The sequence below is a fragment of the Panulirus ornatus genome, chromosome 19, assembly GCF_036320965.1.
Source record: "Panulirus ornatus isolate Po-2019 chromosome 19, ASM3632096v1, whole genome shotgun sequence".
Lineage (NCBI taxonomy): Eukaryota > Metazoa > Arthropoda > Malacostraca > Decapoda > Palinuridae > Panulirus > Panulirus ornatus.
In genome coordinates, this window is record NC_092242.1 from 14,029,294 (window position 1) to 14,101,382 (window position 72,089).

The following is a 72,089-nucleotide window of genomic DNA, read 5'->3' on the forward strand; positions in this document are numbered from 1 at the left end:
TTTTTTTCATACTTTGTCGCTGTCTCCCGCGTTTGCGAGGTAGCGCAAGGAAACAGACGAAAGAAATGGCCCAACCCCCCCCCCCCCCCCCATACACATGTACATACGTCCACACACGCAAATATACATACCTACACAGCCTTCCATGGTTTACCCCAGACGCTTCACATGCCTTGATTCAATCCACTGACAGCACGTCAACCCCTGTATACCACATCGCTCCAATTCACTCTATTCCTTGCCCTCCTTTCACCCTCCTGCATGTTCAGGCCCCGATCACAAAATCTTTTTCACTCCATCTTTCCACCTCCAATTTGGTCTCCCTCTTCTCCTCGTTCCCTCCACCTCCGACACATATATCCTCTTGGTCAATCTTTCCTCACTCATTCTCTCCATGTGCCCAAACCATTTCAAAACACCCTCTTCTGCTCTCTCAACCACGCTCTTTTTATTTCCACACATCTCTCTTACCCTTACGTTACTTACTCGATCAAACCACCTCACACCACACATTGTCCTCAAACATCTCATTTCCAGCACATCCATCCTCCTGCGCACATCTCTATCCATAGCCCACGCCTCGCAACCATACAACATTGTTGGAACCACTATTCCTTCAAACATACCCATTTTTGCTTTCCGAGATAATGTTCTCGACTTCCACACATTTTTGAAGGCTCCCAAAATTTTCGCCCCCTCCCCCACCCTATGATCCACTTCCGCTTCCATGGTTCCATCCGCTGCCAGATCCACTCCCAGATATCTAAAACACTTCACTTCCTCCAGTTTTTCTCCATTCAAACTCACCTCCCAATTGACTTGACCCTCACCCCTACTGTACCTAATAACCTTGCTCTTATTCACATTTACTCTTAACTTTCTTCTTCCACACACTTTACCAAACTCAGTCACCAGCTTCTGCAGTTTCTCACATGAATCAGCCACCAGCGCTGTATCATCAGCGAACAACAACTGACTCACTTCCCAAGCTCTCTCATCCCCAACAGACTTCATACTTGCCCCTCTTTCCAGGACTCTTGCATTTACCTCCCTAACGACCCCATCCATAAACAAATTAAACAACCATGGAGACATCACACACCCCTGCCGCAAACCTACATTCACTGAGAACCAATCACTTTCCTCTCTTCCTACACGTACACATATATATATATATATATATATATATATATATATATATATATATATATATATATATATATATATATGCTGACAAGAACCAAGCCTTTGTATTATAAATCATTACTTTTCTGTATTGGTTTAGGGGTTGGCGTTATAAAAGCAAACATCTTTTGCTGTGGCTATCTTTCGTGTACTTGGTTTGGTTTTCATTCAATGTCGTAAATCCTCCTCATAGTCCGAAGTTAGAAACCATCCTACATACTCTAAGGTTTTACGGTTTCTTCCACTGAGGCCTTACCGGCAGAGCAAGATTACTTACTTTAAACAGCCATTAAGTGCATAGACCAGGATCCTCACAAAAATTATGACCGACACACTTTTACTTCTTGCTAGTTTATTTAGTGTGCTTCCTGGCACTACACAGGTCGATTTCATGAATGGCCTGGTTATACTAATTACAACACTAAATATATCAAACAAAACTACGTAGCAACGTCAAATAAATTATTAGTGTATTGATGTCGCTCTTCCTTCAAAAATAAACAAACGGTGGACAATGAACTTAAAAATATGGCTCAATTTCCCATCACAAAAATAATGAATCAAGAATCAACTACGAGTTCAGTTTATGTTTCTTATTTCACGTATAGGCTTTTCATGTGGTATGTTTTAATGGTAGAGGTATTCATGTACGAATTTCTTTTTTAAGGATCATAAGGTTACCCGGTAAATTATTATGGATAAGGTCGGTTCTGGGTGTTATCAAGTTACCTTAGCCCGATGGTACAACCTTTGACTACGTGGCCAAGCCTTTGATCTTACCTTGAAGACCCGAGTTATACTGACTAGGCCATCACATCCTGGGGTCGATCCGTCGCGTTACATGGGTACATCCAGTGCTGGGACGTGTTCCCAAGGACGACAAGAAGGTGGTTGTCCAATCGAAAATTTTGTGAAAGCCAAAAGAAATTCAAGAAGCGGGAAAATGTTTCAGAACCCAGCAGTTCTTGAGAACCTGTATTTGAAAGGCAGCGCAAACGGCGGAGACATGAAGAGCACAGAGGAAAAGTGAAAGCCTAGCTGAAACAAAGGAAGACTGCTGGAGTTCTGATATTAAACTCATCATCACTGGTGTGACAAAACAAAATACCGATGGATAAACCGGTTCATGAAATGCAAGTCAAGACCAACAACAAAAAAGCGATGAAGATCCAGGTGCTGTCGTGATGTCCAACAAGAAATAGATAACAAAACAAGGGATGAGAGGTTACATAAACAAGTACAGTTAGTTATTCGATTAGGGACGGTGCACACAATATAAGGTCGCCTACCAATGGCATACACGAGACAAAAAGCATCAAATTCCTGCCCATTTCTTATGCTATGCTTCCACTTCATCAATCCTATTGTTCGTGTCTTACATATAAATCCATATGAATTAGTAAGAGAATTATAAACGGGGTGATTATTTTTATCCCTGTATAAGTTCTTGAGAGAAAGTTGATACTAAAGGTTTTAGGTAGGTACCTGGCGATGACCAGACTGACGATGTAATTAGCAGTGGCGTGCTGGGAGCCACAGGCAGACACTGGTCCGATAATTTACCTCAGGAAGATTTAAGAAAGTTAGGGAAAAAGAGTTTGGACCCAGAAGCAGAATCTGCCAAAAATAGTGATGCACAGAGGGAAGAGAATGTAGAAAACATAGTCCTGAATAAAAGTTATAAAGACAGTGTATAGGAGCGAGAAAAAGGATTTCCAGAGAAACTTAAATAAAATTCGAAATAAGATCAAGTAAATATTCTAGGTGAAGGTAAACAACATAAAAGAGGGGAACGTGTAAGAAACGAGTCTTAACTTTGCTAGAATGGCTTAACAAAGGATGGCATCTGTTAGAACTGGAGTAATTTATACACAGAACTGATTGAACAAGATGGTGAGGGAAGCTGTTGGGAACAGTAAGAGCAGAGAGAAGGAAGGGCAGGAACACACGAAGTAGAGATGAAGAAGTAATAAAGAAATGATAAGTTCAATTAATGCTCTTAAAGAGTGGAAAAGCTGGGGTTATAGGTGAAGAATGGAAGTAAAACTAATGCGGAGTGGAACTTGGATAGTGTGTGCGGAAGCATGGAAAAGTCGTCAGGTTCCTGACCGCTATATGAAAGAAAGGAAGTAAAATGGAAAGAAAGAAATAGAGGATTAATCATATGAATACAGTTAGCAAGAGAAGATGGTAGGATTTTGATAGCGTTACAAAGTGAGCCCCTCTGTTAGTGAGGAATGAGGCGGGCTTATCAGATATTTTTGATTTTAAACAGACGGGTTGTACAGTAAAAGCAAAAAAGTGTGAACAATATCTACGTACTTTGAAAAAACTTGAGTTGCAGTGCCTAGGGAAAGCCCGCTAAGAAGTTCTGACCATATGGAATATATGGAAAACCTGAATATTTTTTTTCAACAGCCTTCAGAATGGACACAGCGTGTGCTAAAGAGTATTTGATAGTAAGAGTGTTCTAAAATGTTTTATTGCATCAAGATTGTATGATGTCACCAAAGCTGCTCAGTAACTACGTGAGATGAGCGAGGTAGGCAGACAGGTGATGTATTGCTAAATCATGGTAGATACAAGAGTTCTTGTATGCATATGGCACGGGTGTTGCTGAGTGAATCATATGGAGGAGTTCGACAAAGGTGGGTCTAATATCATGATGCATCTGAGGGTATGGCAGGTGAATGCAAATAAAAACTTTTAGTTATTAAAGAGAAAGGATGCTATAGTGTGCCGTCAGTCTGCATGGTGAATAACTGGAAACTGTAAATGATAAGAGGTGTTTTGAAACAAACTTTAATGATGATGCTAGCGAGAAGCTGCAGCCGAGAGTAAGGTCACGTAACATCCAAAAACCAGAAGCGCTGTGAGAGCTTTGGCGTGGGGGGGGGGGGGGGGGGGGGGGGGGGAATGAAATGAAATGAACGTACGAGAAGTTTATATGAAGGAATACTTGTGCCAGCTCTGGTTTATGGTAGTAAAAATATGCATCAAGGCCAGTAATAAAGAGAAAAAAATACAATGTTATCTCTACAAAGAACGGATGAGCACATGTAACAAACATTGCACTATTGTTTTGAAAGTGTACGTGATACAGAACTACTAAGCTCATTGATTGCCTAAACAACTCACGTTCTTTCGTCATATGAACGATTAGGTGTACTAGTTTAGAAGAAATACAGTGGTTAAAGATTTGTAGAGTACAGGTCATTGCTGTGTTCGTTGGGGAAGGAAGATCTGCGAGTGTAGGTTGCAAGGGTGAACTTATTTCCACTTGCATGCTAGAAGTTTGTTGCCAAGTGGTTTGGTCAGGCAGATCTAGCTAGCAGTGGATGCTGAACATGTCGGGGTGGGATTGTATCGAAAGTACTTGTATTTCATTATGAAGGTGTTGAATGCTTGTGGTTGCTAGAAAGGCAGTGACAGAAGGTTATTTGTGCACTGTTATGAATGGTTTGCAGTTCTGTTATGTTTCATTTTGACACTGTAGATGACCAGGGAGGTAGAGTGTAGTTTAAACTAGAGAGGATAAACTGTAGAGGAATTGTTGAGGGATTCTTTCAATGTCTTCAGATTCAAAGGCGTTTTATATGTTGCCGTGCACAAAAAAAATCACTAGAGACAGAAATACCTCTAGAAAAAGAGAGAGAAAAATTAGAATATCATGTGGTGTATCCTTACTTGAGAGAAGTGGGGGTGGGGGTCATGCCCGCGGACCGACAATTAAAAAGTTAAACCGGCAAACTAATTGGCCAATTACAGCGACCAAGACTTCAAGGAACTTCAGCAAAACTTGACCAATTTGTGCTGCCGTCGTTACTTGTGAATTTTGGCCCAGTCTCCATTATACAGCTCCGGCCTCACGGGCAGTTGACGCGAGAGGGTTAAGTATGTTTGGTATGATACCCAAAAGTTAAGTCTTATACGGGTTATAATCCTGCTTTATATGCTCCACCCACATTAATTACACCGTTGTGTCTGATACTGTCCTTATACCCAAAAAGCCAGAGGAATATTTTAATTATAAAGTTATCTGAAGAAAGACTTAATCTGAGACAGAAAAATAAAGAAAAAAAAATACTGGAAGGAAAGTTGCACCGTCGGGAGAAGTTGCCAGAGGTCAGCATGGGAAAGATGCCAGAAGTCAGCGGGATGAGACAAAACTTTATCAGTCAATCTCTAAGGTTATCATTTATGCTCTTCACATACTATTCATAATCTTCCCTCCAGGTAACTCCCGAGTACAATTTCGCTTCTCTGAGGAGACGAAGACCGAAGTTCTGAAAAGTGATAACATTTCCGCACTCAACAGAGTACAAGACTTCTAAAGCAGCAGTTTCCATACATTTATACTTAACAAGTCCAACAACATGACTTTACAAACAGTGGTATGAATACATATTAAATATATAAAACAATGTCTTGCAAACTGGTAAATCTTTGAAGTAAGGACTCGGCAACATAAATATTTTGCAAGGACAACAGCTCAATGAAACGCGAATAATTTTCAAACGTAGACAATTATTCCAATCCCATATTGCAAAAAATCAGGTTGTGTTTCACTCGCAGAAAGGCTTATGTAAAATCCCCTCTTATCAAATCTACCAATGATTAATCAGAATAACGGTTATGTACAAAGGAATATTTCAGTAAAATGAATATTCTACAATGTTAAACCTGTGAATGCTTATCAAAGCTAGGCTTGTTGCAGACCTGGTTCGTCAGTTAGGTCACCTTACCTTGTAAGCATCTCCTTTTTTAATAAATCTACCATCATCCGATTTTGTAAACTCAGGGTCCAAAGACCCAACTCCATGCAACACCGCTGAGACTACTATACCTTCGAGCATACCCATCTTTCCACACACTATTGCACCTAAAACCTTTGCCCCTTCTCGTATCACTGAGAACTCGCAACATCTTCCCATGGTTCCGTCAGTTGCCATGTCCACCTCCAAGTGTTTACGTAAAACACTTCACTTCCTCCATGTTCTCTCTCCAGTGCTACACCTTTTTACCTTTCACTTTCCTCCGTTCACAAACCCAACACACCAGCTTTTGGAATTTCTCCCTCTCGCGTCTGCTACCAGACCCCTGTCATCTGTTAAAATCAACTGGCTCTCCTCCCAAGCATAACAAACCTCTATATACCGTAGATCCACCTCTCTCTCTCTCTCTCTCTCTCTCTCTCTCTCTCTCTCTCTCTCTCTCTCTCTCTCTCTCTCTCTCTAAGACCTTTAGCATTTACGTCTGTCACCTGTCCTATTCATAAACAATTTAAACAGCCATGATGACATCAGACGCCCTTGACACAGACCAACCTATTCGAAAACCTCAATTCATCCAGTAACTCTCATCCCACACCTCTAGAAGGATACGAGACATGAAAAAAAAAAAAAAAAATGTAGACACAACAAAAAGTAATCCGATATTTCCACCATCTACCAAGAGCAAATTTTTTTTTTTTTTAAAGGGCAGCGAGACAGACCGAAGTCCTCTGAAGAGGGGGTTAACAGGCGAGAAAGACACGTCAAATGAAAGGCAAGTTCCAAAATACATTCACAGCTGGCACATGACTTCGAACAGCATCTGTACTGGATAAGAGATCATGAAAAGCACCGGCATCATTAGATGAAACAAGACTAAACTCACGAAGGACTTACAGCAAAGTGTGGGGAGGTCGGGGTGCATAACGCTGATACTATGGGTGTTCGAGAATTCCCTGGAAGAGCGACCGATGCCTTAGGGGTGGAAGAGAGCGACTCGGGTTGGTAATGTGTGTAATCTGAGGGGTTAGTAGGTTATATATATAATATATATATATATATATATATATATATATATATATATATATATATATATATATATATATCACGGCAGGGCGGATGAAGGTACCAATTATCGGTAAGAAATATATATGGGTTTTTCCTATCCACATTGAGCGAGATGAGGTAAATACAGTGAGTTACTGACCAGCATCTCCTACAAATAAATGAGAAAAGAATTATGTAGCGAGGAACCGGATTTCAATGTTCTTGTTTGGGAAAGTGAGAGGCGTCACGGGTTTATAAAAAAAAGAAAGGCCATGCATCACAAGTTCTCTGGAGTACCATGATACCTAGACATGGTGCAACGATAGTCACATGCATTGTTGAAGTGACTCAACCCAACCAAATGAAGATGATGAGAAGGCATACACAAATGTGACTAGTTCAGTCATCATACCAAGGAGAGGAAATGGCTAAAATCCGTCTCCTGTGAGAAGGATTTTTTGAGGGGAAGCTGACAATATTTCCTGTTTGTAGTCAAGGTCACCACAGTGGGAGGGATACTCGTGCGTGTCGGAATCGTCTTTAAATACATGGACAGGTTGATCCCTACTGCATTAAATTTCATCAGGCAAACTGGAGTACGTATCACTTATCCGGTCGTCTAACTCTGAAGGGATATAGCTGATCAGCTGAAGCCAAGCGACAGTCAACAACAATTGGACCTAAAGGATTTAAACTACAATAATGGGTTCGATACCACAAACTTACCAACCTCCACACCGTTCATGAACTTCAGTCTCCACACCGTTCATGAACTTCAGTCTCCACACCGTTCATGAGCTTCAGTCTCCTCGCCGTTCATTGAGCAATTCTTCGATATATATTAACAATGACCATCTAAAGAACAAGACATGGAACCAAGAATGAGAAGACTCAGAACAGATGCGAAATTTAACCCCTCCAGCAACAATACTGGAGACAATAGAACAGGCTAAATGAATTAATACAGGCAGCGAACATAAGAATGTCAAGGAAATTGTAGAAAATACACCAAAAGCTCCGGTCCTAAGAGCTCAAATTTCTTTCCACGTACACAGAAACAGGTAAACACAAATGGGTGTGTGTGTGTGTGTATTGATTCGCTAATACTAAACCTAACCCGTGCTCTTGTCAATGACAGCCTCTCCTCGGGGTGTGTTATCGGCAAAGGTTGTTCCTTGCTTACCTTCTACTACATGGTCGCTTTTTTTTCTTGGGGGGGGGGGGATGTGTATGTTGTGTATGACGTGTACGTACACACGTTATCACATACATATGAAATAGTTTATCTCGACAAAACTCGCGCCTTTTGTAAACTGCTGACTACCGATTCTGGGTCTTTTTAGACTCCTATATTCAGTAAGATGCAAAGAGGACAAATTCTATTTACTCTGATTTGACCAATATTTCGACTACAACGAAATCGGAGACTATAATACTGACTAACTATGTGAAATGTACCGAGATTCCGTTGAGAAAATTGTTGTTGTTCCCCCTTTAATAAACCAGAACTTACTGCATTACAGAAAATTGAGTAATACAGCGGTCACTTTTGTAATGTTGGTAACATTGACAACGCCTCGAGATTGTCGGGCGTATCAAACTTGCGATGTTCCATCTACATTCCAGAGTGAGGAAATGTATGAAGTCTTTAACAAAGTAATAATCAAATTCGTTTATTCTGCGGAAAGGAATTTTTTTATGGGTGTTCTCAAAATATTACAACCCGAATCCTTGTTCGTAACACCAGAGAGGTCACACTTTTTTATGGATTTGTTGGGAATTTTAGTAATACCTCTGGAATATATGATTTTCGCATGAATTCCATTTCAGTGTATAAATCAGAATTGGTGTTAATACATCACCTCTGACACTGATACAATTATCTTGATTGAGACAAAAAGTATCTCCATTTAAGACAAAGTCTGTCTATGAATTTCTCAAGATTCGGCTTAGCAGTTTTGATTCTATCCTGAAAGCGGTTACAAACATGATACTGAATCCATTTGTTGAAGTTACTGATAATCCCTTTTATCACGGCCGGGGGTACAGAGAGAGAGAGAGAGAGAGAGAGAGAGAGAGAGAGAGAGAGAGAGAGAGAGAGAGAGAGAGAGAGAGAGAGAGAGAGAGAAAGAGAGAGAGAGAGAATGTGTTAGATCAATCACTCGAGCTTAAGAAGATTACACAAGATCAACCAGATAACAGGTGAAGTGTGTGGGTCGTGGACCGCCCATCACTTATCCACACAGACGGGAGTCCGGCGCAGATGTACAGTACGCGAGAACAGAATCTGCCTCAAGACGCGATCTTGACCGTAGTTCAATATTGACTACCAGACGGACCGACTCTCTCTCTCTCTCTCTCTCTCTCTCTCTCTCTCTCTCTCTCTCACGAGGCCATCTCATTTACGCTACAATCATTTTTCATACCTGCTCACACTTTCCCGCGTTGCCGAGGTAGCGTTAGGGACCGAAGAAGAAATGGCCTCATTCGCTCACATCCATCCATTCTCCATCACCCAGCTTATCGACCAGTCCCTAGAGGAGAATGAACAGCTGCGTGACTGTGGACCGACCGCTGCGGCCAAGATTCGAACTTATGTGGGCACGACCCCGGGCGGCCGCTTGAACGAGTCTACAAGACGGGCCGGTACATTCTACGTCTGTGAAACAGTCTTGGTCTACGGAAGCCATGTCACATAAAATGATGTGTTCAGGAAACCTATGCCAATGTTTGTGTTTCTGGTGTACAGACGTGCATCTGCGTCCTTGTGCAGGAATGAAATCAACACATGAAGCACGTCGGTGCTGTTCACACCCAAACAGAACATGTTTACAAATGATATTACCAGTTGTGATTCAGGCGTCTCCAGGCGAGAAGGGGTACTGAGATCGTACCGTGGGGAAACAATGGTGACAATTTCCTAAAAGAATAACACCCTAAGTTTGCTTCTTCCTTTAAAGACTTCATGATATTCAAACCCTGAGTTGAGAACAGTTTCATTTCCCACTAGAGGGCAGCAGCACCCAGCCACCTGTGTTACTTAAGCACTCGATAACAAGGCTGTTATCTGGGTTCGACGAGCAGCGGGAGACAGCCCCACTATCACCGGCCTTAGAGATGCCTCCACAGCGCCTCCTCGTCAGTTAAGATCCTCGAGAGGTAAGCATCAGTGACACGCGCTCTACTACTACGGCACCTACCACCACCCGCTGCACCATCCCAAACACAGGTACTAATTCCTCGGTGGCTTACTGCTACAGAAGGGAGGAGGCTGCTGGGGTGTCCTATTGAGAAGGATCCTGGTGAGTCAGGCGTCCTAATGTGAGTAAATCGTCCCAGTAAGTCAGGCGTCCCAGTGAGAAGCTGAATGAAATGAGAGCTACGAATATTTATCAGCTTGGCGGAGTTAGTGTCAAAGTCGCTCTTTAAACCAGAGTAACTCAGTCAACTTAGCAATGGCAGCCACAGCAAAGCTCTAGATCTTTGATTTATTGACTGAAGAAGGTGAGGTTGACCTTAGGGTCAAGCTAGGAGGGCCAAGTGACCCTGGGATTAAGCTAGGAGGGTCAGGTGACCTTGGTGCTATCTATGCTGGGAAGTCCAAGTGACTTTAGGGCCACGCTAGGAGGGCTAGGCGATCTTAAGGCCAAGCTAAAAAGGTCAGGTGACCTCAGGGGCCAAGATATGAGGCCCAGATGAGATGGACTCGGAGACACACTATATATATATATATAGGCCAGGTTCTACGTGAAACATAAAAATGACCAAAGAAAATTAGAAAAAAAAAGGAAGAAGAATTATGATTTTTTCAGGGAGGTGGAAAACCTGCCTTTTAAAGAGGGGGCAGTTGCTAGCTGACGGGTAGAAACACATTAGAAATTAAAGAGTTTCAAAGCTTAGTGGTGTACGGAAAGAAAGTCATGGCAGCACCCCATCCTGGAGTTGTCAAACTTGGGTGACACGGCACTGAAAGCGACGTCGCACGTAACCAACCGATACGGTAAGTAATGAAAACGATCTGAGAAACTGGTAAGTGTATCATGAGACAATTTCAGCAGTGAAATGTAAATCCGACATCTGTATTATGTCACACGTGCTGAGGTGGCTGATGAGTATTGTTGACATCATCAGGTTCACGCTAAAGGACACGACGCCGCCATGTTCATCGTGGTAGCGGCTATTTTCATCCTGATCTTCACCATGTTCAAGACAGTCATGGAGGAGATGGAGCGACGGGACGCCATGCTGCGCAACGCCACCCTCAGGCAAGTGTCAGAGAAACCCCTCTTCATACGTCCTGAACGACCCTGTGTTGTGGCCGACACGTTAGAGTAAACTCGTGAGCACGACCGACGGTGCGACTCTCTATCGAGAGGGCACGACTCTTGAATCACGATGTTCCGCCGTTTGAACACGATGGTGCGAAAACCTTAAAGAGATGATGGCCTGACCGACTGACCAACCCATAAGGCCAAGCTATCTCTCTCGAAGGTAACATTATCGTGTTCACGAGACCAAAGTACTTTAATACTGGCAAAGGAGCATGACTCTCTGGTAGCCTACCACAATACAGTCGTGTGATAGATCGAGACTACCATCTACTGCTGGATTAAGACGGGGTGAGGAGGATAACATGATCATGATAGGTTTGGTCGACGACGACCCCCTGGCTCTTCCTGTACGAGGGAAAGCTAAACTCCCGTGGTATATGAGGAGGACGTCCTTGTTGTGGTTGCTATGGATCAGCACAGTCCTTTGTTGGTTGGCAGATCATGTCAGCCAGGTATGCCAGGTGGTTAAACACGGACGAAAGCGGTAAACTAGGACGACCCTCTGGTGGATACAAGGACCAAAGCGGTGGAGGTGATGGTCGTAATCAACTGATATAATGTTATCTCTCTAAGAATAACTCATTGTGGTAACATGAAACATTAATGCTATTTTGGCTATCTTTTTTATTTTACACTTCACGCCCCAGAGAATTTACGAGATTTCCTTTACATACAGTCCACAGATCTATTTTCTTTGGACGCAATCTCTGAAACGAGTGACGCGCGAGAGAAATGAGGATGAAAATCGTTCGAATCATCTCAAATACCATCGGAAATAAAGATATCGTTCACGAAAGAAATGTCTGTGGGGCGGAAACTGCAAAAAAAAAAAAAAAAAAACCCTATTTTGCCCTACAGGAACTTTATATGACATCAATCCTGATCACTTTTTTTCTCTATCCAGTACATTAATATTCTTTAATTTACTCTATGTTTGTTCCCGTACGCTGTTGATCATTTCAAGTCGCCCACAACCCCAGCGAAAATGCATCCTTCATTCCCTGTTTAACGAACAGTCTCCCTCTCTCTCTCTCTTAACCCTGTAGAAGGGCGTACGTTTTCTCAAACTATCCCCTACGGCGGGATTAAGCCCCACATTGTCCTGTAGTCTCGATGCATTCACTCCATGCAATAAGTGATGCCTCCTATGTAACTACGTTTACTCCACCCCACAGTAGCAACGCCACCTTGTTCCTGTCCAGCGACTTCGACGACGCGTGGCTGACGGTCAGGGTGCTGGAGAACGTGACGGCCGCCGAGAATATGACGGCTGGCGACACTCAGAAGACCCTCCTGAAGGCCAAGATCGAACCCGAGTGGTCCCTCATCCGCGGTACTTTCAAGCACGTTAAGGACGAGAACTTCGAGAACTTCCTTGTGATGGCAGGTAAAGGTGCCTCTGGTATAAACTGGGTCGGCCCAGAAAGACTGTCTCTTCGTGTTTGCGGTCAGAGTGATCTCCCACAGACTCCGGTTATCAAGGGCCTTTCCATCTAGATATAAATCTACTAGCGTTTTCTTCTCTCGCTATATAGTGCCTTCAGTACAGAAAACAAATAAACAAACAAAATTTTTTTTTTATCGAAACTGGTGATGCATCACTATACTTGTAGTAATATAAACTCACTGTATTCTCTCTCTCTCTCTCACCTTTATTCCCCTTGACTTTATACAGTGACACTATACATGCATTCCGTCAATCCTCAGGCACCTCACCATGATCCATACATACAGCGAAAATCCTAACTAACCAATCAACAACAAAGTCACCCACTTCCTTTAAGAAACTGAACAAAAATGCCATCCTGTCCAGCCACCTTTCCACATTTCGTCTTACTTAAGACTTTCACCACCTCTTCTCTCTTCATCAAACCACTCTCCATGACTCTCTCACATCTCATACCAACCCGACCTAAACACCCTACATATACCACCTTATCATCAAAGACATTCAACAGTCCTTCAAAAGACACTCCATCTCTTCCTCACTCTCAGTTATCACTTCCCCTTTTGTTCTCTTTACCGATGTTCCCATTTGTTCTCTTGTTTTTCGCACATTATTCACCTCCTTCCGAAACATATCTTATTTTCCCTAAAGTTTACTGATATTCACCCACTCCAACTATCATGTGTCCTCTCTTTCAACCTCTGCATCTTCCTCATGACCTCCCGCCGCTTTCTCTTATACATCTCCAATCATTCGCACTCCTTCATTGTAAGTACCGCCCAAATGCCTGTCTTTTCTCATTCACTAGAAACTTTACTTCTTGATCCCACCACTCACTACCCTTTCTAATTTGACCACCTTCCCCCTTTGGCATGCCACATGCATCTCACGCACGTGCCATCACTGCTTCTCTGATTACTTCCCATTCCTCACTCGTAATTGAATCTCTCATTAATTCAGTGACATCCTGTAATGACTGATGCCTTAACCATTTGTTTCTGGCTATACCAAGAACCATGATCCTTCACCTCAATGGATGACGTTAGTCAGAGTCCAAAAAAAACTATTAACTGATCCATGACGACCCGACAGGAGTACCGTACCTGGTGCGCAGCTTCATCGTGAGGACGACCCCCACCATCCACATCCAGTATGCGTACGAGGGCGACGACGACTACAACGACCTCGAGGACCACACGCTAGGTACCGTGCGTTCTCCACCTCAGCTGTACATACTTTGTGACTTGGCCAGAATGAGATTTTTGACAGCCATTTGAGCGTCTTTATTTCCACGTCAAACGGGTTAGGTCAAATCTAGTGTTAAACTGGTACTTCTTCATTTTCGTCTTTTTAAGGAACTTTTGTTTTAAATCTTATATGTGCAAGTCATCCATGCTCACTCCCGCCTGACGCTTATCTGATAAGTCTTCTGCCACAAGATCACCCTTCACGTTCTATCTGTCGAACTGGCCCGCCTTATCTTTAATTTCCTACTGTTACCCTGTTAACGTCTTCCACCGAGTGCATGGTACACCTGTGGACGCTTGGCGATAGGTTAGGAACAATGTCAACTCCCAAATGCCCGTCACACACACAATCCCGAAACTTCATACCTATTAATATGATAAACAAATTGAGTCGGCTTTCTTTTCCACTAACACCCATTCCTATACATTTTCTCGGATTATTTTTACAGCAAACCTTTATCAGACCAACTCTGGAATCTGCTTAGGTTCGCTCATAAGTACATGACATCTTGCTTGCTCTTCATTTCCCCTCACGACCTCCCCATCATCATGACCTGTGTGCGTGCGTGTGTCTCTCTTTCTCTCTCAGTGGATGTCATCACAGTTCACACCATTCTCCTGCCTCTTCACAGCTGAGGACTACGAGGTGGGCGAGGGTCGGGTGTTCCAGATGATCATCACCACAACCACTTGGATCAAGACCTCCGTGGAGAGGTTCAGGCCGGGCTTTACCTTCATGAAGTTTGACTACGACGGAACCCAGTCAACGGTGAGTGCATCAGGGACTTCGCCTGAATCCCCCCCTCCAAGCTGGGGTACCACCGCAGGGAGGGAGGGATTGGCACCTGCAACTCTCCATACCATGTCAGAGTTCGCGACAGTGTCACTTGCTAAGTGTAGGGCAACGACAGATCTCTAAATATTGTAATTCTAGGCTGGAGAACACAGTGATCTCTGTAATCAACGATCCACAGTCAAAGCATCCCAGAGCCATATAACAAGTGAGGAATGCAAGCGTAAAAGCTCCGTCGAATAATCATGCTCATTTCCAACCAAATTTTCTTCTTCATTTACTTCTTGCAGTCTTGTGCCGCCTTCAACGACATCAAAAAATATTAGAGTTCTTTACATGAAAATAATATCACAATACACTCCTAGTCTTAAACAATACCTAGTTTGTGTCGGGTACCGAACAGTCTAATATGTTACGAAAAACAGGAATATCCATCAACAGTTACGTAGGTACCTTGTGGAAGACTCCTGCCAATACTCGCCCTCAGCGCTCGCCTGCGGTGTGAGGCTGACACCAGCGGGCACCTCGTCAGGCTGAGAGCCAACGAAGGTGGTGTTTTGCTCATCGGTCAGGCTCGAGACCCGGACAATCACGTCACGTCGATCACCGACCTGTAAACATGTAAAACACGAATAAGGAATGCTCTAAAAACTGACGTAGTAATGCTAAAACTGAGTTGTATTCTGGTACAAAGAAGAAAACAGGAATTCAGGTGAAACTGTTTTGTGTACATAACGAGTATAAGGTTATGAGTGACTTTTCTTTTTTTTTTTATACATAAGAATCATATTTGTATATGAAATACAGAGGACATGAGTTATACGGGACATTTTGGTCAGTAATCAGTGATGAAGAGACTGCATAGCAACATCAGGAGAACGTGTTTATTAACGATTTTCTTAACATCCTAGATAACCATGGTCGGGGCATGTTTTGCCCGCGAAACGTCTGTTGGTCACAATATGAAAAACAAAAAAGAAACAATAAAGTTGAAGGTAACTCTTATCATAAAACACGGGAAGAGGAAATGTTGATAAGATCACATATCTAGGGTGTGTATCTTCAGTGGAGGGAGGCAGATATACGACTGAGATAACAAATTAATAACAAAATATATCAAAAAATGTTTGTCTTGGAAAAAGAAAACGACTAACATAGAATAAAGATATATAGTGAATAAGTGAGAGGCTTGTGTCCTATGAGAAAAAGATACACCTTGAGGTAGAAAAAAGAAATAAAGCCTGCTCTTGCTTCTTATATAATATACAGGACAGAAAGATGCAGTTTAAACATCAATAAACAAAAGTGGAATTCATGCAGTAGAAGTGAGACCTCTTGCAACAATAACATGGAAAACACGTTCAGCTAAAGCTAGAAAAGAACAAGCAAGACAAAAGAGAAAAAGTCTCCCATGCCGACGAATACAAAAGCTTCACATTTGAGATGGTGAGGAACAACTGAGGAGAGTTCATGAGAGTATACAGATAGACTGGAACGAGGAGGAGTGGTAGTTCTGCAGATGGGCGAACAGCCTACTCGAGAGCTGAAGTAAGACGTTTAAGTTAGGTACCAATACATCTAACGTTACCACGTCTCTCCCCGTCTGTATAATAAGCTTTGAGCACACGTCTGGCACCCGAGATGGAATCACTATCCAATCACATAGGCTCTCACGATACAGGCAGCCTCTACCCAGGAATTCACTCTGATATACTGTAAGTCTTACAATCTACTGACGAGGTAATCGGCTTAAATCACAATGTTTATACCCTGGTTTCTTTATCCTATCTTAGCGAGGTAGTAAGGTAGTATTGAGAACAGATGACACGAGTCTTCGAGGAAAAAACAAAAATCTCACTTCGTAAAACCTTCCGATACGCACACACACACACGACATGAACGCGCTCTAAAGCCTAGCCATCTTGCAGAACACGTACCGGTTCCTCTCGCCCACTGTCCTCGTCCACGAGAAGGAGAAGGAGCGCTACTCCACCAACATCGTCCGCAGCTTTGACCAAGATGGCTTCGTACTGGTAAGTGTTGAACACATCTATTTTGGTTTTCGTTGTAACTAAGTACAGACAAAAAATTAAAAAAAAACAACAATTTTTTCTTATGAGAGTCAGTACAAGGGGCTGACTGAATGATTTATTTTTGATTTATTTTATGTTCTAACCTAACGTGCAGGGAAGCAATCGCAATCACATCCAAGATCAGTGATCAAACTGATGAAAAGTGAATTACTCTCAAAACCCAGTGAGTACGACGGAGCATTCACAGAACTCTACGGTGCGATCTTTCAGGAGTACGGTACAACCCTTAAGCACGGCGGTACGATCGTTATGCACGACGATACGATCCTTGTGCACGACGGTACGATCCTTGTGCACGACGGTACGATCCTTGTGAGCGACGGTACGATCCTTGTGCGCGATGGTACGATCCTTGTGCGCGATGGTACGATCCTTGTGCACGACGGTACGACCCTTGTGCACGACGATACGATCCTTGTGCGCGACGGTACGATCCTTGTGCACGACGGTACGATCCTTGTGAACGACGGTACGATCCTTGTGCGCGATGGTACGATCCTTGTGCACGACGGTACGATCCTTGTGCACGACGGTACGATCTTTGTGCGCGACGGTACGATCCTTGTGAGCGATGGTACGATCCTTTTGCACGACGGTACGATCCTTGTGAACGACGGTACGATCCTTGTGCATGACGGTACGATCCTTGTGCACGACGATACGATCCTTGTGCGCGACGGTACGATCCTTGTGAACGACGATACGACTCTTGTGAACGACGGTACGATCCTTGTGCACGACGGTACAACCCTTAAGCACGACGGTACGATCCTTGCGCACGGCGGTACGACCTTTGTGCACGACGGTACGATCCTTGTGCACGACGGTACGACCTTTGTGCACGACGGTACGATCCTTGTGCACGATGGTACGACCCTTGTGCACGACGGTACGACCCTTGTGCACGACGGAACGACCCTTGCGCACGACGGTACGACCTTTGTGCACGACAGTACGATCCTTGTGCACGACAGTATGATCCTTGTGCGCGATGGTACGACCCCTGTGCACGACGATACGACACTTGTGCACGACGGTACGACCCTTGTCCGCGACGGCACGATCCTTGTGCACGACGGCGCGACCCCTGTGCCCGACGGTATAACTTTTGGGTAAAATGGCCAGACCTTAGACCAGCCCTTTAAGAACCAGGTCTAATGCCAGGCCATCATACTTTTAAACGGTCGTACCGTCATGCTTAACGCTGTAAATATACATGGCGTCTTACAAGCAAGACTCTTTCATCAAAAGCTGCCTTTTTGAAAAAAAAAAAATCGTTCGTAACGTTTGGTATGTTACATTTGAATATCATTTCTCATACGATGGTGACAATATGAAATAAAAAAATATATAAAGATGAAGGTGACTCTTATCATAAAACACGGGAAGAGGAAGAGGAGAGGAGGGGGAGGTATGCTATTTCGTGTGTGGCGGGGGTGGCGATGGAAATGGATGAAGGCAGCAAGTATGATATGTACATGTGTATATATGTATATGTCTGTGTATGAATATGTATGTATACGTTGAAATGTATAAGTAGGTATATGTGCTTGTGTGGGCGTCTATGTATATACATGTGTATGTGGGTGCGTTGGGCCATTCTCTCGTCTGTTTCCTGGCGCTTACCTCGCAAACGCGGGAGACAGCGAATAAGTATGATAGAATAAAATTGTGGCTGAGTCAAGTGTTGGCCACACTGCGGGGACAGTCGTGTCAAGTGTTGGCCACACTGCGGGGACAGTGGTGTCAAGAATGACACCACTGTGTCAGATCTCTCTGTCAACGGCATCACAGATCTCTCGTCTGTAATCTCAAGATGCCAAAAACATGTGAACGACAGATATGCGGTGATTGAAGATAATCAGATGTTCGATGAGTGTTTCTTGATTAAACGCGGACGATGTGAGGTCTCTCTGATATGTAACTTGGATTTAAGATCCCTGTGATGTCTAACTTGGATTTACGGATGTGACTCGTACAGAAGGCCTAGTCATAACATGTTCAGGCGCAATCCATTACTGCCTCCAGGATATTTTACCAATACGAATATCAAGGTCATCCACTACGAGAGGAAGCACCAGCACATTATACAAGGAAGTGTACGAAATCTTGACTCTCGTCTTAAAGCCAAGCAACGCTGAAGAAATTACGGTGGACATATACACACACGGGAAGCATATTAATAAACTCACGAGGGGAAGGGATCATTTTGAACCGTTCAGTACATACCCTTAAGAGGTAAAAGGCTACCTGCTGAAGCTTTCTAATTCGACTGCGTCAGTCTCAGCAACTCCTTAAAGGAAGGCTTGAGGAAGAGATTAGATCAAGAAAGGAAAAAAAAAATCAACACATGCAGTGAATCGACACCATTAGTAACTTGCTTGAATGAAAATGTTAAAGAGTTACTTCCTTCTTTTCCATGTCACAACAGTTGTATAAACACACACACACACACACACACACACGCATACACACACACACACACACACACACAAAAGTATTGAAATTACATGTTAGGATGTGTAAAAGTATTTCAACGTGGTCTAAGACGCCTCCATATTCTTCCCTGCAGACGATCATCGACAAGAAGACGGGCGTGTGGGCCAAGCGGTACTACAAGAGGGAGGGTGAGGTGAGGGCGTGACACTCCTACCAACATGGGGAAAGAGCCTGAGGTCTTCGCTTGGATGAATCCTGCGCGCGCACTTTACATCCGTCAAAAATGAAAACAGAAATGAGACTGGGTATCTAACCATACCCAAGGGTCGCACTGTCATGCTCAGGGGATAACGAATATTCGCTGAGAGCCAGGCTAGAGACTAGTATAGTGAAGCGACCCACAGGACGCCATAATCTCGATAAAGTGCTCAAACATTATAGCCTCGCATGACCAAAGCCTTGACATTCTGGGGTCATCAGTATTCTGTGTTATGGTTTGTGGTGAAGCTCCATGTTTTGAAGAAAGAAAAAAAAAACCAAATATACATTGTTTGTTATTAGTGTTCACACAAGGTCTTACGTTTCACGCAAAACAACTTTATCCAATCAAATATTCAAGCCTTTAAAAGTATAAGTACAATGAAAGCTATGTCGATTAGTTATCATAAGAACTAGAACAGATTGTTAATTTTAGATGTATTCTATAAGAAATAAAATTCTACACATCCAAAAGATGTATTACCCATAACCAGTTTTGAGCTACAACATCCTGATAAAGATCCGTGATGAAGACTGACTGGCTGGCTCTTCAACTTTCATGAAAAGGTTGCAAAAAAAATCTACCGTGGAACTGATTCCCACAAAAACAAAATTCCACTTGCATAAGGAGAAGGATAAAATTCAGTAATATCTGAAATGTATGGAGCCAACCTAGAGAGATTATGTTTTTCTTTCTTTTTTTTCTTTTTGAGGGAGGAAGTAGGACGTTAAGCTGGTGAGGGGGGGAAAAACAACTGCAGTTTTACCCCTGTACTGAGATTCCTTTCCATACTTTCAGGACGAGCATCTTTGAAAAAAAAAAAAATAAGACAAGTCTGAGTATTCAGCAAAGCTGTGGGACCAACTTATAGGACGAATCCCACGAAGATCAGACAACAAATAAACAAATATATATATATATATATATATATATATATATATATATATATATATATATATATATATATATATATATATATATATATATATATATACGAATAAAGTGCATATGAACGCACACCTTCATTACGACCATCAACGACAACTTATAGCTACTAATCTAATAACCCTCAACAACTTCCGATGTTAAGAATATTTCTAAACCTACACACACACACACACACACACACACACACACTAAATGTTCGGCCTGTGACGTCCTCACGGGATGGTTGGTTATATAGGCTTCAAGCCTATCAAATGCCAAGGCCAGTAAGGTCATCAAATGAGAAGCCATTGATTACGCCCGGGTCTACTTACAAGTCGCTTCAAACCATCATTCAGAGAACATGAAGAAAACAATTCAGACTCGGCTGACCTAAGCTGGGCTATAAATATTCAGGGGAGGTTTATTCCTCCTGTTAATAATGTAAAGACCAAATCTAAATTTAGTCAACAAAGCTCCTTGCATACCCTGCAACATTATATATCTGACCGTTGTAAAATTTGTGGATTAAGAGTTGATTCTTACCAACCATTACAAGAAATGTTCTACGTCGGATGCTTGAGAAAGTAACATACCTTTGCTTACCGTAAATAGTTCAATAGTTATTTTAGATACGAAATTCAGTCATTGTTGTTCTACTTCTATAAACTTCACATTTCTGAGTAATCTATTCAGTGTTGGCTAACTCATGTTGACACTTTTCTCACTACGTATCCAATATGTATTTCAATGAATGAGGCTCAGTCCCAGTTCCTTTTGTGCGCTCTTTTATCTTCTTTTGCGCCACCGTCTACAGGATGGGTAGGAGTGCACAATACATTCGTCACTTTTGCGGCAAAAATCTATCACATCCACCAACCAAAAAAATCTTTAATAACTTCTTTAGTTATCAAAGTTGATAACGCACCTGGGGGTAAACATGATATTACGAATAAATAAGATTACCGAAGCACAGTTAATCAGAAACACCGCGATTCTTCATACAAACAAAAATTAAGCTTCTTTCCCTTATTTCAGACAGTTTAGTACCATTCATTGTTTTCCGGAATAACGATGCTTCGGAATAAAATGGTGACCCCTGCATTTGGCAGCGTGATGTCTAGTCTTATGTGGTGTGTGAGCATCTTAGCTACAGGTAATTATGGATTTGGGGCTTTGAAATGTATGTAAAGTCTACTGGTCTGAGATTAAGTTCTATATCTGTTATTCATATGAAATATATGGAAGATACGTGTCTCAGCAGTAACTGATACATTAATTACGTATCGCATTATCCTTGGTATTAACATGATAATATTTTACGCTTTTTTTTTCCTCACTATATTACGCATGGCCTCGAATCAGTTACTATAATCGGAAAAGTGATCCACAATATTGCTTGAGAAAAGTATTCAACATTTTACACAGAAATCATGCAACATACAAAGTGGAACACAGAAAACGTGTCAGAATTACCAATATAATAGAAAACGGTAACTCGAATACCATCCCATACGCGACGCCCTCACAGCGCACCACTAGCCCGTCAGTAGCGTGTGAGGAGGACTGGGGAATGGGTGTAAAAAATATATCCAGTCTAGCTACTTTTTACAATGGGTTTCTGTGATCATGGAGTTCTGATGAAGATTTCCACCGTAATAGGTAAGACTAACAGTTTTTCTAAGTATCTTTATATTATCAAATTTATCATAAGCAACTGATAACGGAGCCTAATGGAATAATAAGAATTCCAACCTGAATAAATCGCTTTCTTAAATTTTCCAGCATTATGTTTTATCTTACACCTTACTCTATCCATAAAAATTTAGTTTTCATGAAAAATATAACTTAAGGTTTGAAATCCATGGACTGAAATAACAGTTCAAACCATTTGATTTGGCAATCTCAAGTTGTGCAAAAACTGTTTTGTAATATAACAAATGTTGAGAAATCTTTATCCTGTGCTTTATATAAAGTATCAAGCTGGCACAATGCGTTTAAAGAGTGTTAGTTCCAAATCTGCATTCATCTTTTTTGTTATAAATGTTTATTTAGTGTTAGGGAATAGTTTCGTTGGTTGGTCACGAAGCCGACTGGATCTGGGCTATGTGAAGCCACTACCTTGTTAGAATTTATGTCGTGTTATTTGCGCTGTATCAATGTTGAGCAATACAGAGGGGCTGCATCCTGATTGTCCACATAAAGGTACATCAAAGAAACGTGTAATTTTAGATCATTGTACAATATCTTTGTGGACGGCCACTTGGACAGAGTAATGTATATTGCTGCCTTGTGCTGTGAAAACCATGTGTACTCGCGTTCCCTATCACCAGAAAAATCACCAATTTCAATCATAACATACAGAGCTTCCCCCTTGTCTTTGTGTCGACTGCGTAGCATGGCAGACACTTTCTGGGATCGCTTTGTTCGTCGCCGTGAGTCACACCTAAGTTAACTTAGGGTACGGATACGTTCGTTATAGCCTATCCGTCATGGTGAGACCAGATACTTTAAACAGTTGTTTCCAAGCACTTTATAAAATGGCATAAAACCCATATCCAGTTTAGATTTTACCCGGTCAAATCTTCTCTGAGAAAAAAAAAAATAATGTTATAACCTAGAAGAATCTGGCTCATAGCTTCATGAGTGCTGTCTTTGGCCATGGAACTCAATAAAGGTCTTCCTCATATACTCCAACCAATATTTAAACTCATGCACTCACCCCCAAGTTAGAGTGTGTGTGTGTGTGTGTGTGTGTGTGTGTGTGTGTGTGTGTGGCCTAAACACATAAAGAAAGCATTAAAGATATCTCGGTTGATGTATGTAGCTTGACACTCACGGTTTTTATGACCCTGGCGAATGATAGACCTAAAGCCCAGACAAGCAGCAACCACCCTGTGATGCAATGCAGACGACTGGGGTTCCGCGGAACAATTGGTGGCGTGGGGTAGGCCAGAAGCTTGAGGCGTTCTGATTTTTTCTTTTTTTTCCTACAGCCTTTAAAGGCTATTTCCTGCTATATTGCTCCCTTAACGCCATTAAATATGCTACGCAGAATAACATTAATCTACCAAATAGTCGGTAAATATTCGTATGGAAAACCTTAGCTCTAAAATCAACATAGTGGCGAAAGGAAGGAACATTGTGACGCAGCAGAAACATCACATTCTTCAGGGCGGACTTTTGCCATACATTAAACGTTCCTTAACCCTATCCCCAGATGTGTTATTTGTACTGGTCCAAAGAAATAGGAAGGCCTCCCAGGATGTATGTGTAATTCCTTGGAGTATTTTGACTATCATAATGAGAACCTAGACTAGTAGTAACGCGTATCAACATAAATTCAAAATGGCTTTCCTTAAGGTCCCTGCTTTAAGTAAAGTTCCCGCAAGGCAACGTTAGCTTCTCATGGAAGCTGGGACCTTTCTTAATGTGAGTACCCATCTCTCGCACCACTGTCAACTGTCTGCGTGGGAGCAAAGCTAATGTTGTGTGTACCTGACAGGGATCCTGGTGGTCTTGAGTGCCGGATGCTACGCTGATGACGCCGACCAATTTCCCAGGACTAGAAAGGCCTGCAGCAGAGGATGGGTAAGTAACAACGACGCCACCACCCAGGTCACACGCCAGACCTCACAAGCAACTGTTACCAAGGCATGTTTAGTTTGCTTGTCTTTATAGCTGCACACCATCCCTATCATAGCTCTCCTGTCTGTCTATCTGTCTAAGACTTACATGCGAATCATTTTAGACAAGCGCGAGCGTAACTTTAGGCTACAGCTTAGAACATCTTGCTAAAGATCGTGAAAAAAAAATCTTTAAATTTGTTCGAGTAAGCCGGTTAACTCCATACACAATTTCCTCGTAATTAATGAAACATTTTTGGCATTTCTAAAAGCTATACACAACAATAATCTGACTGCGAGAGGAAAAGGCTATTTTTCATCTTCATTGCTGTAGGACTGAATTACAACATTAGATATCATGACAAAAATGCCCAATTAGTATTTCAGGTTATAATATCTAGTGGAGAAACTGATGTCTGAGTTTAGGACTGTGTGTGAGGAGAAAGTTGAGTAAAAAGTGAATAAAAGCAAGTTTATTAAGTTTATCAGTGAAGAGGCAGGTTAATCTGAGTGTGAGTTTGGATGGAGAGAACCGAAGGAAGTGGGAGTAGACATGGCAGCGAAAGGATCTATGGAAGCTGAAGGAACAAGAGGATAGGTGAGGAGGGGGGGGCTAATTTGTTGGGTACATTGAGGAATGTGTTGAAAGAGTCGGTTAGGGCAAAGATGGCTATGTTTGATGTTAGAGTAGTTCCAAAGGTATTGTATGGATGCGAGGCATGGACCAAAGATATGAAAAAAAAAAGTGGATGTATTGGTAATGAAATGTGTAAGGATACTGTGTGGTGTGAGGAGGGTTTGCCATCAAATAATGCAAGGTTGAGAAAGAAGTGTAGTAGGAGTAATGTGTACACGAGTTGAAGAGGGTGAAATAAAATGCCTTAGTCATATGGATAGGGTAAGTAAGGTGAGGATGACTAAGAGGGTATACACTTTAGAATTAAAGGGTACAAGGAAAAGGGGTAAACCAAAAAAAGAGGTGAAAAGATGGATCTGAAAGTTCTCTTCAACTGTTCTGGGCCTGTTCTGTCTACTTGCTGAACCAGGGCATATGAAGAGACCTGGGGAAACCAAGGAAAGTTCTGTAGGGCCTGGTTGAGAGGGGGCTACGGTTTCGGTGCCTCATATACGATTGGTAGAGGCCATTTCTTTTGTGCCTGGCGCTACCTCGCTGACGCGGGAAACGGCAAACAGGCGTGCGTGCGTGTGTGTGTGTGTGTGTGTGTGTGTGTGTGTGTGTGTGTATATATATATATATATATATATATATATATATATATATATATATATATATATATATATACACTGCGCGCTGATCTGCTTCACTGCCTTGCTCTGTTGTAATTAACTTCACGAATAAAAGATTTCTTTATGTAACGTCATGGGCAGATAATTCAGTGGAGCAAGGTCAAGCTGTGATCGACCTGGTGGGGGTGTAGGTGGCAAGTTCCCAGCCGCAGGCGCCCTGACCTCCACTTGCAAATGTAGTTTGTTCTCAAATAAAAGGAATAATAATATTCCTGTACATAAATATTTGGGGTAAATGAAATACATTTGTAATCTCATCCAGTGTCTCTGGCCGGCTAAACACTGGCTCAAGAGTTAGTGACACATAAAAAGTTTTTAAATTATCTAAGGTTAGAAGTAATCCTTGCACAGTAAGGCGTGGCATTAAACACTGTCTTTATCAAATGGCTACTTAAAACCAGGCAAAAATTCCGTGTATGATAACAGGGAATATCATGAGAGACATTTTAAAATATCTCGAAATAATTTTGTGTTAATTCGTATCATCATGAATACGTTTACTGCAAGAAAAGCCTACTGTGTATTGTATCTGATATTCGTGCATTTAGAGTAAATAAAACGTGTCTTAGAATACAAATGGACACCACAAAGCTTGTTGTTTTCTTGCCTTTTAGAGTTGATTTTGCCTTACGATAAAGGTACATAAATATGCGTGTAGGAATTTACCGTTTTCATAACCAGGGTAGTCTGAAGGACAAACGGAACTGATTATGGAATGGCATGTGTGTTGCATAATGCTTGGGAGGGGGAGGGGAAAAATGTCGCAGCCTAGCCCGCACAGGAAAGACGCGCCAGTCATTCTCCCTGGGGTCACTTCTCACGCAATGCCTACCTACCCTGTTCATGGAAGTCATCAGGTACGGTTTTCACCCACCATCCACTGGACAATAACCAATGAGCCACAAACTACTAGTTGTCCTGGAGGATGAAGGTCATTTACGAAGAAAAGCGTTAGCGTTTGGACAGAACCCTGAGGGATAGCACAACCACAGTGGAACCAACGGAAGGGAAACATTCATTATACAAGAGACAGAAATACTGGTTCTTTGTTTATACCCTTTTGTATTACAAATGTAACCTCTGTGTCTAATTTGACTGAAAGCTACTTAAAGAAAGTGTTTTGTGTTAATATGATACTTTCGAATGTTTTGTACATCTGGAAGATTAAAATCAAAAGTATTAATGTGAGATTGAGCTTATCGTAAAGGTTAAATACTTAAAAAGAGTATTTACTGCCAAAAGTTTCTTGCGATATGACATTTCTAAACAGTCTGCATTTGCTGTGAGCAGCTTATGACCAGGAAACAAAACTGTCTCTGGAGGAGTAACCAGGATCTTAGTACTCGGCTAGAGAAAGTTTTCCACGTGTGGGAAGTTCCGTCATGCTCTCCTAGAACATTCGAATCGCGTAATATTGGCTTCAATTTACATAGTGAATAGACACGGTAACATAGTGTAGGTATTGTTAATACAAGGTTATAAGGATATGCTCAGTATATCCGTACAACCGAAAGTAGAAACGGACATGCAGAGTTAGAAGGACTAAATAAAATATAAAGGGTGTATACTACACATTCGGACGGTTCATCGATTGCATAGCAGGACGGTCGGTCATCTAAATAATTCACCGACAGTCTTACGGCGTAGTGCCGACAACGATATATATATATATATATATATATATATATATATATATATATATATATATATATATATATTATTTATTTATTTTGCTTTGTCGCTGTCTCCCTCGTTAGCGAGGTAGCGCAAGGAAACAGACGAAAGAATGGCCCAACCCACCCACATACACATGTATATACATACACGTCCACACACGCAAATATACATACCTATACATCTCAACGTATACATATATATATATATACACACACAGACATATACATATATACACATGTACATAATTCATACTGTCTGCCTTTATTCATTCTCATCGCCACCCTGCCACACATGAAATAACAACCCCTCCCCCCTCATGTGCGCGAGGTAGCGCTAGGAAAAGACAACAAAGGCCCCATTCGTTCACTCTCAGTCTCTAGCTATCATGTGTAATGCACCAAAACCACAGCTCCCTTTCCACATCCAGACCCCCACAAAACTTTCCATGGTTTACCCCAGACGCTTCACAAGCCCTGGCTCAATCCATTGACAGCACGTCGACCCCGGTATACGACATCATTCCAATTCACTCTATTCCTTGCACGCCTTTCACCCTCCTGCATGTTCAGGCCCCGATCGCTCAAAATCTTTTTCACTCCATCCTTCCACCTCCAATTTGGTCTCGTCTCCCACTTTTCGTTCCCTCCACCTCTGACACATATATCCTCTTTGTCAATCTTTCCTCACTCATTCTCTTCATGTGACCAAACCATTTCAATACACCCTCTTCTGCTCTCTCAACCACACTCTTTTTATTTCCACACATCTCTCTTATCTTTTCATTACTTACTCGTTCAAACCACCTCCAACTTTTAATTTCCAACACATCCACCCTCCTCAGCACAACCCTATCTATTGCACATGCCTCCAACCATATAACGTTGTTGGAACCACTATTCCTTCAAACATACCCATTTTTGCTCTCCGAGATAACGTTCTCGCCTTCCACACGTTATCTCGGAGAGCAGTATATATATATATATATATATATACTAATTCACCTCAGGAGGAGGAAATTGCATGGTTTCAATAATGTCTTCGGTGAAAGCCCGGATCACAAACCATTTCCATGTGTTTGTTATATAACATGTGTAAGCTGGCGTCCGCATATCATGTATTGCTGCATAGCTGTGTTAGTTTGTATGTGTATATGTGTACAGAGAGAGAGAGAGAGAGAGAGAGAGAGAGAGAGAGAGAGAGAGAGAGAGAGCAATTTATATCGAATACAAGATTTCCATGCGAGGCATAAACTGTCGGTTAGGGCGACCTACTTTTGGGGGGAAGTTTAAAAGCTTAGAGCTACATCTGCTTTCTGACAATGACTGAGACCTGAAGTCTGATGTATGAATCACCGAGGTGTGGACGCTCGCGCGGACGATGACGTGGACGCAGAGGCTGGTAGAATAAATACGTAGCTCGGACAAAAAATGAAATTTTCTAATGAGTCAGAAAAGTTGACATCTCAAACTTTTTATCATACTTCATCGCCACGTTCGAGAGTGGGAGGGGAAATATGCTGCTTCTGTGTCAGAAAGCATACTTCATTTCTTACCGCGTGTGTTAGTGGTGCAAGTAAGAATATTTCTATAACAATTTCTCAGAACAGACATTTACCGAATTCTGTTCGTTTATATTCCGTATGAAAAACTAATGAGTTCAGTGAACCCGCTGTCCGTGACTTTGTCCGACCAGTCATTTTGTCCAGATCATAAATAAATTCAGTTAAACTTTTATCAAGCAAGTTTAAAAAAAAAAAAAAAAGCTTCCATAGTGCAGTGGTTTTATCGTTGCGACCCACTAACCTAACGGGATTCGAATCCCGGATAGGGCACATCGCATCCTAGCAACATATCGTTTCCTTTGGAGCTGGTGAGTCAATAAGTACCAGGGCGTAAGCGAGGATGAGCATCTGTATCTATTTGCGTATTGATACGATTACGGCATCGACAAGGCATCATAAAAACCGGGCAACATGAGTGTTAAACCCTCTCCATAACACAGAACTAGTAAGCAAATAGGCGACTCTTAACACCACAGTAAACAAGGCTGTCCCGTAGCACACATCAGTCGTAAAGGGCTCAATCGAGACACCAAATTACTCAAATCCATAATTTTGGCCAGAAATGTAGATATTTTGGTAGTAAATACGCCAAACTCAGCTTAATGTATTTTGGGTTTAAAACCTTATGAAAAACGAACAGGTATATACAGCGTTAGAGTTTGCTGGCAACGATCATTAATCTTTATGTCAGCAAAAATCATTAATCATACAATAGATCAGCTAAAAGGGTCTCTACTTAGAATGATCGCTGGTCATCCTCAGACAAAACTGTTTTGCCATATTGAGACAATATGCAACTATTTAACACAAGCATTATCCTAATCTTTCGCATTTTTCACTATCAATCTACTTGTATAAAAAAAGAATAGACGAAAAACACTTACGGCATAGGCAACATGTAGATATTCTTAAAATAACCACGTATTATTGATTAGATGAAACAATTTATCCCTGATTTTCTGATGAGATGAAGTTCCAAATTTTTCATCTCACGTGAATGCTCCTACGCGCATGTATAACCTAATGATTCTCGCAAAACCGTGTTTTGCAATATTCATCCCAGGGGAGTTATAAAAAATTGCACGAGTCAATGAATCGATCATTACAAACATTATTCTATACATATACTTGTAGTTGTTAGAAATGTATCTTAGTACATACCTTTTTTTTTTGTACACAAGGACTGCAGTCTCTACTTCATAACATGCTTACGTGTTTCCACTGTTTTTTCGAGAACTGCTGCCAAGAGAATGATTACCTGTGAAATTATTCATACTGGCTTCGATCACACTCCCAGTACCCTACGCTAGAGGTGGATACAAACCCCTTCCCCGACCGGTCATAAAAGACTCATGTGGGGGATTTATTTACTCAGGGACTCCCCATCCCCACACACACTCCTACAACCGCCACTTTCCACATATATCGCACACACACGTGGCCGGGTCCGTGACTAGAAGGGTAGTAGTGTTTACAAGTGCCTGGCGCCGCACGAGCCTCTCAACCGCCACTACAAGTCGGTCGTTACCCCGCGCGTTTGTCCGCTTCCCATGCCATGGCTTCCGTTGAAATTTTGTGATAAATGTTACTGCTCTTAGACTGAGAAATTGTGGTACAAGTGACACTCCCTTTGTTTATCTTATTTTACTCTTACATTTCAATATAATTCTAAAAGAATGATGAACTTATCTTTGCTGGATCTGGTGTCTGAGCTCGAAAATTACGTATTTTACAGTAGCGAAAACATGAATTATGATAATTGGATGCCTAGGAAATAACATTACTTAAGTATCTATCCTTTTGGAGAATGTTTTTCCACACATACCTGACCAACTTTTCAAGAATGTAGGTTACAGATACAATAGCACTTCCGTACATAACAGTGAGGGAATATGAAGGTATATCAATATTGGAAAACTGCTTTATATACCAATATAAAGTTTTCATTAATAATTCAGTCCTCTGAATAGGATATTTAAAAATCCATCTAAAACAAATTAAGGCAACCCTAACAGGAGTCCGCTCACGTTCATAATATTGGATTCTTTTATTCATCGTTGTCATAATTGGATCCTTGTTGTTCAGTTGAAACAGGAACGAACTAGGATTAATGCAATACTTATTAACTACGAACTACAGATGCGATGTTAACTTCAAAGTAAGTGTTCGTTTAGAATAAGATAACATGGAGTAAATGTACTGTTTAAGCCCACCACATAAATCTTGTAAATAAACCTTGAACAGTAGCGCCAATTGGGTCTGTGAGACCCAGAGGTTCTCAAAGTTCATTTGATTACGGGGTTCACTTCTGTGTACGGCTATGCGAATCCCTCAACCTGCATATCTTAAGCAGACATCAACGAGTAGGAGTACGTCACTTGTGCTTCTATTCCTAGTATAATAAAGTTTTTGTGTAACACGAGTAATATTTTTCTTTCTTTTTTCAGTAACCATATCCATTTATGTTTATTTTTATATCTTAAGACGGTAAAGCTTAAAAGTTCATATACATTTTTTGTTTTCAATAAACTACTTAAATTATTTTTTCCCGCCAGGCTTGTTGGACTCGAGGGGTATAGGATTGTTCCACATTATTGACGACTATGTTTTAAGGTTAAAGCAGTCGTTCTATGACGTGGTTGTGTTCGTACGCTGTTAGCCCTACGCAGACTTGCATTAGTACTGTACACGGTAATCCTGTCCTGGGACAAATGAATCTTCGCCAAATTGATTCTTCTGGTTGGATATTCATATGGAAATTTCCCTGTTCATGGTGTATAGTATTAGCAACAGGACAGTGTTAAAAACGACTCACAAATGTATTTTCAAACAGATTTTCGAGGGCGATTTTAAACGATCGCTAAGGACCATACGTATTTGTTTGCTTATGTGATTCACGCTGAGTTTTTGACCGTATTTATCCTGATAACTGACTTTCTCACCAAATTTTCAGGTTCGCAGGATTTAGGTACAATCACAATACTCCGCCAGGGGAAACCACACCCTCTATTGATAGACTGGCAAATTTCTTAGTATAAAAATCCAGCACATTACGCATGGACGTTACTGAATCAGGTCTTCTTTCGTCTGTTCCTGGCGCTACTTGGCTCACACAGGAAACGGTGAACTAGTATGAGACAGTTGGGAAATCAAACAATCAAGCGCATGGCTCTCAGATCACGCATACACGGAATAGGAGAGTGAAAATTTTAACAAAAAATTTAAATATAAAAGTGGTACACTCATTCAGCTTTATCACGGTTTGTGCTATATGAGAAGAAATTTTACCCTTTTAAGGGACTCCCTGGAAAGATATGTTGTTATGCATTCACGAGTCACGGCAAAATGCGTAATACGCCATTTTCTACGCTTCCAAGAACCCCGATATTTCCTTGTTTTTCATGTTTTATTCAACGTTGCCCAAATTTTCAATTGCAACAGAGGTGCTGCAGCGAATAACTGTAGGACATGACATACACGTCATTACATGCTTCAGTCGTATCAAGAGAAAACTGGGAACCATGAACATGTTATTTACTTTTCGTGGTGTTCCTCGCCCACCACCTATATGAAAAAGCCTAACTTAAGTCCCATGTTAAGTAAGGGGTGGAGGATGGGTGAGGGGAGGGATTTGTTACGCGAAATTTGACATTATGTATACCTGCGTAAGATAAATAAGTCTTAGTGAATTTCGTTACTTAACTGAAGAATGATTTAGGGAGCTGGGTCAATATACATTCGAAAAGTGATACAAGGAAAATTGAAAACTGAAATACATATAAAACATTTTTGAAACTGAAGTGAGATAATACATTTTGGACTAATGAAGAAAGCGAGTCTAATTTTTTTCCATCATCTTAATACTGAATTAGTATCACCATTAGAAGTTATAGCAGAAAATGAAATATTTTAAGCCAGTTAGTGTTTGCTATAAAATGCAGGTCCCAAACCTTTGATTCGTAATTTTTATTGGTAATCTTAGCACTTTTAAAATGTTTGAATGATGCATTCAATAAAGGTGAATAAAGTTACGCTTTTTTTTCTTTTTTGTGGTGGAGGGGACGATCAATTGATATCAGTAAGACCTTTAAAAAGTTGCTTGCACTGAGAGAGGCTATGTATATTCCTGACACCGTTTACTGCAGTGATAAACTGCTACAGTGTTTACTTGTTTTTAAACTGATGTATGAATTCGCTAGTGTTTACAGATATATGCATGACAGGCATTTAAAATCTGAATTTAAAGTTATGTATTTAGCTCTGTTTAATATACTTATGAATTTTCTTATACGTGAAACTGCTTCTGCTTCCCGTCTCCTCTGGGTTCGTTTTCACGTGTGTTTATCTTTCCATGCTACTTATCTTTAACAAACGCAACACAGTTTGAGTGATGAAGAGTCTCGTGAACTGTTCGAAGGGACAACCTAGATTCATAATTCAATATGACGACAGTGCTGGTACATGATAATGGGACAAGTCAAGAAACTCTGGCATTATTTAGGTACATGCCTTCCTGGAATTACATGTTCCACGGAAGAACACATTATGAGTTCCACAGCGGTAGATGATTTAACTGCAGTGGCCACATGAACTGTGGTCCCAAGGGTTACTACATATATTTCCCAACCAAACAGTCTACTCCTAGTCTTACGATCTTAGCATTCCTGGGAAGTGGACGGGTCGGTACGTGTAGGTATGGAAGATAGTCCTCAGCAGATGTTAGTCACGTCACTAGGATATGACGTTGGTCGTTCTTTTCCTTTCAACCTCCACCTTTGAGAATTGTCTATACTTTTCGTACAACTGATGTTATGGACATGAAGGGCATTCTTTCTGTCGAGTTTGGTGGTTTTGTTGCCATTCCTGGTTCTAGGAATTCATCGATTTCTTGCTTGTCCCTCATTTCACTGCCAAAAGCGACCCTCCGCCAGTTTCGCCATGCCAACCACACTCCAGCTGCTTCGTCCTGTTCTGGGTAGTAACTTAAGCAGTCAATTAATGCTTTAAAGTTTGGCTTAGTCTTCTCTTTACATGATCTTCCTCAACGATGACATATTTAGTCAGTGTGTATTCCGTAAAGGGATGGCTAATGGTTGTACATATTTGTGAAATGTTTCATGAGAATAATGGGTGTATCACGACGACTCATCAGAATATAATCCGATCTACTTAAACGACTTCAAGCGATATTTCTAAACTTTGAAATTAATTTGTACTGAACAACTGTGCATGCGTATAGGTGTGCGCAGGGAATACACACTGCCCAAACAAAACATTTTTTTTTGGCAAGGCTATATACACTGCTCAACAGATGCAGCTGCGATATCAAAACTGACCAGCGCTTTTTATGTTGAATTTTGCTTTATGCGCGGGATCACTCTATTCTTTATATGGACTCTCTTGGTAGCTTCAGAGACACATTTGTCTCAGGAAAAGGATATGAAACGAAGAGCTATATGGCTGTGGCTTGTTGGTTGGCTGCGGGTGGTGTCGGCGGCCAGGCATAATATACCACCAACCTTTCTACTGCTGTGTCTAATTCACTCTCTCTCTCTCTCTCTCTCTCTCCAAGTTGTTCACTCTTGTAGTGTTGAGAAGAATACTGAATATATTTCATGCAGATTTAATGGATTTATGTATTTTACTCTTATAAAAGAAAGAGCGTAATTAATATGTTAGTCTATGCAACTACATGCAAAGAGCATGAGCCACTAAACTCTCTTGTGTTGCTTATATCATAATCCTTCATCCACGTTGTTTGATCCTTTAGCTTTGAAAAGAACACTGACCAATAAAATCACACTTTAAGCCATCTTTAAGCATGCAACGGATATATATTGGTGGTCACTCTTTCCCACCTAATCATGCCAATAATCTAACACATCGTCACTTATTTTGCAGGTCAGAAATTTCGCTCGACACCGGTCAGGTTTACTTGCGTTTAAGTTATCACTCCGTTTCTGTTGTTATTAATATACGCTAGTCAAATCCTGACCGGTCTCCAAATTATGGTATTCATAATTACGAAAAAACCTTTGTCGCAAAGGATTTTCCTAAGATTACGGGAGAGCTTTAAAGTGCTACTCCGTCACAGATGTGGACACTGGGTGAATGTGTCTGTAGTAATACCTGCAGTCATATAAATCTGTTCCCTGTGACTGAGGACGCGAGCTCCATTCGCGTCTCTAGGTGGGAGGGGATTTTATACCGTGCTATGGAAAATGGAGCGGAACGTCCCTTCTAGTTTCCTTGGCTTATCCCTGCTCTCCATAGCCTTGAACGGAACTGTTTCACAACTAAAATAGTGTAATTAATATTTAGCTGCTAGATAACCTTGGCGTCTGGTGTGCGTCCCAGCATAAATCGATAAAGTGAAGGTCAGTATCAGATCCCAGTGTTGGTGTGTCGTGGCGCCCACCAATACGAAGACAGCAATTCATCCATCCTCTAGCCTGTACACCTCCCATCCTCGGCATGGGAAGGGTCTGCATCGCTCTTACCCATTCCATGACGCACTGATCCTTGCTAGATCAGCAGCAGGTGTATACGGGGATGCAAACAGGGTTACACGCCGTACACACAGAGTTCGCCAGCTACAGCTGTTATACACGCTATCGATTTACAGTTTTAAGTTTCAAAATACAGACCATCTATTCATCGTCTCTACGGTAAAGCCTTCGAATATATTTGTTTTTTATTTCATTTATTTACTAATATTTGTTTTTTGATTGTGGCATGTTTTAAGACTTTCCATTGCATTTGTTTCTAAGGCTTCGCTACGTCATTTCACGTCAGTGTTTATATCCTCGTAATGTAAGATATTAAAGCGTCAAACAAATTCGTAACGAACAGACAGGAAGTTAGGTGCAGCATGGAATACATAAAAGTTACTTCTTTATTTTCAACCTTTCACACCCTCTACTTCTACCCACGCCCTACCCGAAACGTGTAACCCAGTCCATTTAAAGCCTATTCTCATTATCACTGGGTGTATGTATTATAGTGGTGATGCACTAGGCCACGAGAACACTTGTAGGTAAAGAGGGGACGGTTTTGGCTGGTTGTTGATGACACGGCTCTGGTGGCAAATTCTGGAGACACAGGTCTCTGTGAGTCTGGGTGAGAGTGGGTGATGTGAAAAATGTTGAGATCTAATGCGATAAAGAAGTAAGGCTATTAGTTCATCTGTGGGGAGAGAGAATTTAGTTGGCATGGGAGCCTGAATGTAGAGAACGTGGAAGAAATAGGATGGTCATGGAAGCGGACGGAACCATGAGAGATGAAGTTAGCCATAGAGGGTGCTCTGAGGAGTGTGTGGAAAGAGAGGTCACTGTCTGTGAGGACAAAGATAAGTATGCCAGACGGTACAGTGGTCCCGACACTGTTGTGTGGGGGTAAGACGTGGACCCTCCACCATAAACAGAAAAGAGGGAGGATTTCTTAGAAATTAAATGTTAGGAAAACCAGTGTTGTGAGGAGGGATGGTTAAATAAAAAATAATAGAAAATGAGAGAAATGGAGAGAAATGTAGCAGTAAGGGGCATATGCATAAGCTGAAAAGGGTCTGCAGATAATGGTTTGGGCATATGGAGAGGATGAGTGAGGATAGGCTGATGTAGAGGACATACATGTCGGAAGTAAGGGGAACAAGGACAAGGAAGAAAATGGAGGAGGAAGTGGACGGATGGAGCGAAAGATGGTTTAAGTGGTTTGGTCCTGAACATGCTAGAGGGTGTGAGGCGTGCATCGGACAGGTCGAATTGGAGCGATGTGGCATACAAGGGGCGATGTGCTATCATTGGGCTGAACCAGGGTATATGGAGCGGTTTGCGGAAACTGCGGAAAGGTTTGTGGGGTTCGGTTGAGGATGAGAGACTATGGTTTCGGTGCATTACACATAAGAAACTAGAAAGTAGGTGTGAGTAAATGCAGCTTTTCTTCGTCTGTTTCTGGCGCTATCATGATATGCAGGAAACGGCGAACAAGTACGAAAGAAGAAATCAAATACATATTCAACAACTCCAGGACTCTTTATGGGGCTCCCGCAGCTTCTGAGCTACACAACGCAGGAGCAAAGACAACTGACAATGACATCCGTTATGCTGACTGGCTAAAAGGATTACCTAGAAGAAAAGCGTGATCTTCGGTATTTCCATTCGTCTTCTGTGTTGGCAACGTGATGATTAACATGAATCTTCGATTTGGTTGAAGTTCACCTTAATAAGCTTAATTAGGTTAATAAGTCGTACACAGTTTGTGGTGCAACTTGCCAGCAATCTGACGAAGGTCGCGACTCCATGCAACAAGGAAAAGTAGATCGCTCTGCTTTTGCATGACCTAGTGTTACATTACCGTAGTCCTTGACCTGAATCTCCTACCTCTGATCCTTTAAGTTAACAGCAACTCCCACGAAATCAGGAACAGTTAGCAACCTTGCTGACAGCTGCATAAATTCTGACTGGAGAGATTACCATGATTTCATGCATGATGTCCACATGTAAACATGCTCACCCACGGATTACAAAAGTTTCAGCGAGTCGCTACAGAACCCTTACCCTCCTGTTCTGAAGTGCTAATACGAAAGTAGTAGTCACGATACACTGTGGCATTAGCGTCACAGAAAGTAACAGTGTCGTTCCATTACTCGTTATGTTCAATATGGTACCAGCGCGTGGTAGTTGTCTGTGTTATGTTGGACCCAAGTAAAGATTTTTGTATCGAATATTTCTATTATGCGCTGTGATCCATCTGCAATACTTCTCTGCTGTATCTACTACTCTTACATTATTCCCTCATCTCACCGACAGGCAGACCCCATGATTCCCCTGGCATCAATTATGAGTCTTCCCCGCCACACTGCAACAGTGAGAGCCTCAACTCGATACTCAGATATTTCAGAATCTTGCATGACTACCTTACCTCATCAGCTGCATCTCGACCAACCCAACTGGCGTCACTGCTCCTGCCTCCCAACCGAGCTCGTCTCACCATTCCCTCTTGAAATTTCACTTCACCTCTGACAGTTAATACACATTACCCATCCCTCGATAACCTGACTCATAGTTCGCCCTGCTTCTTGACTCGTGAACCCAATACCCTCCAACTTCGCAAACTGACAATTTTTTTTTTTTTTTTTTTGCCCCCTTCAGTCTATTTAGTCGTACCTCATCGATGTTCTTTAATGTAAACCTTCCAGAAAACCCCACTTTACGCGGGTGTTTCTCTAAGCATCACAGCTTCAGGTAACGAGAACACCCCCATTTATCTCACGTTAGCATGGTTTGTTATGGTAAGTGAGATACTTTCAACGGGATCGCAATACAAATCTCGCAAAGGTTTCACTTACCTGATACTTCGCGGACGACTGAAAACACGAAGACAGAAATTTCACAGTACATTCTTGAACCCGTTGAAAAGGAATAAAAATCTTCAAAAGAAAAGTCTCTTAATCTATAAACAAACGACATATGCAAACAAGAGACAAGAATATTAACCCACTAGGCTGCTTCCCATATCTTGTGTGTGGAAACCTACCATCTATAGGATGACGACTAGTATTAGTATCTTTCATCGTACGGCGAAACTGTGGAATTCTTTCCGGTCATTTGTCTTTACCTACAGCCTGTTTTCCCTTCGAGAGTAGAGACTACAAATATCCCCATATTCCTACTACCGTATCATCTTACCTTTCACAAGAGATGACCATAACTGTGGCGAACTTTGCCCGTGTCGTGTCGGCTACTCTGAAAAAAAAAAAAAAAATCTCTTGAACAAATACAGAAGCTGCACGAAAGTTTGTCAGACACTGATTAGTCAGTTCGTGCAACTGTAATGATAATGCATTTAATTACGATGGGTTACACAGTCATAACTGGGCAAGCAGTAATGATATTTCACACAACGAGTTTTCACTTGAGTTATACAATATGAACGACAGTAGAGATAAGCAACTGAGGACATTAAACTTAGATCAAATCAGGTGACGGGAGTGACACCGTAACGTATTCTTGAATTGTTAGACCAAGACCAGATAAATGGACGGAGAGTCGGGAAGATCGATGTGTGTATACAATCCCTATTGATAGCTGACGTAAGAGTGAACTTCCATGTCTTTTCTTTTTTCTTTTTTGCACTATTTCGAGCAGCAGGTGTGTTGTTTGTGTTCTCCTCTGTGCTCTTATTTGGTTACTTAAAGGTTGAGATCAGGTCACCCCTCGCTCTTTTCTCCCTTCCATGGTGAGCAAGTTTTAGGCCTACAGCCATTTCCTGTAACACATCTCTTTTAATTCCAGTGTTGTATTGTACTTCTTGCCCTCCACCGTTTGTTTTTTGTGCTTTTTATAAGTGCGGTGACCAAACTTGAAAATATATTCTTTATGGTATAATGTAGGACGTGAACAGCTTGCTGAATATTTCCTTATCCATATACATTTAGTTGAATTCTAATATCTGTTTGGTGGCAGTTCATATCCCTTACTGTTCTATTGTGGAACTCTGATGAGAGGTCAGGCACAGTCAATTCCTAATTCCCTATCAAATATAGATTCCTGCCGTTTATTTCCTGCAAGATGATATTTATAATGAGACCTTCTTTCACTGTGTCCTATCCTCACTACATTTACTCAGGGTTGAACTGTCCAGGCCCTTGCCTTAAAAGTTGATGCAATACTCCTTGGTTTTTATTTTCCTCCTGACCTTGATATCATCTCCAAACATGGTCACATAGGACTCCTATCCTCCTGGCAAGTTGTTCACATAGGATTTGGTTTTATTGCACTGTAAACGATAGCTAGAGAGTGGATGTGACCAAATGAAGCCTTTCTTAGTCTCTCCCTGGTGGTACAAAGTATTACTATGTACAGCATGTTAAAATTCTGACCAGTAGATTATCTGAAGACAGTTCCAAATGAACTACGAAGACCGCAATATGTAAACGGGCTTTGGCAGCTACCTTAGAAGTGTACTACTGTCTTATTCTGCAGGTGCTGTGTCCGACCTCGAAGTCTCACTGCATACCTAAGGAGTGCGCGGAAGCGGACGGCATGGACGAGATGAGTCGCCTGTGTACTGGAGGACAGGTGTACTGCCAGGCGTACGGGGGTGTATGTGTAAAGCCTTGCCACCCCGTCAGCCCACTCGAAAACCCGTCAGCACCTATGCAGCCGACACACTGCCCACCTGGCAAGATGTTTTGCATGAGGTAAGGGTCAAGAGGTGGTTGGGAAAGGTTAGTTGTAATATATCACTAGTTTATCGAGCATACTTGAAAACATTAATACTGAAGGCAAATTAGTTAATCTAAATCCAGGTTAGCACACTGGTAGAGGTGCTTTATATATTTCTGCCTTCTCTCAGGGCTGTTGAATTTTGAAGGAAAATCAAAAACTTGTTTCATCTCGTTATCGCGTTTTCTTTCATATAAACGGTGGTGTAAAATTTTGTTAAATAGTAAGAAAATTATCAGTGACTAATTCACCCATTCCCCCCCTTCCTATGAAAGTTACGTAAGCTGTTTCATTTTTTTTCACCATATTCCAGCTGACGATATTACGAAAGGCAATGGATTACGAAGTATGTGATACAGTGAAACACGTTTCTTGTCTATTGTGGTATCCTAGCATCGCCCTGTCGTGTGTACATACAACCAATAATGTTGTCGTGAGGCAGACTGCGGCCCCATCCCCCCCCCCTTTCCTAGATTACCATCGATTATTTTCTCTAAGAGTGACAACCAGTCCTCGTTCGTGACCCATCTCCATTAAAGAATTAATGGAACCCCAGTGGGAAATGAAGTTGGTTGGGGCGGGCTGCTGCTGTGGGTTCGAAACCACCTCTCTCTCTCTCTCTGTCATTTATGATTAGCGTTATATATTTTGTAAAATGACCACATACAGATATATCCGTCTGTCTGAATTCACCATCATCTCCTCCCTCCGACACCTGCAGGATTGGCAAGTGCTCGAGTCTGAGCGAGTGTGTAAAGGGCAACATGAGGTCACGGCCACCGTGCGCTCACGGCTTCACCTTCTGCATCGCTCAAGGCGGCTGTGTCCTCGGGGGCTGTCGAGGAGGACGCCGCGACGCCCCCAGGAGAGAATGTCCTCCCGGTAAGGTGAGTTGTAGCGTTGCCATTCTCCCCCTAGTCGATAATCTGGTTCGTGTGGGAAGCTGGTAGATTAAGTCTCAGCCTTCTTGGGCGGTTCCTGACGTGTTTTTTTTTTTTTAGCAAACGCTAAAGCGGCCAGTGGCGTGCCGCAGGCGGTTCCGTCGTCTCGATCTTAGAGTCCGCTGCTGTTTAACTTTCTTGATTCGATATGGCTATCGATGATGAGGACTCGTATGGCATAATTCTGTAGGAACGGATTAGCTTGTGAACGCAATAAGAAATTACGCAAGAAACGAGTAAGATGAAATATTTCTTTAGTAATCTAATGGAAGGTGAGTAGGATAAGCAGAGAAATTGACTGCAGAAAATGTGAACAAGTAATGTGCAGTATAAAGCAAAAGTTGATATAGGTACCACGAGGGTAAAACTCTCCCATCCTACGCGAGCTTATAAATTATTCAATCTCTCTATCTTGGTAGGTTGTAGGCAGCCAATGACCAGGGTACTATCCTTCTAGGGTATCAGAAGGGTTAGTGAGAAGGCTGCGTATGTGACCCAGCACCTCACTGGCTGTCAAGATGCATTCCTTTGTCCCAGGTAGCTTTCTTTTCCTTCTGCTTCACCCACCCGTGGGCTGCTGACTTTCAGTCCACGGACATACAACTTCTCACCTTCGCATGAATAAGACTCGATAATACGTAGTAACTCACATGACTTGTTCTTCGTAACTGTATTTCTTTTTACTGAGGGGAGAGCTACGCGACAGGCCTGCCTTTCGACAAAATTTTGTTGCAGGTGGTAGGTAGCCACACACCAGGAAGGTTCAGCCTTCCCCTGAGTAGTGGGAAATTGAGCGACCCCCTGGCAGTGCGCCTGCGCTTCTGAGACTGTTATCAAAACCTACTTTTTCTGACCCGGGTTGGTCTTTTCTCTGCCTCCATCTTACTCACAATACTTGACAGTGGGTAAGCCAAAAGAACCGTTCTTCAAAACTATATATTTTCCTACGGTCAGTGCTACAAGGTTCCCCTGCCAAGTAACAAAATATCGTCGGCATTTTGACAAAATCTTGGCTTAAGTATTCCTATATAAGTTCTTTCTCAGCTTTTGTGAGCATAACATGGATCTCTGGGCTAAGACACTTTTTGTAAGTCTCAGAAAAAAAAAAATACGATGAAGGCAATCGACGTTACATACTAGGAGCTTAGGAAAAGAATTCAAATTTTCAGATCCATTCTAGGTTTGAGGGTGACTACAGCAGAAAGACTGGTTGCAGTGTCCAACTCATCCTTGGCGCTGACAATCTTCGAAATCCGTAATACTTTACGTTATAAAACATGGGTCCTATGACATCTACTTATCACAGACGTGTTAATGTTAGAAATGGCGACCATAATTTATTTCTCTAAGGAATTTTCCTTTTAAAGATTCCGGTAGCTGAAATAAGTTTTACGAGTTTGTCAATTTAGATTAATAAGATAATTGCAAAGGGTAATCACCAGGCCTCAAGAGAACAAAAATTAGTTGGAAACTAAGATTGTGAAACGTAGCACAGAGATGTAAAGTACGGAGAGGATTCTTAAAAGTAGTTGTAGTGATATCAATCACAATTATGGGAATCTGCTGAAGATCATAAAATTGGGAGCTTAATGTGTTGTGGGAGGTTCAGAAAGTACGCGGCAGCTCACAACCACAGTTAGTGGCGCTTATCTCTGTCGGTCTTGGAAACACAAGACAGCATATATTTACACCCGTCATAAGATATGTATGTGCTCCCTGGCCATCTCTTTAATGCTTCTCATTGTGAGCTATTTTACATTAATAATCACATTACTGTTGCAACGGCCATTCAAATCGTTTCATTAGTAAATGAGCGGAGTGACTTGATTACTTTATCATTTGGCTCCATGTTCGTCAAGCACATGCACTCTTACGGGCAGCCGCGATCGATCCCGTTGCTGGACTACACGCGACGCGTTGCCACAACACACCCCGTTGCTCAGTCACACACACACAAACGGGTATACGCACCGTGTACATATATTTCATGCGTCTTCACACGTACACTCACTGGGGAGCCCAAGGTGAATAATGGAACAACACTCACAGGAAAGAAATGGATCAGCTAGTGGGCATACGAGAAACTGAGCACACACACATACAATATATCATTATATTTATTCATTATACTTTGTCGCTGTCTCCCGCGTTAGCGAGGTAGCTCAAGGAAACAGACGAAAGAATGGCTCAACCCACCCACATACACACACACACACACATATATATATATATATATATATATATATATATATATATATATATATATATATATATATATATATTTTTTTTTTTTTTTTTTTTGCTTTGTCGCTGTCTCCCGCGTTTGCGAGGTAGCGCAAGGAAACAGACGAAAGAAATGGCCCAACCCACCCCCATACACAATGTATACACATACACGTCCACATACGCAAATATACATACCTATACATCTCAATGTACACATATATATACACACAAAGACACACATATACCCAGGCACACAATTCACACTGTCTGCCTTTGTTCATTTCCATCGCCACCTCGCCACACATGGAATACCAACCCCCTCCCCCCTCATGTGTGCGAGGTAGCACTAGGAAAAGACAACAAAGGCCCCATTCGTTCACACTCAGTCTCTAGCTGTCATGCAATAATGCCCGAAACCACAGCTTCCTTTCCACATCCAGGCCCCACACAACTTTCCATGGTTTACCCCAAACGCTTCACATGCCCTGATTCAATCCACTGACAGCACGTCAACCCCGGTATACCACATCGATCCAATTCACTCTATTCCTTGCCCGCCTTTCACCCTCGTGCATGTTCAGGCCCCGATCACACAAAATCTTTTTCACTCCATCTTTCCACCTCCAATTTGGTCTCCCACTTCTCCTCGTTCCCTCCACCTCCGACACATATAACATCTTGGTCAATCTTTCCTCACTCATTCTCTCCATGTGCCCAAACCATTTCAAAACACCCTCTTCTGCTCTCTCAACCACGCTCTTTTTATTTCCACCCATCTCTCTTACCCTTGCATTACTTACTCGATCAAACCACCTCACACCACACATTGTCCTCAAACATCTCATTTACAGCACATCCACCCTCCTACGCACAATTCTATCCATAGCCCACGCCTCCAACCATACAACATTGTTGGATCCACTATTCCTTCAAACATACCCATTTTTGCTTTCCGAGATAATGTTCTCGACTTCCACACATTCTTCAAGGCTCCCAGGATTTTCGCCCCCTCCCCCACCCTATGATTCACTTCCGCTTCCATGGTTCCATCCGCTGCCAGATCCACTCCCAGATATCTAAGACACTTTACTTCCTCCAGTTTTTCTCCATTCAAACTTACCTCCCAATTGACTTGACCCTCAACCCTACTGTACCTAATAACCTTGCTCTTATTCACATTTACTCTTAACTTTCTTCTTTCACACACTTTACCAAACTCAGTCACCAGCTTCTGCAGTTTCTCACATGAATCAGCCACCAGCGCTGTATCATCAGCGAACAACAACTGACTCACTTCCCAAGCTCTCTCATCCCCAACAGATTGCATACTTGCCCCTCTTTCCAAAACTCTTGCATTCACCTCCCTAACAACCCCATCCATAAACAAATTAAACAACCATGGAGACATCACACACCCCTGCCGCAAACCTACATTTACTGAGAACCAATCACTTTCCTCTCTTCCTACACGTACATCCTTACATCCTCGATAAAAACTTTTCACTGCTTCTAACAACTTGCCTCCCACACCATATATTCTTAATACCTGAGTGATAGTTTTCATACATGGTGCTCTGACAAGAAAATAGTGAAATTGGAAAAAATGTAGCTTAGACATTGAAGCTTATTCTTTCATTGAAATGTGAACAAAGGAAGTTTTTTTTTTTTTTCAAAGTGATAGATATGGAAAGCAAAAAGGTGTTTTTCATAAATGTACTGGAGAAGTTGAGGTCCAGATAAATTTTTGGTCTGTCAAGGCTTTATTATGGCGGATGACCAACTACCTACCCTCATGTATCCAAGATATGGTTGTACTTTGTGTAATGAAGACAATTGAGAAACATCATAAGCCAATATTCCAGTTTCATGATAAGAGAAGTTGACCAGGCAGTATGATACAGTGGTTAAATTGATGAAAACTACTATTGACGCTTGTGTAAATAAATTAGACATTTCTCTTTTCCATAGCCAGAGGTTGAACCATTATGTGACATTCATTTTTCATTTCACTTCAAGCTAGAAGTTTCAGTTTTCTAAATTATTTCTTACATTTTTCATATGTATATATATATATATATGTGTGTGTGTATGTGTGTGTATATGTGTGTGTGTATGTGTGCAAGGCAGCAGGTTTGGATGGTATTGCAGTGGAATTTATTAAAAAAGGGGGTGACTGTATTGTTGACTGGTTGGTAAGGTTATTTAATGTATGTATGACTCATGGTGAGGTGCCTGAGGATTGGCGGAATGCGTGCATAGTGCCATTGTACAAAGGCAAAGGGGATAAGAGTGAGTGCTCAAATTACAGAGGTATAAGTTTGTTGAGTATTCCTGGTAAATTATATGGGAGGGTATTGATTGAGAGGGTGAAGGCATGTACAGAGCATCAGATTGGGGAAGAGCAGTGCGGTTTCAGAAGTGGTAGAGGATGTGTGGATCAGGTGTTTGCTTTGAAGAATGTATGTGAGAAATACTTAGAAAAGCAAATGGATTTGTATGTAGCATTTATGGATCTGGAGAAGGCATATGATAGAGTTGATAGAGATGCTCTGTGGAAGGTATTAAGAATATATGGTGTGGGAGGCAAGTTGTTAGAAGCAGTGAAAAGTTTTTATCGAGGATGTAAGGCATGTGTACGTGTAGGAAGAGAGGAAAGTGATTGGTTCTCAGTGAATGTAGGTTTGCGGCAGGGTTGTGTGATGTCTCCATGGTTGTTTAATTTGTTTATGGATGGGGTTGTTAGGGAGGTAAATGCAAGAGTCCTGGAAAGAGGGGCAAGTATGAAGTCTGTTGGGGATGAGAGAGCTTGGGAAGTGAGTCAGTTGTTGTTCGCTGATGATACAGCGCTGGTGGCTGATTCATGTGAGAAACTGCAGAAGCTGGTGACTGAGTTTGGTAAAGTGTGTGGAAGAAGAAAGTTAAGAGTAAATGTGAATAAGAGCAAGGTTATTAGGTACAGTAGGGTTGAGGGTCAAGTCAATTGGGAGGTGAGTTTGAATGGAGAAAAACTGGAGGAAGTGAAGTGTTTTAGATATCTGGGAGTGGATCTGTCAGCGGATGGAACCATGGAAGCGGAAGTGGATCATAGGGTGGGGGAGGGGGCGAAAATTTTGGGAGCCTTGAAAAATGTGTGGAAGTCGAGAACATTATCTCGGAAAGCAAAAATGGGTATGTTTGAAGGAATAGTGGTTCCAACAATGTTGTATGGTTGCGAGGCGTGGGCTATGGATAGAGTTGTGCGCAGGAGGATGGATGTGCTGGAAATGAGATGTTTGAGGACAATGTGTGGTGTGAGGTGGTTTGATCGAGTAAGTAACGTAAGGGTAAGAGAGATGTGTGGAAATAAAAAGAGCGTGGTTGAGAGAGCAGAAGAGGGTGTTTTGAAATGGTTTGGGCACATGGAGAGAATGAGTGAGGAAAGATTGACCAAGAGGATATATGTGTCGGAGGTGGAGGGAACGAGGAGAAGAGGGAGGCCAAATTGGAGGTGGAAAGATGGAGTGAAAAAGATTTTGTGTGATCGGGGCCTGAACATGCAGGAGGGTGAAAGGAGGGCAAGAAATAGAGTGAATTGGAGCGATGTGGTATACAGGGGTTGACGTGCTGTCAGTGGATTGAATCAAGGCATGTGAAGCGTCTGGGGTAAACCATGGAAAGCTGTGTAGGTATGTATATTTGCGTGTGTGGACGTGTGTATGTACGTGTGTATGGGGGTTGGGCCATTTCTTTCGTCTGTTTCCTTGCGCTACCTCGCAAACGCGGGAGACAGCGACAAAGTATAAAAAAAAAAAAAAAAAAAAATATATATATATATATATATATATATATATATATATATATATATATATATATATATATATATATATATTATCCCTGGGGATAGGGGTGAAAGAATACTTCCCACGCATTCCTCACGTGTCGTAGAAGGCGACTAGAGGGGACGGGAGCGGGGGGCCAGAAATCCTCCCCTCCTTGTAATTTTTAACTTTCTAAAAAATGGGAATATATATATATATATATATATATATATATATATATATATATATATATATATATATATATATATATCTTTCTTTCAAACTATTCGCCATTTCCCGCATTAGCGAGGTAGCGTTAAGAACAGAGGACTGGGCCTTTGAGGGAATACCCTCACCTGGCCGAATTCTCTGTTCCTTCTTTTGGAAAATTAAAAAAAAAAAAAACGAGAGGGGAGGATTTCCAGCCCCCCGCTCCCTCCCCTTTTAGTCGCCTTCTACGACACGCAGGGAATACGTGGGAAGTATTCTTTCTCCTCTATCCCCAGGGATAATATGTATATATATATATATATATATATATATATATATATATATATATATATATATATGGTGTCCTAGTTTTGTCTCTTCGATGTATATCAACTGACTTATATTTCTTTCTTGTGTCTCCCCTGATGATGTGATTATTACACGAAAGTGCACTTGGGAATTCATCGTGTTTCATTTTCCCCGTGGACTCATAGGAATATATATATATATATATATATATATATATATATATATATATATATATATATATATATATATATATATATATATATATATATCCAAAAGAAGGAACAGAGAAGGGGGCCATGTAAGGATATTCCCACAAAGGCCCAGTCCTCTGTTCTTAACGCTACCTCGCTAATGCGGGAAATGGCGAATAGTATGAAATATATATATATATATATATATATATACATATATATATATATATATATATATATATATATATATATATATATATATATATATATATATATATATATATATATATATATATATATATAAACGCCCACACACACATATACATACACGTACATTTCAACGTATACGTACATATACATACACAGACACATACATATATACACATGTACATATTCATACATGGTACTTCATCCATTCTCGCCACCACACCGCCACACATGAAATGGTACCCCCCTTCCTCCGCGTGCGTGCGAAGTAGCGCTAAGAAAAGACAACAACGGTCACGTTCGTTCACACTCAGTCTCTAGCTGTCATGTCAAATGCACCGAAACCACAGCTCCCTTTCCACATCCAGGTCCCACAAACTTTCCATGGTTTACCCCAGACGCTTCACATGGCTTGGTTCAATCCAATGACAGCACAGTGACCCCGGTATACCACATCGTTCCAATTCACTCTGATCCTTGCACGCCTTTCACCCTCCTGTATGTTCAGGCCCCCGATCGCTTATAAATAATATACTTACATTATCTATACTTGATCGCCGTTTCCCGCGTTAGCGAGGAAACGCCAGGCAAAGAAAGAGCCAACCACCCACATACACGTACATATACAAAACATATACATATATACCCATGTACATACTCATACTTGCTCGCCTTCATCCATTCCCGGCGCCAACCCGCTCCACAGGAAACAGCATCGCCACCCCCCAGGCATCAGCAAGGTAGCGCCAAGATACAGAAAAAAAAGGCATCTGTTCACACTCGTTCAATAGTTGTCATGTGTAATGCACCGAAACTACAGCTCCATATCCACATCCAGGCCCCCACAGACCTTCCCATGGTCTATCCCGGACGCTTCACATGCCCTAGTTTAGTCCATTGACAGAATGTTGGCCCCAGTATACCATGTCGTCCCAGTCAGTCTATTCCAAGCATGCCTTTCACCCTCCTGCATGTTCAGGCCCAGATCGCCCAACATCTTTTTCACTCCATCCTTCTAACTCCAATTTGGTCTCCCCTTTTCTATCCCTTCAGTAGGGGAGAAAGAATTCTACCTCCATATTCCCCATGTGTTGTAAAAGGTAACTAAAGGGGGCAGGAGCGGGGGGCTGGAAACCCCCCCCCCCCTTCTTGTATTTCAGTTTCTAAAAGAGGCAAATGAAAGTTAGGGTGAGATTACCACTAAACTTTTAGGAGAATAAAAAGATGTTTTGGAAGGAGGTAAATAACGTGCATAAGACAAGAGAACAAATAGAAACCAGTGAAGGAGGCAAGGGGGGTACATAATAACAGGTAGTGATGAAGTGAGAAGGAGATGGAGGGAGTATTTTGAAGGTTTGTTGAATGTGTGATGATAAGAGTGGTAGATGTAGGGTGTTTTGGTCGGGGTGGTGTGAGAATGAATGGGTTAGGGAGAATGGTTTGGTTAAGAGAGAAGAGGTAGTGAAAGCTGTGCAGAAGCTGAAATCCGGCAAGGCGGCGGGTTTGGATGGTACTGCAGTAGATTTCACTAAGAAAGGGGGTGACGTGTTGTTGATTGGTTGGTAAGGATATTTAGTGTATGTATGGATCAGGATGAAGTGCCTGAGGATTGGCAGAATGCATGCACAGTGCCATTGTTCAAACTACGGAGGTATAAGTTTGTTGAATATTCCTAGAAAATTGTAAGGGAAGGTACTGAGCAGTGTGGTTTCAGATGTGGTAGAGGATGTGTGGATCAGGTGTTTACTTTGAAGAATGTGTGTGAGAAATAGAAAAACAGATGGATTTGTATGTAGCATTTATTGATCTGAAGAAGGCATATGATAGGGTTGATAGAGATGCTTTGTGGAAGGTTTTAAGAGTATACAGTGTGTTAGGTAAGCTGCTAGAAGCAGTGAAAAATTTTTATCAAGGAAGTAAGGCATGTGCATGAGTAGGAAGAGAGGGGTGATTGGTTCCCAGTAAAGGTCGGTCTGTGGCAGGGGTGTGTAATGTCCCCAAGGTTGTTTAATTTGTTTATGGATGGGGTGGTTAGGAAAGTAAGTGCTAGAGTTTTGGAGAGACAGGCAAGTATGCAGTCTGTTGGGGATGAGAGGGCCAAGGAAGTGAGTCAGTTGTTATTTGTCGATGATACAGCTCTGGTGGCTGATTCGAGTAAGAAACTGCAGAGGTTGACTGAGTTTGGAAAAGTTTGTGAAAAGAGGAAGCTGAGAGTGAATATGAATAAGAGCAAGGTTCAGTAGGGTTGAGGGACAAGTTGATTGAGATATAAACTTGAATGGAGAAAAATTGGAGGAAGTGAAGTGTTTTAGATATCTAGGAGTGGATTTGGCAGTGAATGGAACCATGGAAGCAGAAGTGAATCACAAGGTGGGGGATGGGGCGAAGGTTTTGGGACTGATGAAAAATGTGTGGAAGGAAAGAATGTTATCTCTGAGCAAAAATGTGTATGTCTGAAGGAATAGTAGTTCCAGTGGTTGCGAGGCATGGGCTATGGATAGGGATATGGAGGAGCGTGGATGTATTGGAAATTAAATGTTTGAGGACAATACGTGGTGTGAGGTAGATTTATCAAGTAAGTAATGAATAGGTAAGAGAGATGTGTGGAAATAAAAAGAGTGTGGTTGAAAGAGAAGAAGAGGGTGTTGAAACAGTTTGAACATATTGAGAGAATGAGTGAGGAAAGATTGACAAAGAGAATGTATGTGTCAGAGGTGAAGGAAACAAGGAGAAGTGGGAGACCAAATTGGAGTTGGAAGGACGGAGCAAAAAAGCTTTTGAGCAATTGGGGCCTGAACATACAAGAGGTTGAGAGGCATGCAAGGAATAGAGTGAATTGGAACAATGTGGTATACCGGGGTCAATGTGTTGTCAATGGACTGAACCAAGGCATGTAAACCATGGAAAGGTTTGTGGGGCCTTGAGATGGATAGGGTGCTGTGGTTTCGATGCATTACACATGACAGCTAGAGACTGAGTGTGAACGAATGTGACTTTTTTGTCTGTTTTCCTCGCGCTACCTCTAGGAAGCAGATCTAGGCGATGCTGTTTCCTGTGGGACGGGGTAGTGACAGGAATGGATAAAGGCAAGCAAGTCTATATGAATATGTACATGTGTCTTTATGCATATGTTGGTGTATGTATATGTATGCATATATGTTGATATGTATATGTATGTATATGTGTGTGTATGTGCATTTATGTATATACATATGTACGTGTGTATATGGGCATTTATGTATATACATGTGTATATGTGTGTTTATGGGCATTTATGTACATGCATGTTTATATGAGCAGATGGGACATTCTTCGTCTGATTCCTTGTGCAACCTCGCTGACATGGGAAACGGTGATCAAGTATTATAGTAATAATAATGATAATAATGATGATTATAATAATAATAATAATATCCTAACGGTAGGGGAGAATGAATTCTAACTCTGTATTCCCAGCGTCTCTTACGGCGACTAAATGGTGCAGGAGTGGGGGAACCCTCTTCTTCTTGTATTTCAGTTTCTTAAAAAGGGAAACAGAAGGAGCCAGGTGAAGAGTGCTCATCCTCCTTGAAGAGTCAGACTTGGGTGTGTAGATGTAAACAAGATGCGAGGAAAGGAGAGATAAGGAATATGTTAGAGGAAAGAAACCTGGATGTTCTAGCTCTGAGTGAAACAAAACTCAAGGGTAAAGTTAAAGAATGGTTTGGAAATGTCTTAGGAGTAAAGTCAAGGGTTGGTGAGGGGACAAGAGCTAAGGTAGGAGTAGCACTACTCCTGAATCAGAAGTTGTGGGAGTGTGTGATAGTGTGAGGAAATAAAATTCCAGATTGATGTGGGCAAAATTCAAAGAAGACAGCAAGAGATGGGTGATTATTGGTGCTTATGCACTGGGCCATAAGAAAGATCATGAGGCAAGTATTTTGGGAGCAGCTAAGTGAGTGTGTCAGCAGTCTTGATGCACGAGACTAGGTATAAGTGATGGGCAATTTAAATGCAAAGGAAAGTAATGTGGTAGTTAAGGACATAATTGTGGTGCATGTGGTATTCAGCTTTATTAATGAAATTGGTGAAAAGCTTGTGGAGTTGTGTGCTGAAAAAAGACTTGTGATTGGAAATACCTGGTTTTAAAAGAGGGATATACTCAAGTGTATGTATGTGAGTAGGAGAGATGGTCAAGGGGCACTATTAGATTACATATTAATTGATAGGCATGTAAAGGAGAGTCTTTTGGAGGTAAATGTGCCAAGAGGGGCAGCTGGTGTGATATCTGATCACTATCTTATGAAGGCCAGAGTGAAGATTTGTTAAGGTTTTCGAAACACAGGAAACAGTGCTGGGGAGAAGAGAGTTGTGAGAGCAAGTGAGCTTGGAAAGGAGACTTGTGTGAAGAAATACTAGCAAAAACTGAGTATAGAATGGCAAAAGGTGAGACTAAATAAAGGAAAGGGAGTGGGTGAAGAAAGGGAGGTATTTAGGGAAGCAGTGATGGCATGTGCACGAGATGTATGTGGCCTGCAAAACGTGGGAGGTGGGCAGCTTTTAAAGGGTAGTGAGTGGTGAAATGAAGAAGTAAAGTTAGTAGTGAAAGAGAAACGAGACGCATTTTGGAGGTATTTATAGGGAAGGAAAGCAAATGACTGGGAGATGTATAAGAGAAAGCAGCAGGAAGCCAGGATGAAGGTGCAGGGGTTGAAAAAGAGGGTGAATGAGAGTTGGGGTGAGAATATCATTCAACTTTAGGGAGAATAAAAAGGTGTTTTAGAAAGAGATAAATAATGTGTGAAAGACAAGAGAACAAATGGGAACATCAGTGAAGGGGGCAAATGGGGAAGTGATAACAGGTAGCGATGAAGTGAAAAGATGGAGTACGTACTTTGAAGGATTGTTAAGTGTGTTTGATGACAGTTGCATATGTAAGGCGTTTTGATCTGGGTGCTATGCGAAGTGAGAGAATCATGGAGAGTAGTTTGGTGAAGAGAGAAGAGGTGATGAAAGCCTTATGGAAGATGAAATGCAGCAAGGCAGCTGGAGTAGATTGTATCACAGTTGAATTTATCAAGAAAGATGACTGTCATTGATTGGTTGGTTAGGCTATTCAATGTATGTATGGATTGTGGTGAGGTACCTATGAATTGTTGGAATGCATGTTAAGTGCCATTGTATAAAGGCATAAGGGGAAAAAGGTGAGTGTTCAAACTACAGTGGTACAAGTTTAGTGAATATACCTGGTAAGTTGTATGCAAGGGTATTGATTGAGGTGATGGCATGTACACAGCATCAGATTGGGGAAGAAAAGTGTGGTTTCAAAAGTGGTAGAGGATGTGTGGATCGGGTGTTTGCTTTAAAGTATGTATGTGAGAAATATCTAGTAAATCAGATGGAGTTGTACGTGGCATTTATGAATCTAGAGAAGGCATATAATAGGGTTGATAGAGATGCTTTGTGGAGGGTCTTAAGAATATTTGGTGTGGAAGGTATGCTGCCAGAAGCAGAGAAGCTTTTATCAAGGGTGTAAAGCATATGTATGAGTAGGAAAAGAGGTAGAATGGTTCCAATTGAAGGTTGGTCCATGGAATGGGTGTGTGATGTCACCATGATTGTTTAATTTGTTTATAGATAGGGTAGTGAGGGATGTAAATGCAAGTCTTGGAGAGAGGGTCAAGTTTGCAGTCTTTGGGGATGAGAGGGCCTTGGAGGTTAGTCATTTGTTGTCCATTGGTGAGATAGCAATGTTGGCTGATTTGAGTGAGAAACTGCAGAAGTTGGCGACAGTTTGGAATGGTGTGTGAAAGAAGAACATCTGGAGTGATATGTGAATAAAAGCAAGGTTTTTAGATTCAGCAGGGTTGAGGGACAAGTTAGTTGGGATATAGATTTGAATGGAGAAAAATTGGAGGATATGAAATGTTTTATATATCTGGGAGTGGACATAGCATGAGCACCATCAACCTGGCTCGGTATGACTTGGGTAGTCTTTAGGGAGCGATGTTCTTTTTTACTCTTTCAGGATGTCACCTCATTTTTGTAATTTCACTTCTGGGTGCCTTAGTTTTTCCACCAGAGCTTCAAGATGGTTGGATCATACCTTTCTATGGAGGAGAAAGCCCAAATTCTTCCCTGGAAGGAAGAACCTAATCAATGCCTTGCCTCATTCAGGAGATTATGACCCTATGTGTCAAACACACAGAACACTTCAGGAACCTTGCAAGTTCCATGCCCAGACATCTGCAGATGGTAAACAAAGCCAAAGGAGAGATGACAAAGTCATGAAATGTAAATGTAACATCACTTTTGAAATGTATAGGGAGGCAAACAAGATTTTTTTGTGAACAGTGTATATTTATTTTTATTTATTCATTATACTTTGCTGCTGTCTCCCACGTTAGCGAGGTAGCGCAAGGAAACAGATGAAAGAACGGCCCAACCCACACACATACACATGTATATACATACACGCCCACACACGCACATATACATACCTATACATTTCAATGTATACATACACAGACATATACATATATACACATGTACATATTCGTACTTGCTGCCTTCATCCTTCCTGTTGCCATCCCACCACATATGAAATGGCACCCTCCTTCCCCTGAGTGCACGTGAGGTAGTGCTAGGAAAAGACAACAAAGGCCACATTTGTTCACACTCAGTCTCTAGGTGTCATGATATGTAAGGTACACAATCTTGTCAGGTGAGGATCAGGTGTAAGATCAAGTAAGAAAAGTAATCTTCCTAGGCAGGGGTCCAGTGACCATGGCTTGGGTAATCAAAGGCAATGGCGTGTGACCATACACAAGGGGTGGGTGATCAAAGGCAAATATCAGGCCATGGCTAGGCTCATAAACTTGTACATACTGACATTGCTTTTCATTATGAAGATGCCTAGACTGAGGTTGAGATTACTATGAATGCTGTGTTTAATAATGCTAGATTCTATGACTTTTCTGTCCATGGTTGTGAAGGGGATCCTTCAGCTTCAAGACTTCAGTGTCAGTAGAAGGGAAATGTTAGACTCCTTTGAAATGAGATTGTACTATGTTTCATCAACAAATTATTATGAATCCACTCTGTAACCACAAGCAGGGGCAGTCAGGTAATAACTTCATTACAACTCATATTTCCTGTCCATATTTAGGAAGCTTTAGGAAGCAGTCTTTAACAATACTTGAAAATACTGATAAATAGTAACTGGGGAAACACCTCTATACTACATGTTCCGCCTGAGGTCTGGACATTGTGAATGGTTGGGGGAGTGTGAGGTGTCATGCCCATTGCCTTTAGATCCCACATCTCCCTTATGAGATGCTCTGCCTCCAGCTTGGTTCTGCATTCCAAAGACTTAGTACTCATTTCAACTTCTACTGTGTTGGTGTGGATCCCTAACTGTTAGTCCCACTCCTGCTTCTTTTTCCTGTTCTTTCCAGGTGTTCTGCCTGGCATCATCATTCTGTACCCATGTGGGGAAATGTGAGAGGTCTGACCCTCCACCCACACAATATATGTGCCCTCCCAATGAGGATTTCTGCCTTCAGCTGGGCACATGTTTTCCCTCGAGCACCTTTGAGGTGCCCAAGCCTCACCTGGGTACCAAGGTCATAAGTTGCCCCCCTGGTGAGGTATGCTCTATCAGCTGTTAGCATTACTCTTTATGAGTGTAAGCTTGGCTTGTACATGCGTGAATATTAGAAAAGGCACCAAATTGAGTGATTTACAAGATTGATGCCTTACATATTGGTCAAAATTTTTCATACTTGGTTTGCTATTTACTGCTTTAGTGAGGTCGTGCCATTCAGGAACAAACAAACGACCTCATTTACTTAGACTTATTCTCTTGCTGCATGAACTCTGCATTAAAATCACATCCCACTATCCACAGCCAAGGTCACAGACCATTCCATGGTGTGGTCCAACCCCTTCATATGCTTTGGTATAACCTATCGACAGCACCTTCCCCTATCCATATCCCATATTCCTCCATTCAATTCTATCCAGTACACACCTCTCAGGCCATGATACCACAAAGCCCCTTTCACACCATCCTTTCCTCAATTTCTTTATTACTCTTCCCCTAACTCCCTCTACTTCTAACATGTAGATCATCTTTGTCCATTTTTTTCTCTCATTCCCTCCACTTATCCAAACCATTTCAGCAGACCTTGTGCAGTTCTTTCAATCAGACTGCACATACTATCACACCTCACTCTTTCTCTGTTATTACTTACATGCACAGACCATACATTTCCTGTGTCAGTTTTCCAGAACATTCATCCTCTTTCATACTTTTGCATTCTAGGCTCAAGATCTGCATACAACACTGTAAAGACTACTGAATCTTCAAAAATACCCATCTTTGCCGTAAAAGGCACTGAACTCTCCTCCCACATTCTCCTCATTTCACCAGGAATCTTAGCCTCTCACCCACCATGTGACTCACTTCAGCAACCACAGTTGCAACTGCTGTCATGTCCGTGAAAGATACCTAAAGCACTGCATTTTCTCCAGATTCTCACAGTTCAAACTCACAATCAAACTGTCCTTTCTCATCTTCCTGCTATACCTCATTATCTATTTTTTATTAGCTTTTAACTTTCTCCTTTCTCACACTCCCTCAGGCTCAGATGCCAGCCTTTGTAGTTCTCTCCCAAGTCTGTCACCCTAGCTGTCATCTACAAACAGCAGCTAACTCATCTCTAAGGCCCCTTGACCCCCAGTATACTGTAAACCTACCCTTCACTTTCAGATCCTTTGCATTTAATTCCCTTACCTACCCCTTCATAAACAGATTGAACAGCAACTGTGACATCACACACCCTCAGTGCAGAGTCACATTCACCTGAAATCACGCACCATCCTTCCTTTCTAGTCACACACACTCCTTATTCCCCTGAAAGGACTCTTTGATGCATTAAGTACGTTTCCTCCCATACCATATGTTCATAATATCTTCCATATGGCATCTTTGTCTGCCCCATCATATTTTTTTTTCAGGTTCATGAATACCAAATACAAATCCTTCTCTTTATCCATGTATCGATCATAAAACTGTTCAAAACAATTACCTGGTATGCAAATCTTCCAGCACTCCTGAACCTACTACATTGCTCTGTGAATTTCACCAGCCTCTCAATCACAATTCTCCCATATACCTCTGTATTTCAAGCACTCACTTTTGACCCCTTTGCCTTTACATAAGAGCACTATACAAACATTTTGCCAGTCCCTAGGCACCTCACCTTAGGGAACATACTTTAAAAAGTTTGTCTTATCATTCAGCAATATTGCCACCTCCTGTCTTGAAAAACTTTACTATATTCCCATTTCCTCCTGCTACTCTACCCCACTTCATTTTATGCAGCATTTTTACTACCTGCTTTCTTTACACCAAATCATTCATCATGACTCTCACACTACATACCATCTCACTTCAAACACACCATATCTGCCATCCTAACATCCGGTACATTCGGCTGTCCTTCAATATTCTCACCCCATCCCTCTTTCATCTCTTTGCCTGTTACTATTTTCTGATCTACTTCCATCACTGCTGCACCTATTTCTCCTTATACTTCTCACACTATTGATCTAAAACTTTTTTGACCAACTGCTTCCTCTGATGCACCTCCTAATTGCTTGTACTCCTTCCCTGCAACTATGGTCTTTACACTTATCTACAAATCAACTTCCTCATTCCATAGCTTGCAAACTTTTGAATTGGCCTCTTCCCACTTTCAGCATGCAACAAACTTCACCTGTACATGTAAGCAATGATTCACTAAATATCTCCCACTACCCTTGTTTAATATCATCTCACATTATGCCCCGTTTCACTCATTCTCTCTTGGCATCGCTGCATGTGGGTCTCTTCCCATCTATACAACTCACTGAAAAATCTTTGTATTCATTGTTGTTCTCAGTCAAAACAAAATGTTTTGCAGTATTACTGGCCAAGTTAGTGGAAATAATGAGATGATGTGAAGAGTATGAGTTAATCCTGTATGACTATGAGGGAATTTTCTCTTTTTTTCACCCTTAATTTTTATGAAAAAAAAAGTTATAGAAGGCATCTCTAGTATGTCTTTTTGAAATAATGCAAAAGTGACCCCTGATTTCCGTGTTACTGAAATAGAATTTGAACTTTTTTGACAGTGTAACTTTAGAGGACTTTGATTCAAGAAATGAATCTGATGAAACTGGGCCTGGTGCTGTGTGTATCAGTAATTTTGAGAAAAATTTCAAGATTGTTGAAATATTACATTAAAAATAAATGGTGATTCAACCTAAAAGTTTTGATACCTTAAACAATGACTACAATCACTTTTTGTAATCAAGCGTTGGCAATGCAAAGTACGAAAAACTTATAAAGTTAAAGTGGTAAAGCAATGTATGAATGGACGTTAGAATATACTGAGACACTGAAAGAAAATGTAATAGAAAGAAAACTCCAAGAGTACACAGTTTACCAAAATATATTACTTTCAAAATATCAGTCACCAAACTATCAAGGAGGTAAACTTATGATCAAGAGAAACATGGAGCGATCAAAAAGCAGAATGTTGAGTTAGTAACTGAGGCACACCTCCCTACTACATGTTCTGTGTGAGGTGTGGTCAGTGTGTACTGCTGGGGAAGTATGAGGAGTCATGTGCACCTCCCTTATGAGCAGGTCTGCTCCCAGCTTGGTTCCTGCATAGCAAAAACCCAATCCTCATTCTTACTGCTACTATGTGTTGGTGAACATCTCTAAGTATTAGCCATACTTTTGCTTCTTTCTCCTGTCCTCCATTCTAGGTGTTTTGCCTGGCATCATCATCCTGTACCTCTGTGAGGAAATGTGAGAGGTCTAACCCTCCATCCACACAACATATGTGCCTACCCAATGAGGATTTCTGCCTTCAGCTGGGCACATGTACTCCCCAGGGCAACTGTGAGGTGCCTAAGCCTCACCTGCCTACCAAAGTCATAAGTTGTCCCCCTGGTGAGGTATGCTGTATCAGCTGTTAGCATTACTCTGTGTCAGTGTAAATTTGGCTTGTTGCACATGTGTGAATATTAGAAAAGGGATCATACTGAGTGATTCACAAGATAAAATGCCTTGCATATTGGTAATTTTTTTTCATACTTTGCTATTTCATGCCTTAGTGAGGTAGTGCTAAGAACAGACAAATAATGACCTCATTTACACACACCTTTTCTCTAACTGTCATATACTCTGCACTTAAACTAGACCCCACCATCCACAGGTAAGCCTATATTCCTTCTCATGGTTTGCTATGACCTCTTCATATGCTCTGCTGACAGCACATCACCCCTCTCCATATATATATATATATATATATATATATATATATATATATATATATATATATATAGGGGATAGGGGAGAAAGAATACTTCCCACGTATTCCCTGCATGTCGTAGAAGGCGACTAAAAGGGGAGGGAGCAGGGGGGCTGGAAATCCTCCCCCCTCGTTTTTTTTTTCGTTTTTTTTTTCTTTTTTCCAAAAGAAGGAAGAGTGGGGCCAGGTGAGGATATTCCACAAAGGCCCAGTCCTCTGCTCTTAACGCTACCTCGCTAATGTGGGAAATGGCGAATAGTTTAAAAAAATATATATATATATATCATCCTTGGGGATAGGGGAGAAACAATACTCCCCACATATTCCCTACGTGTTGTAGAAGGCGACTAAAAGGGAAGGGAGTGGGGAGCTGGAAATCCTCCTTCTCATTTTTTTTTTTTTAAATTTTCCAAAGCAAGGAACAGAGAAGGGGGCCACGTGAGGATATTCCCTCAAAGGTCCAGTCCTCTGTTCTTAATGCTACCTCGCTAATGCGGGAAATGGCGAATAGTATGAAAAAAATATATATATATATATAAATATATATATATATATATATATATATATATATATATATATATATATATATATATATATATATATATTCCTATGAGTCCACGGGGAAAATGAAACACGAAAAGTTCCCAAGTGCACTTTCGTGTAATAATCACATCATCAGGGGAGACACAAGAGAGAAAAACAACAGTCAGTTGATATACATCGAAGAGACGAAGCTAGGACGCCATTTGGTAAACATGTGATTGTATATCAACTGACTGTTATATTTCTCTCGTGTCTCCTCCTCTGATGTGATTATTACACGAAAGTGCACTTGGGAATTTTTCGTGTTTCATTTTCCCCGTGGACTCATAGGAATATCTTGATCACACGCAAAATTGTGATCCTTTCCAATATATATATATATATATATATATATATATATATATATATATATATATATATATATATTGGAAAATATATATATATATATTGGAAAATATATATATATATATATATTTTTTTTTTGCTTTGTCGCTGTCTCCTGCGTTTGAGAGGTAGCACAAGGAAACAGACGAAAGAAATGGCCCAACCCACCCCCATACCCAATGTATATACATACACATCCACACACGCAAATATACATACCTATACATCTCAATGTACACATATATATACACACACAGACACATACATATATACCCATGCACACAATTCACACTGTCTGCCTTTATTCATTCCCATCGCCACCTCGCCACACATGGAATACCATCCCCATTCCCCCTCATGTGTGCGAGGTAGCACTAGGAAAAGACAACAAAGGCTCCATTCGTTCACACTCAGTCTCTAGCTGTCATGCAATAATGCCCGAAACCACAGCTTCATTTCCACATCCAGGCCCCACACAACTTTCCATGGTTTACCCCAGACGCTTCACATGCCCTGATTCAATCCACTGACAGCACGTCAACCCCGGTATACCACATCGATCCAATTCACTCTATTCCTTGCCCGCCTTTCACCCTCCTGCATGTTCAGGCCCCGATCACACAAAATCTTTTTCACTCCATCTTTCCACCTCCAATTTGGTCTCCCACTTCTCCTCGTTCCCTCCACCTCCGACACATATATCCTCTTGGTCAATCTTTCCTCACTCATTCTCTCCATGTGCCCAAACCATTTCAAAACACCCTCTTCTGCTCTCTCAACCACGCTCTTTTTATTTCCACACATCTCTCTTACCCTTACATTACTTACTCGATCAAACCACCTCACACCACACATTGTCCTCAAACATCTCATTTCCAGCACATCCACCCTCCTGCGCACAACTCTATCCATAGCCCACGCCTCGCAACCATACAACATTGTTGGAACCACTATTCCTTCAAACATACCCATTTTTGCTTTCCGAGATAATGTTCTCGACTTCCACACATTCTTCAAGGCTCCCAGGATTTTCGCCCCCTCCCCCACCCTATGATTCACTTCCGCTTCCATGGTTCCATCCGCTGACAGATCCACTCCCAGATATCTAAAACACTTTAATTCCTCCAGTTTTTCTCCATTCAAACTTACCTCCCAATTGACTTGACCCTCAACCCTACTGTACCTAATAACCTTGCTCTTATTCACATTTACTCTTAACTTTCTTCTTTCACACACTTTACCAAACTCAGTCACCAGCTTCTGCAGTTTCTCACATGAATCAGCCACCAGCGCTGTATCATCAGCGAACAACAACTGACTCACTTCCCAAGCTCTCTCATCCCCAACAGACTTCATACTTGCCCCTCTTTCCAAAACTCTTGCATTCACCTCCCTAACAACCCCATCCATAAACAAATTAAACAACCATGGAGACATCACACACCCCTGCCGCAAACCTACATTCACTGAGAACCAATCACTTTCCTCTCTTCCTACACGTACACATGCCTTACATCCTTGATAAAAACTTTTCACTGCTTCTAACAACTTGCCTCCCACACCATATATAAATATATATATATATATATATATTTTTTTTTTTATACTTTGTTGCTGTCTCCCGCGTTTGCGAGGTAGAGCCAGGAAACAGACGAAAGAAATGGCCCAACCCCCCCCCCACCCATACACATGTATATACATACGTCCACACATGCAAATATACATACCTACACAGCTTTCCATGGTTTACCCCAGACGCTTCACATGCCTTGATTCAATCCACTGACAGCACGTCAGCCCCGGTATACCACATCGCTCCAATTCACTCTATTCCTTGCCCTCCTTTCACCCTCCTGCATGTTCAGGCCCCGATCACACAAAATCTTTTTCATTCCATCTTTCCACCTCCAATTTGGTCTCCCTCTTCTCCTTGTTCCCTCCACCTCCGACACATATATCCTCTTGGTCAATCTTTCCTCACTCATCCTCTCCATGTGCCCAAACCACTTCAAAACACCCTCTTCTGCTCTCTCAACCATGCTCTTTTTATTTCCACACATCTCTCTTAACCTTACGTTACTCACTCGATCAAACCACCTCACACCACACATTGTCCTCAAACATTTCATTTCCAGCACATCCATCCTCCTGCACACAACTCTATCCATAGCCCACGCCTGGCAACCATACAACATTGTTGGAACCACTATTCCTTCAAACATACCCATTTTTGCTTTCCGAGATAATGTTCTCGACTTCCACACATTCTTCAAGGCCCCCAGAATTTTTGCCCCCTCCCCCACACTATGATCCACTTCCGCTTCCATGGTTCCATCCGCTGCCAGATCCACTCCCAGATATCTAAAACACTTCACTTCCTCCAGTTTTTCTCCATTCAAACTCACCTCCCAATTGACTTGACCCTCAACCCTACTGTACCTAATAACCTTGCTCTTATTCACATTTACTCTTAACTTTCTTCTTCCACACACTTTACCAAACTCAGTCACCAGCTTCTGCAGTTTCTCACATGAATCAGCCACCAGCGCTGTGTCATCAGCGAACAACAACTGACTCACTTCCCAAGCTCTCTCATCCCCAACAGACTTCATACTTGCCCCTCTTTCCAAAACTCTTGCATTTACCTCCTTAACAACCCCATCCATAAACAAATTAAACAACCATGGAGACATCACACACCCCTGCCGCAAACCTACATTCACTGAGAGCCAATCACTTTCCTCCCTTCCTACACGTACACATGCCTTACATCCTCGATAAAAACTTTTCACTGCTTCTAACAACTTTCCTCCCACACCATATATTCTTAATACCTTCCACAGAGCATCTCTATCAACTCTATCATATGCCTTCTCCAGATCCATAAATGCTACATACAAATCCATTTGCTTTTCTAAGTATTTCTCACATACATTCTTCAAAGCAAACACCTGATCCACACATCCTCTACCACTTCTGAAACCACACTGCTCTTCCCCAATCTGATGCTCTGTACATGCCTTCACCCTCTCAATCAATACCCTCCCATATAATTTACCAGGAATACTCAACAAACTTATACCTCTGTAATTTGAGCACTCACTCTTATCCCCTTTGCCTTTGTACAATGGCACTATGCACGCATTCCGCCAATCCTCAGGCACCTCACCATGAGTCATACATACATTAAATAACCTTACCAACCAGTCAACAATACAGTCACCCCCTTTTTTAATAAATTCCACTGCAAAACCATCCAAACCTGCTGCCTTGCCGGCTTTCATCTTCCGCAAAGCTTTCACTACCTCTTCTCTGTTTACCAAATCATTTTCCCTAACCCTCTCACTTTGCACACCACCTCGACCAAAACACCCTATATCTGCCACTCTATCATCAAACACATTCAACAAACCTTCGAAATACTCACTCCATCTCCTTCTCACATCACCACTACTTGTTATCACCTCCCCATTTGCGCCCTTCACTGAAGTTCCCATTTGCTCCCTTGTCTTACGCACTTTATTTACCTCCTTCCAGAACATCTTTTTATTCTACCTAAAATTTAATGATACTCTCTCACCCCAACTCTCCTTTGCCCTTTTTTCACCTCTTGCACCTTTCTCTTGACCTCCTGTCTCTTTCTTTTATACATCTCCCACTCAATTGCATTTTTTCCCTGCAAAAATCGTCCAAATGCCTCTCTCTTCTCTTTCACTAATACTCTTACTTCTTCATCCCACCACTCACTACCCTTTCTAATCAACCCACCTCCCACTCTTCTCATGCCACAAGCATCTTTTGCGCAATCCATCACTGATTCCCTAAATACATCCCATTCCTCCCCCACTCCCCTTACTTCCATATATATATATATATATATATATATATATATATATATATATATATATATATATTTTTTCTTTCAAACTATTCGCCATTTCCCGCGTTAGCAAGGTAGCGTTAAGAATAGAGGACTGGGCCTTTGAGAGAATATCCTCACCTGGCCCTCTTCTCTGTTCCTTCTTTTGGAAAATTAAAAAAAAAAAAAAAAAAAAAAAAAAAAAATGAGAGGGGAGGGTTTCCAGCCCCCCGCTCCCTCCCCTTTTAGTCGCCTTCTACGACATGCAGGGAATACGTGGGAAGTATTCTTTCTCCCCTACCCCCAGGGATTATATATATATATATATATATATATATATATATATATATATATATATATATATATATATATATATATATATATATATATATTGCTCCATTTAATTCTATCCAGTACACACCTCTTCCTCTACTCCCCCCTTCTCCTAACTTCCTCCACTTCTGACATGTAGACCATCTCTTTATCTCCCACTCTTTCTCTCTACTATTCCTGCTCATCCTCTCCATAAGTCCAAACTCCTTCAGCTGACCCTGATTAGTTCTCTCAATCAGACTGCACTTGCTACCACATGTCACTCTTTCTCTGTCATTACTTAAATGCTCAGCATGCCTCACATCACACATTCACCTCAGTCACATCTGTCTATCTATCTATCTGTATCTCTGATGCCTGTTCCTTTCGGGGGTGGCCATGGCAAAAGAGTCTCTATAAATGGTGAACTCAAGTGCTGCTTCTTAGCCTTTAGTACATCACCCTTAACAGGCCACTGGCAGAGGTTCCTAACTAATGTTCCTACTGACTACTACTACCTAATATTCCTGTATAATGTTTTAACCTACTACTTTTGCTTCAGGTCACATTTCTAGAACATTCATCCTCTTCCATTCTTTTGCCTTCTAAGTTTAAGAGCTGCATTCATACAACACCCTGAAGATTATTATACCTTCAGAAATACCCATTTTTGCCCTAAGAGGGATTGAACTCTCTTCCCACATTCTCCTCATTGCACCCAGAACCTTAACCCCTGTGATTCACTTCAGTGCCCATGATCCAACTGCTGTCATGTCCACTCCAAGGTACCTAAAGCAATCCACTTTCTCCAGGTTATCCCAGTTCAAACTTACTATCACACCATCCCTTCTCATTTTTCTGATACACCCCAGTGTTTTACATGTTTCCATTGATGCTTAACTTCCTCCTTTCTCACATTCCCTCAAACTCAGATGTCAGCTTTTGGAGTTCTCTCTCAAGTCTGCTACCAGAGCTGTGTCATTTGTAAACAGCAATTGACTAATCTCCCAGGCTTCCCAACTCTTAGCATACTTTAGATCAGCCCCTTGTTCTAAGGGCTTTGAATTTAATTTCCTTACCACCCTGTCCATGATTGTTCAATCTGAACAACCATGGTGACATCATACATCCTTAGTGAAGACCAACATTCACCTGGAATCACTCATCCTCTGTCTTTTCTACTTGCACACATTCCTTATTCTCCTAATAAAACTCTTTGTTCCATTTAGTGGGTTTCCTCCCACACCATATTTTTATAACACTTACCACAAGACATTTCTGTCAGCCTCACATACACTTTTTCAGATCAATAAGTACTAAATACAAATCCTTCTCTTTCTCCAAGTATTAATCACTAAACTTTTCAAACCAAATACCTGGTCTACATATCTTCCAATGCTCCTCCCCAGTCTCATGCTCAGTGAATTTCACAAAGCATTGCCACACACCTGTTTCACACCATCCTTCCATCTCCTTTATACCTTGTATAAATACTGAGCATTCATTCTTGCCCCCTATGTCTTATATGAAGGCACTATACATGCATTTTGCCAGTCCTCATGCACTGCATCTTAGGCCCCACATACTTTAAAATGCCTTGTCTAACCATTCAGCAATACTGTCACCCACATCTTGAAAAACCTGACTACATTCCCATTTACCCCTGCCAATTTGCCACTCTTTATCTTAGGTAGTGCTTTGACCATTTACGGTCGGTTCACCAAATTATTCCTCATGACTCTCCTACTATGAATACCAGCTCATCCGAAACAACCACATCTGTCTTCCTATCATCAGGAATATTCTGCTGTCCTTCACAATCCTCACTCCATCTCTTTTGCACTTCCTCATTGCTTGTTACTATTTTGCCATTATTTCCCTCTCTGTCACATCCATATGTTCTCACACTATTTATTTCCTAGATTTTTTCTGATGTGTTGCTTTCTTAAGTTCACTTCCCAGTAGCTTCCATTCCTTCCCTGCAGCTTCTCTTCATTCACTTCTCTGCAAATCAACTTCCCCATTCCACCACTTGATATTCTTTTGTATTTGTCCACATCCCACTTTCAGCATGTGAAAACTTCACCTGCACTGGTAAGCACTGATTCTCTAAATATCTTCCACTCTTTACCCACTCCCCTTATTTCCTCTCACTATATACTGCTCTTCACTCAAGCTCCCTTGGTATCTCTGCATGCACGACTTTCTTCCATACAGTCTCAATTTTGCTTTTTACTTCCCACCTATACTGTTTACTGAAAACCTTGCATTCATTGATTTTCTTAACTGAAACAGAAGGTTTTGTCTCAGGTTGATGGAAACAGTGAGATGTGAAGAACATGTTTTAACTTTTAACACTATGAAGGAATTTTCTCTTTTTCTTACTCATTTTCATGATGAAAATGGGAAAAGAAAATGGTGACACTGATGACAGTGGCAAGGAAATAAAGCTTGAACCTTTTGACAATGGAATTTCAGAGGACTCCAATTCAGTAAATGAAGCTGAGGAAACAGTCTAGTTCTGTGCATTTCAGTAATTTTGGGAAAAATCTTAAAATTGTTGACATATCATATTCAGGTTGTAAGATAATTCAATCTGAAATTTTAAATACCTTAAACTATGGCTAAATTACTTTTTATGAGAAAGCATTGGCATTGTAATGTACTAAAAATTATACAGTTAAAATGCTAAAGAGATACATGATGTTAAAAAATATTGAAAGAAAATGAAAATGAAAGAGAGAGACCCATGAGAAATGTGAAGAGAACAAAATGTAAAGTTAGTGAGAGACTGAGGCATACCTCCTCACTTCATGCTCTGCCTGAGGTTTGGACAGTGTTAACTGACTTTGGATCTCACATTATCCATCCCTGAAGAGGTCTACCTCCAGCTTGGTTCCTGCATTCCAAAGACTCAGTGCTCATTCCTACTAATGATCTTTTTGGTATGGATCCCTAAGTGTTAACAAGACTCTTGCTTTTCTCATGTCCTCCTTTCCAGGTGCTCTGCCTGGCAACATCATCCTGTACCCATGTGGGGAAATGTGAGAGGTCTGACCCTCCATCCACTCAATACATGTGCCTGCCTGATGAGGGTTTCTGCCTTCAGCTAGGCACATGTACTCCCTGGGGCACCTGTGAGGTGCCTAAGCCTCCTGTTCCTAACAAGGTCAAGAGTTGCTCCCCTGGTGAGGTATGCTTTATCAGCTGCTAGCATTGCTGTGTGAGTGTGCACTCAACCTGTTGCACACGTGTGAATATCAGAAAAGGCACCATACTGAGTGATTCACAAGATTGATGCTTTACATAATTGTCAGTTTTTATTCATACTTGTTTGCTATTTCCTGCTTCAGTGAGGAAGTGCCGGAACAGCCAAACAATGACCTCATTTGATCACATTCATTCCCTAGCAAGCCCGTAGACCATTTCATGTTTGGCCCCATCCTCTTAATATGCTCTAGTACTCTCTACTGACAGCACCCTTCCCCATGTAACATATTGTTCCATGTAATTCTGTCCAGTACACACCTCACATCCTTCTCTAAGTTCAGGCCACAATACCTCAAAGCCTCTTTCACACCATCCTTCCATCTCCTTTTATTCTCCCCCTTTCCCCTAGTTCCCTACTCTTCTGACATGAAGATCATTTCTCTCAATATGTCCAAACCACTCTGGCAGATCCTGTCAGTTCTCTCAGTCATACTGCACTCACTAACACACCTCATTCTTTCTCCATCATTACTTATATGCTCAGCCTGCACAACATACATTCTCCTCAGTCACATTTCCAGCACATTTGTTTTCTTCCATTTTACTTGTACTGTAGGTCCATCTGCATTCTTACAACACTCTCAAGATTACTATGAACTCTCCTCCCACATTCTCCTTATTGTTCCCAGGATCTTAGCCCTCTCTGATCCTCTGGCTCACTTCAGTGCCCATGGTTCCAACCATTATCATGTCCACTCCAAGGTACCTAAATCACTCCATTTCCTCCAGGTTCTCCCTGGAGAGAACAATATGTAAAGTTAGTGAGTAACTGAGGCATACCTCCTCACTTCATGTTCTGCCTGAGGTTTGGACAGTGTTAACTGACTTTGGATCTCACATTTTCCATCCCTTAAGAGGTCTACCTCCAGCTTGGTTCCTGCATTCCAAAGACTCAGTGCTCATTCCTACTAATGATCTTTTTGGTATGGATCCCTAAGTGTTAACAAGACTCTTGCTTTTCTCATGTCCTCCTTTCCAGGTGCTCTGCCTGGCAACATTATCCTGTACCCCTGTGGGGAAATGTGAGAGGTCTGACCCTCCATCCACTCAATACATGTGCCTGCCTGATGAGGGTTTCTGCCTTCAGCTAGGCACATGTACTCCCTGGGGCACCTGTGAGGTGCCTAAGCCTCCTGTTCCTAACAAGGTCAAGAGTTGCTCCCCTGGTGAGGTATGCTTTATCAGCTGCTAGCATTGCTGTGTGAGTGTGCACTCAACCTGTTGCACACGTGTGAATATCAGAAAAGGCACCATACTGAGTGATTCACAAGATTGATGCTTTACATAATTGTCAGTTTTTATTCATACTTGTTTGCTATTTCCTGCTTCAGTGAGGAAGTGCTGGAACAGCCAAACAATGACCTCATTTGATCACATCCATTCGCTAGCAAGCCCGTAGCCCATTTCATGTTTGGCCCCATCCTCTTAATATGCTCTAGTACTCTCTACTGACAGCACCCTTCCCCATGTAACATATTGTTCCATGTAATTCTGTCCAGTACACACCTCACATCCTTCTCTAAGTTCAGGCCACGATACCTCAAAGCCTCTTTCACACCATCCTTCCATCTCCTTTTATTCTCCCCCTTTCCCCTAGTTCCCTACTCTTCTGACATGAAGATCATTTCTCTCAATATGTCCAAACCACTCTGGCAGATCCTGTCAGTTCTCTCAGTCATACTGCACTCACTAACACACCTCATTCTTTCTCCATCATTCCTTATATGCTCAGCCTGCACAACATACATTCTCCTCAGTCACATTTCCAGCACATTTGTTTTCTTCCATTTTACTTGTACTGTAGGTCCATCTGCATTCTTACAACACTCTCAAGATTACTATGAACTCTCCTCCCACATTCTCCTTATTGTTCCCAGGATCTTAGCCCTCTCCGATCCTCTGACTCACTTCAGTGCCCATGGTTCCAACCGTTATCATGTCCACTCCAAGATACCTAAATCACTCCATTTCCTCCAGGTTCTCCCTGGAGAGAAGAAAATGTAAAGTTAGTGAGTAACTGAGGCATACCTCCTCACTTCATGCTCTGCCTGAGGTCTGTACAGTGTTAACTGACTTTGGATCTCACATTTTCCATCCCTTAAAGGATCTACCTCCAGCTTGGTTCCTGCATTCCAAAGACTCAGTGCTCATTCCTACTAATGATCTTTTTGGTATGGATCCCTAAGTGTTAACAAGACTCTTGCTTTTCTCATGTCCTCCTTTCCAGGTGCTCTGCCTGGCAACATTATCCTGTACCCCTGTGGGGAAATGTGAGAGGTCTGACCCTCCATCCACTCAATACATGTGCCTGCCTGATGAGGGTTTCTGCCTTCAGCTAGGCACATGTACTCCCTGGGGCACCTGTGAGGTGCCTAAGCCTCCTGTTCCTAACAAGGTCAAGAGTTGCTCCCCTGGTGAGGTATGCTTTATCAGCCGCTAGCATTGCTGTGTGAGTGTGCACTCAACCTATTGCACACGTGTGAATATCAGAAAAGGCACCATACTGAGTGATTCACAAGATTGATGCTTTACATAATTGTCAGTTTTTATTCATACTTATTTGCTATTTCCTGCTTCAGTGAGGAAGTGCCAGAAGAGCCAAACAATGACCTCATTTGATCACATCCATTCCCTAGCAAGCCCGTAGCCCATTTCATGTTTGGCTCCATCCTCTTAATATGCTCTAGTACTCCCTACTGACAGCACCCTTCCCCATGTAACATATTGTTCCATGTAATTCTGTCCAGTACACACCTCACATCCTTCTCTAAGTTCAGGCCACGATACCTCAAAGCCTCTTTCACACCATCCTTCCATCTCCTTTTATTCTCCCCCTTTCCCCTAGTTCCCTACTCTTCTGACATGAAGATCATTTCTCTCAATATGTCCAAACCACTCTGGCAGATCCTGTCAGTTCTCTCAGTCATACTGCACTCACTAACACATCTCATTCTTTCTCCATCATTACTTATGTGCTCAGCCTGCACAACATACATTCTCCTCAGTCACATTTCCAGCACATTTGTTTTCTTCCATTTTACTTGTACTGTAGGTCCATCTGCATTCTTACAACACTCTCAAGATTACTATGAACTCTCCTCCCACATTCTCCTTATTGTTCCCAGGATCTTAGCCCTCTCCGATCCTCTGACTCACTTCAGTGCCCATGGTTCCAACCGTTATCATGTCCACTCCAAGATACCTAAATCACTCCATTTCCTCCAGGTTCTCCCTGGAGAGAAGAAAATGTAAAGTTAGTGAGTAACTGAGGCATACCTCCTCACTTCATGCTCTGCCTGAGGTCTGTACAGTGTTAACTGACTTTGGATCTCACATTTTCCATCCCTTAAAGGATCTACCTCCAGCTTGGTTCCTGCATTCCAAAGACTCAGTGCTCATTCCTACTAATGATCTTTTTGGTATGGATCCCTAAGTGTTAACAAGACTCTTGCTTTTCTCATGTCCTCCTTTCCAGGTGCTCTGCCTGGCAACATTATCCTGTACCCCTGTGGGGAAATGTGAGAGGTCTGACCCTCCATCCACTCAATACATGTGCCTGCCTGATGAGGGTTTCTGCCTTCAGCTAGGCACATGTACTCCCTGGGGCACCTGTGAGGTGCCTAAGCCTCCTGTTCCTAACAAGGTCAAGAGTTGCTCCCCTGGTGAGGTATGCTTTATCAGCCGCTAGCATTGCTGTGTGAGTGTGCACTCAACCTATTGCACACGTGTGAATATCAGAAAAGGCACCATACTGAGTGATTCACAAGATTGATGCTTTACATAATTGTCAGTTTTTATTCATACTTATTTGCTATTTCCTGCTTCAGTGAGGAAGTGCCAGAAGAGCCAAACAATGACCTCATTTGATCACATCCATTCCCTAGCAAGCCCGTAGCCCATTTCATGTTTGGCTCCATCCTCTTAATATGCTCTAGTACTCCCTACTGACAGCACCCTTCCCCATGTAACATATTGTTCCATGTAATTCTGTCCAGTACACACCTCACATCCTTCTCTAAGTTCAGGCCACGATACCTCAAAGCCTCTTTCACACCATCCTTCCATCTCCTTTTATTCTCCCCCTTTCCCCTAGTTCCCTACTCTTCTGACATGAAGATCATTTCTCTCAATATGTCCAAACCACTCTGGCAGATCCTGTCAGTTCTCTCAGTCATACTGCACTCACTAACACATCTCATTCTTTCTCCATCATTACTTATGTGCTCAGCCTGCACAACATACATTCTCCTCAGTCACATTTCCAGCACATTTGTTTTCTTCCATTTTACTTGTACTGTAGGTCCATCTGCATTCTTACAACACTCTCAAGATTACTATGAACTCTCCTCCCACATTCTCCTTATTGTTCCCAGGATCTTAGCCCTCTCCGATCCTCTGACTCACTTCAGTGCCCATGGTTCCAACCGTTATCATGTCCACTCCAAGGTACCTAAATCACTCCATTTCCTCCAGGTTCTCCCATTTTAAACTCACAATCAAACCATCCTTTCTCACCCTCCTGCTACACCTCATTCTCTTACTTGTTTCCATTAACTCA

General features: G+C 41.7%; 3 protein-coding genes across 6 annotated transcripts in view; all 3 read left to right on the forward strand.

The window, feature by feature from the left end:
- Positions 1-10,065: 10,065 nt before the first annotated feature.
- Positions 10,066-20,093, forward strand: LOC139755401 (uncharacterized). Of its 4 annotated transcripts, XM_071673677.1 has the most exons (8): positions 10,129-10,233; positions 10,817-11,004; positions 11,136-11,269; positions 12,511-12,722; positions 13,875-13,985; positions 14,662-14,798; positions 16,751-16,855; positions 19,488-20,093. In XM_071673677.1, the coding sequence occupies exons 3-8, from the start codon at positions 11,163-11,165 to the stop codon at positions 19,557-19,559; spliced, it is 744 nt and encodes a 247-aa protein (XP_071529778.1). In that variant the 5' UTR covers positions 10,129-10,233; positions 10,817-11,004; positions 11,136-11,162; the 3' UTR covers positions 19,560-20,093. The 4 variants fall into 4 exon arrangements, with proteins under 4 accessions (XP_071529777.1, XP_071529776.1, XP_071529780.1 ...); XM_071673676.1 differs by lacking the exon at positions 10,817-11,004 and having other exon boundaries at positions 10,066-10,163; XM_071673675.1 differs by lacking the exon at positions 10,817-11,004 and having other exon boundaries at positions 10,093-10,233.
- Positions 20,094-21,544: 1,451 nt separating this feature from the next.
- LOC139755402 (uncharacterized) lies at positions 21,545-41,643 on the forward strand. The gene is made up of 4 exons (XM_071673680.1): positions 21,545-22,199; positions 24,043-24,128; positions 39,692-39,909; positions 40,656-41,643. The coding sequence occupies exons 1-4, from the start codon at positions 22,151-22,153 to the stop codon at positions 40,882-40,884; spliced, it is 582 nt and encodes a 193-aa protein (XP_071529781.1). The 5' UTR covers positions 21,545-22,150; the 3' UTR covers positions 40,885-41,643.
- A 27,116-nt stretch (positions 41,644-68,759) lies between these two features.
- The window catches only part of LOC139755399 (uncharacterized), a 204,972-nt gene continuing 201,642 nt past the window's right edge, over positions 68,760-72,089 (forward strand). The window contains exon 1 of the mRNA XM_071673671.1: positions 68,760-71,198. Within this exon, the coding sequence (XP_071529772.1) occupies positions 71,082-71,198 (117 nt within the window). The 5' untranslated portion in view covers positions 68,760-71,081. The remainder of the gene's footprint in view (positions 71,199-72,089) is intronic.

Coding starts and splice junctions, on each gene's coding strand:
- LOC139755401 (XM_071673676.1), top strand. CDS start 11,163: ATGTTCATCGTGGTAGCGGCTATTTTCATCCTGATCTTCACCATGTTC. Junction 12,723..13,874: donor GAACTTCCTTGTGATGGCAG/GTAAAGGTGCCT, acceptor ACGACCCGACAG/GAGTACCGTACCTGGTGCGC. Junction 14,799..16,750: donor ACGACGGAACCCAGTCAACG/GTGAGTGCATCA, acceptor GCCATCTTGCAG/AACACGTACCGGTTCCTCTC.
- LOC139755402 (XM_071673680.1), top strand. CDS start 22,151: ATGGGTTTCTGTGATCATGGAGTTCTGATGAAGATTTCCACCGTAATA. Junction 24,129..39,691: donor AGGCCTGCAGCAGAGGATGG/GTAAGTAACAAC, acceptor CTTATTCTGCAG/GTGCTGTGTCCGACCTCGAA. Junction 39,910..40,655: donor GGCAAGATGTTTTGCATGAG/GTAAGGGTCAAG, acceptor CGACACCTGCAG/GATTGGCAAGTGCTCGAGTC.